At 37.1% G+C, this 72,089-nt stretch overlaps 3 protein-coding genes and 2 long non-coding RNA genes across 8 annotated transcripts; 3 read left to right on the top strand and 2 right to left on the bottom strand.

Annotated features, from left to right (window-relative positions):
• The first annotated feature begins 2,513 nt into the window (after positions 1 to 2,513).
• LOC139126385 (protein D3-like) lies at positions 2,514 to 9,012 on the top strand. The gene is made up of 3 exons (XM_070692452.1): positions 2,514 to 2,774; positions 4,029 to 4,233; positions 8,052 to 9,012. The coding sequence occupies exons 1-3, from the start codon at positions 2,661 to 2,663 to the stop codon at positions 8,291 to 8,293; spliced, it is 561 nt and encodes a 186-aa protein (XP_070548553.1). The 5' UTR covers positions 2,514 to 2,660; the 3' UTR covers positions 8,294 to 9,012.
• A 4,267-nt stretch (positions 9,013 to 13,279) lies between these two features.
• Positions 13,280 to 14,407, top strand: LOC139126412 (uncharacterized). Its single transcript, XR_011550561.1, has 2 exons — positions 13,280 to 14,135; positions 14,336 to 14,407. It is a non-coding gene; the product is annotated as an uncharacterized lncRNA (long non-coding RNA).
• Positions 14,408 to 16,706: 2,299 nt separating this feature from the next.
• LOC139126282 (uncharacterized) lies at positions 16,707 to 17,643 on the top strand. The gene is made up of 2 exons (XR_011550514.1): positions 16,707 to 17,371; positions 17,572 to 17,643. It is a non-coding gene; the product is annotated as an uncharacterized lncRNA (long non-coding RNA).
• An 8,922-nt stretch (positions 17,644 to 26,565) lies between these two features.
• LOC139126157 (guanylate-binding protein 2-like) lies at positions 26,566 to 38,834 on the bottom strand. Of its 2 annotated transcripts, none has more exons than XM_070692204.1 (12): positions 38,722 to 38,834; positions 36,993 to 37,032; positions 36,318 to 36,593; positions 35,883 to 36,090; positions 34,754 to 34,943; positions 34,027 to 34,306; positions 33,482 to 33,780; positions 32,637 to 32,915; positions 31,393 to 31,503; positions 30,968 to 31,027; positions 30,352 to 30,565; positions 26,566 to 27,827 (listed from the first exon to the last, which is right to left on the bottom strand). In XM_070692204.1, the coding sequence occupies exons 2-11, from the start codon at positions 36,994 to 36,996 to the stop codon at positions 30,371 to 30,373; spliced, it is 1,902 nt and encodes a 633-aa protein (XP_070548305.1). In that variant the 5' UTR covers positions 36,997 to 37,032; positions 38,722 to 38,834; the 3' UTR covers positions 26,566 to 27,827; positions 30,352 to 30,370. The 2 variants fall into 2 exon arrangements, with proteins under 2 accessions (XP_070548305.1, XP_070548306.1); XM_070692205.1 differs by having other exon boundaries at positions 38,718 to 38,799.
• Positions 38,835 to 40,754: 1,920 nt separating this feature from the next.
• LOC139126337 (guanylate-binding protein 5-like) lies at positions 40,755 to 52,368 on the bottom strand. 3 transcript variants are annotated; one of them, XR_011550538.1, is made up of 11 exons: positions 52,167 to 52,248; positions 50,835 to 50,941; positions 49,815 to 50,090; positions 48,678 to 48,885; positions 48,174 to 48,366; positions 47,491 to 47,770; positions 46,515 to 46,809; positions 45,685 to 45,951; positions 44,836 to 44,970; positions 44,603 to 44,662; positions 40,755 to 44,242 (listed from the first exon to the last, which is right to left on the bottom strand). XR_011550538.1 is itself a non-coding variant. In XM_070692407.1 (8 exons), the coding sequence occupies exons 1-8, from the start codon at positions 50,845 to 50,847 to the stop codon at positions 44,027 to 44,029; spliced, it is 1,368 nt and encodes a 455-aa protein (XP_070548508.1). In that variant the 5' UTR covers positions 50,848 to 50,941; the 3' UTR covers positions 43,953 to 44,026. The 3 variants fall into 3 exon arrangements, 1 of the variants encoding a protein (XP_070548508.1); XR_011550539.1 differs by having other exon boundaries at positions 40,756 to 44,242; positions 52,219 to 52,368; XM_070692407.1 differs by lacking the exons at positions 46,515 to 46,809; positions 47,491 to 47,770; positions 52,167 to 52,248 and having other exon boundaries at positions 43,953 to 44,242.
• Between the last annotated feature and the right edge of the window lie 19,721 nt (positions 52,369 to 72,089).

Raw genomic sequence — 72,089 nt, 5'->3', positions numbered from 1 at the left:
AGCCTGTCACCTTGAAGGTAATGCTGTAGGTGAAACAAGTAAGCTTACTTCAAACGCACGATGGTACAAACATTCCTACCTCCATGGTACAAACAACACCATAAGTGAAACGTACACATAGAAATACACGCGTTCCTACGTTGTGCCCACCCGGGCCACGCGATTAAAATATGACTGATACTGCTGGATAGTGTTAATTGGGTCGGTAAACAGTCAATTAATAGTTTAATTGACTACCTGGGTGATTGGCAGGTCGTGTCCAACGACGCATATGCAAAGCAGGCCAAAAGACAAAAGCCTCCAAAGATATTGACAGCTGGCCCGAGGTCACCATGAATACGTAATGACGCTTCACTACGCAGAAACTGCGTAGTCAAGCCCTTCTTAAAGCCATTTCTGGCGATCCCTGGGATCGCCTTTGTTCTGGTCTGTAAGAGGATTATGGAGGTGTGATAGCCTTTTGTTTTCCATTGAAATTATAATCTTGTTGGTAAATTTTCTGATGAGACAATCTGGTACCAACGAATGCCTTTAACCGGTCAAACTCTCTCGGCATTTTCCCTCAAGTGAGATATTCAAAAGTGGCATGGCACAGCCGTAAACAAAAACAGTTTTATAGATTGGATTTGCAGATATCACGGAACACGTTTATCAGACTTGCAGGACGTGCCTTGGAGTGAGAATAATAATAATAAGGATTTGATTACCTACAATATTGCATTTTTTCTTACTTCTATGAACACCAATGATTACATCGGCCCTGACAATTCTCTTCAGATTATTTTGACTACCCAGACCTTGTAATGAACACTTCACTGACATATCAAATCAAGTATACTTACCCATTTATTTTTCAGCTCATATTATGATCATATATGACAGTCTTCGCAGATTTGATTTGTTCTTGCTTGGTGAGCATTTTTAATTTCAGCATCGGATCAGTAAAGTATCTTAAAAAGTGGTGCACTTATCATTTTCACCTTCACATTAATGCATTACATAAGGGGCCGTAGATAATTAAAACACGCTCATTGTAAACGCAATTTTTGCGTTTAGTGGAGAGGGGTTTGGCTGTATTTCGATTACCGTGCCCCAAAATCGCACTACATGTTTTTTTTTTTATATCGCAACATCTCGCTACACGTTTTTATGTATTGCAATATATCGCTCTATATTGTTTGGAGTGTACCAGGCCAGTGTAATACCGGCTCAACACCAGCATTCCTTCGACATACACATGGTTCTGCGTACGAGTAAAATAACTTAACAATAATATCAATTCATTTCATTCTATTTGATGCGTCATTATATCGAGTTGACGCTGAACAAAGATTGGTTTTAAAGGGGTAGGGGTGGTGGTGGCGTATGCGTGATTTCATGACGACATAATAACCGAGTGTAGGAATGCTGATACAGAATGAGGCTTGGTTGGATTTTCGCTCTTCCAAACTTTCGTTTAAGGGAGGGTAGGGGGTTGAGGTCAAACGCACTTATTTGCGTTTACAGTGCACATATTCAATATTGTCCACGGCCCCTTAGAAGATCTGTTGGTAGCACTAGTAAATAGTTTTTTGTTATTCAGTGTATTAGACTTTGTCTCTCATCATATGCATGATAATATGCATGATAATATTGTGTCTCTTTGTTTTTGTTTTTTTTGTTTTGTTTTGCCCATTATTACAAATGATTAGGATTACCTACGTCAACAGAACTTGAGTGGATTACGTCATCACTTCCTACGCTGTCTTTGTTTGACGATGTCACATGATCTGTTGTCGTTTGGCAGTCCGATTTTTAACTCGTCGATTATCATTTCCGAGGGCAATTTTTGCGCTTTTCATTATAGACTTGATGTTCAATACGAACATTTCTTCCATGTTGTATTGTTGCTCTTGTTTCTATCAATACTGCCGTCTGATATGCATATATTTTGGGCAAAAAAGATACAAAATTGTACTGAACAAAGTAGACTCTGCAATGGAAATAGCAGACGACGGCATGCAGCCAACTTCGCATAGGCGCTGCTGTGCTGATAAAATTCACCTGAAATCAATATTCTGATTGTCGTTTGCTTTACCATCATAGCTTTGTACGGCTGTTCAAACCAAAAATTAACATTTTAGTATTTCAAGTTTTCACCACTTTGTTTTATCAACCGGATATCAAAGCAAAATTCTCTAGTTGTGAGTCGGGTGTGTGAGTCAGCACGTCTTTTTCCCAATCTCTGCAAAACGTTACGCTTACGAAACGCGCAAGCGACAACTCTTCGTTGCGTTCTCGCTACGGGTGCAATCTTAACCTCCCTATTATTCCTACATCCGCGGTTCAATTTGTTGACAAGAAATATCTGTACTTTCATGTCCAGTCATGCAAGAGTGCATGTCATATATGAATAGGCAAAGGACAATGGTGTCTGTGCTTGGCTAACTATGCCCGTTATACCTTATGTAATATCGGATTTCTTTACATTGCAATAAGAATAGATATACATACCAATGTCATTGAATATAGAAGATCACATCTGCCCTCAGAAGACACTGCCTTCTCGGTTCTCCAGTTGTGCTTGGTGCCCCTTCTATCACGAGCAAGATTAAAGTCTAGAATTCTGTATCTATAACCCAAACTCATCTATTGCTTTAATTCTCTGTGAGCCTTAAACCATGGAAAAGTACCGTGTAGTTCCGGATGCAATTGGCTTTGTTCCAGATGATGTTGTCAACATCGAATTCGGCAAAAATATCGTGAATATGGGTACTGTAATCACCCCAACACAGGTATGTGGTTTACGAAAGGTTGTACACATAACTTCTGTCGTTTTGGGAAACAATATATCTGTCACCTGTAGCATGTTAAATGTATTAAGAAGATCTTCTGTTATACCATGCTGGTGCGTTTGTTGTTGACTTTGTCACAGCTAATCTTGCGATAATTTGGTGACAGCGTCCACAGATTAGTAATTATCTTGCTTGCTTTGGCGCATTAGCTGATTAGACAATCAAACGCATCAGATAATAGACGCAACAGAGTGACAAAACTTCGCGTAGGATTGTCAAAGGACAAATACGTGGCACAGGTAAGGACAAAGAGAAATCTTTACAAAACCAGTGCTAACATAAGACTAAGACACCAAGCGTTGAGAGTGTTTATCTTTATTGGCAATACATATCATAGTCAAACGTTTTGAAATAAAATAAACAATCAGCACTTGGATAAACCTGTGCTGAGATGTTTCTTTCTACCTCCATGCTGAGACTAAAACACCTCTATCCCTCCCCCACCTCGGGGACGAACATGTAGGCAATCCCCTATGATTTAACTGTACATCTAATTTCAACAAGGGGGCATTCCCAACTTTAGCGAAACCTGTCAAGAATTAGACACTTTAACTCTGATGGCAAAGTTGATTGCAAGATATACCTTTATTGAATTGCAATGAAAGCATTGTAATGGGATTATCAAGACTTGTATTGAGATTATTGTGAAATGACTTCAGGAAACGAAAGGGCTGATAGTAACTCTCCGAATAATTTTGTATAATGAAACTAATCTTCATGATTAGACTGACATACTTGGAAATCAAGCGAACCTTCCCCGCCCAGCTCGCTCTTTGTGGTGTGTGAAAAGCAGTGTGGCGTTTCACCATACCCGTTGCAGTTTTCAATTTTAGACAGGCCCCTAACCCGTCCCCCACCCCAGCCCAGGATTTGCCGGCCACAATAACTGAATGCTTCATCACAACATGGCATTTGATTAATAAATATTCATCACTATGAGCTACCATTAACGCACATACATACAAATGTACCTACTCTCTGCTTTGGCAGCAGTTTACACTACTTTGTTTCCATTAGTGTCCTAGCGCTCTATCTATGGCTAATAATTCATTCCTTCGACACACGTAGGTGAAAATCTTACAATCGGATTTGGAATACCACAGCTCCCCGACTTTGCATTGACACTTCCATCTGCAATTAACTTTTTATTGGTAACTAAATGCCCAGTCTGTTTCGTTGCTTTCGCTTTGCCAGGTTCACAACCAACGTCCATCCGCGATATCTTGGCCAGTAAAATCAAGCAGACTGTACACATTGTTGATGACAGACATATGGCCAATTGAAAAGATACCCGAGGACCCATTTCACCACTGGCTTGTCGTAAACATTCCTGGATGCGAGATAGAGAAAGGAGACACGTTGATAGACTATCTTGGTATTGCGCCCGTCAAAGGATATGGTAAGTAATATTCATGTATAAATAGCTCGTCTTGAAATTGAGTTCAGTTATGAAATTCAGTAGTTCATGAACTTCAAAATGCAGATACGAACTCGACTCCCTTTCTGATCACTTTCAAAGTAAGGTCGAAAGTTGTCTTCAACCTGATCGTTTAGCAGGCGCTCTTGGTGTCCATTTCCCAACATAAAATGAATTCCTTACAATGTTTTCCTAAACAAAACCTGGCAAAACAATGTTCCGAATGCATTCCAAAATCTGATCTGTGTTCATCATAAACTTGGAAAAATTGAAGTTTCATTTGGATTTCTGGAAGTTTGATACGATTGATAATTATCAACGTGTTTAGTGTTCCTTAAAGGGTTTCAAATGTGACTACAAAGAGATTGAATGACGGATTGATGGATGGATGAATAAATAGATGGATGGGTGGATGGATGAATGGATGGATGGATGGATGGATGGATGGATGGATGGATGGATGGATGGATGGATGGATGGATAGGTGGCTGGATGGGTAGATGGATGGTGGATAGATGGATAGATGGATGGATAGGGAGCTGGCTGGCTAGCTGGGTGGATGGATGGATGGATGAATGGATGGATGGATGGATGGATGGATGGATGGATGGATGGATGGATGGGTAGGTGGCTGGCTAGATGGATGGATGGGTTGGTGGATGGGTTGTTAGATGGCTGGCTGGCTGGATGGATGGGTTGGTGGGTGGATGGATGGATGAATGGATGGATGGCTCTTTGTTTATTGTTTGTTTGTTTGACATGTATTACTTTCCAGTGCATTCGTAATGATGTTCGCATCGTTGTTTATATTATCATTAATAATTAATAATTAATAATGCTTGAACACTATTGGAACTAATTTGGGATAATTGGATGGTGAAGTGATGTCTGTTAAATTGCAAATATAAGCTCATCTGCTTTTTTTTTAAGTCATATACATGTTTTTTATGAGTAATTTGTAATGCTGATACACTCAGCTATAACACTTTTGAGAAATTTGCAAAATATGAAGATCCAATTATCCCAAATTAGTTCCAATCGTGTTAACTAGGTAATTTTATTTATTCATTTATTTGCTATTGCCATAAGCTTTTTAATGGCATTCTCCCGACAGTATCTTGCATCGCTGAAATAAAGTTTACGTTTATCATTTGTAGACCTATCCTAATCCATTCATTACATAAGCTTACCTTTTGATAAAATGCACCCGTCATTTATCTGTGCTTATACTACTTTTGTCTCGTGCCCATTGTTTGAACTCGACTATCCTGCCCCATGATAGGGGGGGGGGGGGGCTTTTCAGAGTCACGACCTCGATATGTCTATTTTCACTGAGCTAGGGGGTCCTTTAGGGCCATGACCCCAAAGTGGTCTATCCTGCCCCATGTACTACTGCTTACCTTTTGATAAAATGGACCGCCATTTATCTGTGCTTATACTACTCTTTGTCTCGTGCCCATTGTTTGAACTCGACTGCTTAGTTTACATAGCCTACAGTTTATCAAAGAAGCATATAAGGTAATTATGCATTAATACACGTTTAACCGCAGTTGATGGGTATTGTTTAAACAAAAGAAGTGTACAAATAACTGGTAAACAGGTACTCTTTTAGACAAAGAAGCTGTACGCTGCTGGTAAACCAATACAAAAGAAAAGTCCGCAAACGGTTAACCAATACAATAGAAAACAATTACATATTCATTATGGTAACAGCTGAGTTCACTTACATAATATGAAAAATGCACATAAGAAACACATGTGACGAAAGTATTTTCCGACTACAAAATTTTAGAATATCTCAAAATTTTACTTCAAATTTCACATCACCTTTCACGATATTCATTGTAACAAACGAGTCGGCTGATTTAGTGTCAATTTTGGTGGTAGATTGTTTATCGTTTGAGTCTGGTGCTGTCGTACGTCTTTCAGTTCAGCACTTACAATAATACCTTGGCTGGACGATGTATCGGTATACTCAGATTTCATCAACTTCAGTTTTGGAGGCTGCAAGGCATCCGACACAGATTCAATTAGATCATCACTGGTCCGTTCGTAGTTTCGTATTGCCGAGCTCCTATGGCCTGTCCGTTCAGCGATCAGTTGCTCGTCAAAATTGTTGTAAAATAGAGTGGTGGCCTGAGTGACCTGTCAACAAAGAAAACGATTTATTAGAAGACAAATTTCCCATTTTTATAACGACATGATATTGATATGATATTTTACCAGACTGAAACCCCAAAAGTGTCCGCTATCCTAGTAAACCTCCTCGTACTCATACTATAACTAGCATGAAATATCACTTTAAACAGTGGGAAGTTCATGCACTGTGATTTTTACCTCTAGTAGAGAATTTCTCGTCTCGTGTCTGATATATTCAACTCATCTTTGCGTCGAAACATGATAATCTTACCGAGTAGAGACTAATAAAGACAGACCATACCAGTCCACTGCACTGAACTAATTGCGATTGAATACTTAGAAGAAAGCTAAATACATCCCCCCCCCCCATGATGCAGCTTTTCCTATGTGTGTGTGTGTCTTGGTTTTGTTAGGTCTCAGCTTCGTTGGCAGAGCGACAAACAAACCATACGAGTGGAAGCCCGGGTAAAGTGATTTTTAGTCATTGTGACAATACCAATTCTGCAAATAAGCAATTTACATAACATTATATTACCATTCCCTGTCCGTCGCATTTTAATTCGTCCAGCTGAATCACGTGACTAGCCATAAATACAAGTCAGTAATCGTTTTTTCACATGCCCGTGAACATAAACAATAATGTGAACACCGTAACTTTACATATAAAACGTAAATTGTGATTTGTACAAAGATCATAATCAACAACAAAACAAACTGAAGCACTTGTGGTCCAGGTTTAGTATCTTTTCCCCCAATTTCTCCCGGTTTGCAATTTTTTTACAGCCTACGTGACAGTACGTCTGGGTCCCGTTGTCTTTCGCGTGGGAAATTTTCAGATTTTCTAAATTTTGATGGTTTTCTTGGACTCGTTGATAATGCAGACTCTGTCTTGACCATTAAGGTGTATTTATGGGCGTTGGCGAGAGGAAAGCTAAAATAAACAGGCTCGGCAAGCCTCGCCCGTTAATTTTTTGCCTTCCTTGCCTTCCGCCCTTGCCTATAAATAAACAATAATGGTCCGTTATTTCTATGATATACCAAATATTTCACCTGATAAAGAAATCGACAACGACTTCAGAACATATCTCATCACGTGATAGTCATATTTAATATTAAATGTTATCAGATGAATCGTTTGTGATTACAGTGTTTTCCTTATAAAGTTGGTCCTCAATGCTTTAACCTTGATTACCATACTAGGGGGTCTAGCTGCATCGGTGGTTACGCCCTATGACCACATTCATGCCAGCTCTAAATTGATGCCATCAGTTGATGGCGCTCTGATTTGATGAAATTCATCTGGATCCAAAGATTGATCATTCAGTCATCACTTTCTATCATTTATACATAAACAAAAATATTCAATACATGTACTAGAATTTATTATTCACATGGTCAAATCCGAGAACCTCTCATCAAAATGTATGGTAACTGGTTCTTCATCTTCGTGCGGTTTTCTTTGCAGGAAATGATTTATTGTTGGCAGATAATTATGATTAGTTTTTTTTCAAAAGCTGGTAACGAAAGTATGCAGATGCCAATTGTCTAACGTACATTGATGTTTATACCAGACAAACAAATAGCAAGCTGTGCATGTCATTATTTCTCTGATTCTTTGATGTTCTTGATTATTACAAGTTTCCTTTCTTCGCCTGTTGTAGGTTACCATCGTTATGTTTTCCTTGTGTATGAACAATCCGAGCGGATCAAACACAATGAAGAGTATATCAGCAGCACATGCCCAGATGGCAGAGAGGGTGAAAGTATAGCGGATATCGCCAAGAAGTACAACCTAGGAAAGCCAATGGCAGCCAATTTTCTCTTGTCAGAGTATGATGAGTTCTGTGGACGTCATTGTCCGTATGGTTGGTTTGGAACCTGTTCAGTAGTATGCCGACTTTAAGAGAGTGATTCCAGCAAATCTACTCGTTCTATGATTACGGCGGCTGTGTAGATGAAAATTGACCAACAAAACACTAGATGTTTGGTACACATAGTCATTCAAACTTAATATGAAATAATGCGGTCTTTTTTATTGGAAATGCGCTTGTGTCGCGTTTGAGAAGTATAACTCACCCGGAGCCAAGTTGTAGTCGGAAAATAGAGTACTTGGCAGAATGACGTAAATTTACCTATCAGACTAGTTTCAAAACATAAATTCAACTTGAGGTATAATCTTGTATTAGAATCAGTTACCGAGATTTACCGTAGCGCTAGTGCAACTCCCCAACAGTCGTTGAACCAAGGTAACAAACAAAGTTTCCATGGTCACGACTACTCAACCCTTGGATAGAAATCACCCACATTCCAGTTCTCAGCATACGCCATCATATCATAGTAATTTATGGTGGTTTTAGAACTTTTTAAAGGATTATGAACTTATATTACTAGAAACTGCTACATTTTCTGTATTTTCGCAGATATATAAGTTGGTATTTTACTTTGTATTTTCAGTTTGGATATAACAGTATATTACAGGAACTGGACCTTTAAGTATTTTGTGTCAGAAGATGCCAAAATGCTTACATACGTATTTTAAGCGTATTTTGATTGTAATACACTACCTTTGCTACTGAGGTCATTCACTTTGACGTCATGATTCTGCATAAAGGTCAATAATCAGGTTCAGACTTGTTAATTATATATATATATATATATATATATATATATATATATATATATATATATATATATATATATATATATATATATATATATATATATATATAATGTATACAATGTGCCCTCCCGGTTATCACCATAATGGCTTTATGGCAACCTCTGAACTTGGGCACAGAGAGTACGGTTACACATTGTTGAGGATTGAAAATATGGACTCACCAGAGTGCTCTAACGGCAATACGTACCATGAGCGAAGCATAGTGCCAACAGTGAACGCCCCTTATATTACGCAAGAGGCTGCCCAAACAATCTCAGAGTGCTCTAACTACTATTAAAGCAGTGAGCGAAATACACAAAATGTATACAATGTGCCCTCCCGGTTATCACCATAATGGCTTTACGGCAACCTCTGAACTTGGGCACAGAGAGTATATATATAATATTTTATTGCTTGCTTGTGAAAAGTGTGATACAAAAATAAGTTCAAAATTTTCTCCAATAAAGATAAAGTAATACAGTATAATAATAGTAGCTAATTATGTGCGATGGCGATATGTACTGTGCGAAATCTAGCAAGTAATTGTTCTGGTGTTAATGGTCTTGGCCGTTGGTGACGAATACGTCATTATCAGGGACAGACACTTATGACGAGTTTGTTTTGTGGGGGAAAATTGTCAATAGTTTACCTGATAGACTTCTATGTATTATGATTGATATTTTGAGTGAAGGACTATATCAGCCATATCTTGCCTTCCTACACTGTAAAGTTAAGTGTTAAAGGATAGAACACCAATTAAACGTCTTTTTGTAACACTTTTGAACGCGTCTAGACGTTCAGAAATTTCACACTACGTGTTCAACCAACGTTCAATTTTTGAACAAACGTGTGCAGATTTTGAACGCTACGTGTTCATCAGACATTATATTGAACACCATGGTGTTCCATATCTGAACACACGTTGCACATGAAATGTGTTCAAAAAATTGAACGCATTTACGCGTTCAAAGGGCTGTAACACTTTTTGAACGCATGGACGCCGTTCAACGATAAGTGTGTTAAAGGCTAGAACACATGATGCGCGCTTGTTGAACACCGTTAATTTTGGGCGTTCAGGGGGTGTTCAAGCCTTGAATTAACATTACAGACCACTGATATTCAGTAAAATTATTTTATTCTAAAAATACACAAAGCATTTCTAGAGTAAAAAACAATAATTTACTGTAAAATGGACAAATAAACATTGCCAAATTGTATGTAAAGTTTGTCAGAGGAAAATACCAACGGTGTTAACACCCTTCTATCAAAAACATAAAAAATATGAACAAAGTAATGACAAAACAGGTTTTACTTAAATATTGTGGATTACGTTTTAAGGTTCATACTTGTTTAAAATGTACAAAAAATCATCTGAAAAAGCTCAAAATTTAGCTTGCTTATTTTGTTGAAACACGTATATGTATGGAATGCATACGTCATTGTTGTAAGATGGTTTCTTAAAGACATTTCCTCTTGTATAGACAATTGCCTGGGGACCTGTAATCCAAATATTAAAGGATTCGTACAGGCTGTTTTGAAGAAAAACCTTGGGATGTACAAATTTTAGGACAATGCTACACATCCACCTATTTAGCTAACAGCAAAGCTATAAACCAGTTGCTAAGAACAAGAGACGTGTTGAGTTACAATACAAAATTCTCTAAGGTTTGGTAGCATGCTATGATCAACTAAATTTTATAAGGGCATAAGCTTCCAAAGATGTGAAGTCTCCTTTATCAGATGCAAGGGGGAATGACAAATTGAAGCAGAAAGTGACAGAAAATTCAGAGTGAAAATTTCAGAAAATTCAGTAATTCAGAGTGGACATTTTTACTCTGAATTTTCCGTCGCTTTCAGCTTTAATTTTTCATTCCACCCTTTCATCTGATAAAGGAAACTACACGCCTGTGAAAGCTTATTCTCCGGCAACATTTAGTTGATCATAGCATGCTACCAAAGCTTATATTAATTTAGAAAAAAAAATACAGAAACTTATGAAAATTCAGTTACTGACCCTAGAAGTTTAAATCTACATTAGAGATGAACTGAGGTTATCAAGCTTGTTTCAAGACAGCTACCTGTACACTCATCTTTTTCATTATCTGTACCACCAGCTTCTGTAACAACTCTTCAATTTTTCAGTTAAATCCAACTTTTTACATCCTGAAAATAATGCAACAATAGGTAATATGGCGAGATGAGACTTTAAATGAAAGACAAATGGCTGATTAGGTTAAGGAAAAGGGGAGACTACGTTGTCAACCTTTATCAATCCGTTTATCTTTAGAAGTATCTTTATGCGTTTTTGATATGCATTGATAGCGAGAGTTTCAATGGAACGCACTCGTTCGGACATCACGCAGTCACGATGGAAGCCACACGGGTGTCGAATGCAAGTACGTTCGTCGGACCGCATGCCTGTTCAATTTCCTGTCTCGATGCTAGAACTTTATGCATGTGCATCGCTTACACTTGACCACGGACCGTGACTTGACACAACATTCAGTTTGTTCACTTATCATACATGCTATGCCTGTATTGCCATTCTTCTATTGTTCAGACGGTACTGATATGAGCCCATATTTTAACTAGTGAAAATACGAATTATATTTTCAGTGTAACCGAACTACTTACAGCGACGCGGACGCGTGACCTTCGCTGTATGCATGACCTTCGTTGGTATATGTACATATAAAACAGCTGAGCGAATAAGACAAATGACAATCCGAAACGTCATTATGATTATGGTCAAAATTCTGTTGTTTGCAGTCACTTCATGGGCATTGCCCTTAGGCACAAGTACAGTTGTACCAAAAACATACAAACAAACGTATTGAAAATTTGTATAATTTGCCGACACCTGTCAATTCACGGCCGGTTCCGTGGCGGTGCACGGTGCAGTGTTTTCGTGTCGTCTACGCTGCTGAATATTTACACCATGGAAGTATCATTACACGTAAAGATATCGGTTGACAGAGCATCATGATAGAATCGGTTTACGACAAGTTTCCTGTTGATGAGCTTAAAGTATCTGGACGGTGAATTACATCGTTTACAGTCGTAAATGAGCCACGAAAATCCAACCGCGACAGACAAGGTTGAAGGTGCACATGATATTTCCGATTTGTACCTGTCAGTTCACAGGTCATGATCGTGTCTGGTGGCACCGATGCGGTGCGGGTTTCAGATACAATGTACCATCTAGGAAAGTCCAAACTTTCGCTTCGGTTGTTTAAAGGAAGTTTAGTTCTATTTAGGCAAGCCAGGAAGGAAAATATACGAGCAGAAGACGGAAATACCTTTGAAATGTACTTTTATTCGTACAGCAACAAAATCACGAACGAGTTAGGGACGATTCAGAATTTACTTCCAGGGGGGGTGGAGGATTTTCGGGGGGGGGCCACCCATTTTTCCCAAGAAAATTTAGGGGGGGGGGCAGACAAAAATACCACAATCTTTTAGGGGGGGCCAAGGAAAAAAATCATCAATTCAATATTTGCCCAGAATTTCTGATCTCTACAAAAGAGAACCATAGATGCTGCCTGTTTGACAGATAAACTCAACGTGTTTAGTTAAACTCCTTTAGCTGCCAAATTCGGTAATATTCACAGTGGTTTGTTTTATGCATCTACTGCAGTATCTTGTTCTCCTCCCTGAAGCGTCATGAAATGTCCAGTATTTAGCATGTCAACACAAACCATACAGTAAACAGTCGGGGTTGTTTTTGTTGAAAAGAGATCTCGAATCAAGTCCAGGCTAGAATTCATTTATCAACAATAACAATGGAGTTTGTTAAATCAACAAGTCACTCTCAGTCTCTGGTTGTACATTGACTCCTTTTATTTCTAAAGCCGACGTTTCGAACCCACACGGGGGTTCTTCTTCAGGGCACTAAACAAATGAAAGAAAACATATTCAAAGCGTAAATACAAAGATAACAAAGCTATTTGTGAAAGCCGTACAGAAGTGGTAAAAATGAATACAGTATAGTGGTTGCTAAATTAATGGATACAATATGCAATATAATAGTTGCAAAAAATAAAGAAGATGAACTGATAAGGAAATACACTATTTACAGTGGTGAAACTTACATTGTAGGAGCGTAGAGCCGGTAGTGTGTGGCTCAGACTCTAGGTGGAACAGAGTGTGAAGGAGAGGGCTCCCTAGTAGCTAATACAATGGTGAAAATGGATATGGAGTTAGGGGGTCACCAGTCTCTTTTGTTGATACCATAAGGGTGGAGGGTATTAAGTTTGGATATGATTTTCAGTTCGAGTGATTTTCTTATTTTATCTTGTTTCGAGTAAACTTTGCAAATACCGATGAAAGTGAAATGATTGATGCTGTGATCCGGGCTATTGAAATGTTGGGCGATTAGGGTGGGTTTATTTGAACGTATGCTGTACAGGTGTTCATAGATTCTTTTCCGGAGTTCGCGTTTTGTTTCTCCAACATACAGAAGGTGACATTTGGAGCATTGTATTGTGTAGATGACATTCCGGGTGCTGCATGATAATTGGCCGGTTATTTTGTATGAGTTACCAGTGGTGTGGTTGATGATGACATCATGGTCCTGAATTAACATAAATTTGCATTGATTGCATTGTGTGCATGGCTGGCATTTTCCTGGGGTTGGGGTGTTAATAGTGGTGTGCAATTTTGATCTCACAAGTGTTTTTCTGAGATTAGGCGGTTGGCGATAGGCTACAACGGGAACAGTTGGGAAGGCTTCTTTTGTTATTTTGTTTGACTGAATGATGGGCCAATGTTTTCTGATGATGTTCGATATTTTTGGTAGCGCTGGGTTGTAAGTGGTGATGAATGGTATGCGATTTGGGCCGGTTTTTGTAGGCTTGGAACATGTGATGAGATCTGGGCGTTTTATGTTTTTGGCTTCTTTAATGGCGGTGTTGATTATATCCAAACTTAATACCCTCCACCCTTATGGTATCAACAAAAGAGACTGGTGACCCCCTAACTCCATATCCATTTTCACCATTGTATTAGCTACTAGGGAGCCCTCTCCTTCACACTCTGTTCCACCTAGAGTTTGAGCCACACACTACCGGCTCTACGCTCCTACAATGTAAGTTTCACCACTGTAAATAGTGTATTTCCTTATCAGTTCATCTTCTTTATTTTTTGCAACTATTATATTGCATATTGTATCCATTAATTTAGCAACCACTATACTGTATTCATTTTTACCACTTCTGTACGGCTTTCACAAATAGCTTTGTTATCTTTGTATTTACGCTTTGAATATGTTTTCTTTCATTTGTTTAGTGCCCTGAAGAAGAACCCCCGTGTGGGTTCGAAACGTCGGCTTTAGAAATAAAAGGAGTCAATGTACAACCAGAGACTGAGAGTGACTTGTTGATTTAACAAACTCGATTATGACCTATTCAAGTCCAAGTCTCCAGACCCGCTGGTGTTGCTATACCCTGGTTGGACTGATACTGGTATTCCAAGCAAACTCATCTGATATACTTCCAGCGAAGTCCCCTGCATCCTTACAGGATCCCATGGTACTTACACCAAAAATGAATGAAACACAGTGGTTCTACTACAACAAGCTTAAACGACTAGAACAAAGACGTATACATCTGGTAAGCCACATCAATACTTTATCCGAACACCTGTGCACCAACACCACACCGAAGGGACTCCGAATCAAACTAAATCCCAACATTCATGCCACCGATGGAAAATTTCACAGAAAATGGAACAATATTATTAACCGAACAGAAAAGACATGTATGAAACTGATCGTAACAGAACACAGAAAGACAATCAATTACATTGGCCGGACTATAAATAAGATCTATGAAGAAACCAGAGACAAATTAACTACAACTGAATCATGCTATTTGAGAACAAAGATCCGCGAATGGGTTGACAAAATCACTGCGTTCCGTAAGAAACAAAGGAAAGATCGCCATTTCGTCAAAAGAAAATCAACCAGCAACAAAAAGAAGAACACCCAAAACAAAAAACAAAGACATAATGACATCACAGTCACAAATCTCTCGCAAAAACCCTTACACCACCACAAATTTCAGTCCTATCAAGAGGTCTCTCATTTTGCCCCAAACCACACCACATCAACAAGATGGAACTACAAACCGATATCCAAGAATTCAAACGAAGGTGTCGCCTCCAATTTATGTTCAGAGACACCGAATCAGATGATACTGAGAATTATGACACCAACGTAGGACCGTTCAAAAAGGAAAATCTGGATATAACCCACCAAGAAGCAACCAGCCAGCTTTAGAAGCATTTCTAGAAAACATCGAAGATGACATCCTTGACACAAACAATTGGAGACGCACATATGACAACATTCCAAAGACGAGAGAAGCGCCATCACAGAACTACAGAACGACAACGAAATTACCATCAAGCCAGCAGATAAGGGGAGCGGCGTAGTTGTCATGGACACTAACTGGTACATAAACAAATGCGAGGAACAATTGAATGACTCTACATACTACACCCCTCTCAAATATGACCCTACCACTGAATATCTAAAAGAACTAGAGAAACTGGTAAGAAAATGGGAAACTAAAAAGTGGATAACACATGAAACTGCCATTCACCTTATTCCCAAAGAACCCACCCCAGGTTACTTCTACGGCCTTCCCAAGATCCATAAACAAGACACGCCACTTAGACCATTGTCCCACAATGCAATTCTCTAACTACACCTCTAGCAAAATTTGTTGACCATCATCTCCAACCAATAGTTAAATCTCTCCCCTCCTATCTCAAAGACACCAAACATCATCTGCAAGACCTTGATCAAATCAAGTTAACAAACGACTCCCTCATTGTCACTATGGATGTAGTTTCCCTATACACAAATATCCCACACGAATATGGTATCACATCTGTTAAACAAGCCCTAGATAATTACGCACATAATTCCACTCACCCTGATCTTATAATAGACATGTTAAAATTCATTCTCACCAGAAACTACTTTAAATTCAATGACAAATACTATCTCCAAACACATGGCACCGCAATGGGAGTAAAGTTGCTCCATCATATGCCAACATCACCATGGGTAGACTGGAAGGTGACATTCTAGCCAACTATAACCCTAAACCAGCCCACTGGAAACGTTTCATAGACGACATCCGTTTTATTTGGTCACACGGGCTGGAAAAGCTCATTGAATTTCACCAGTACAGTAACGCGGCCCATCCCACCCTGAAGTTTACAATAGAGCATAGCTCATCCAAATTACCATTTCTGGACACACTTATGATCTTGCAAGGTAACAAAATTGAAACCACTATATACAACAAACCCACAGATAAACATATGTATCTTCTAACCACACCTCCTGCCATCCACACCATATCTTTCGTTCAATCCCCTGGAGCCAGGCCCTAAGATACAGGAGAATTTGTTCCACAGATCATCTTTATGATTCGGAAGTCATAAACTGAAAAAAACACCTCCTCAACAGAAATTACAAAACCCCTCTAATCAACACCGCCATTAAAGAAGCCAAAAACATAAAACGCCCAGATCTCATCACATGTTCCAAGCCTACAAAAACCGGCCCAATCGCATACCATTCATCACCACTTACAACCCAGCGCTACCAAAAATATCGAACATCATCAGAAAACATCGGCCCATCATTCAGTCAAACAAAATAACAAAAGAAGCCTTCCCAACTGTTCCCGTTGTAGCCTATCGCCAACCGCCTAATCTCAGAAAAACACTTGTGAGATCAAAATTGCACACCACTATTAACACCCCAACCCCAGGAAAATGCCAGCCATGCACACAATGCAATCAATGCAAATTTATGTTAATTCAGGACCATGATGTCATCATCAACCACACCACTGGTAACTCATACAAAATAACCGGCCAATTATCATGCAGCACCCGGAATGTCATCTACACAATACAATGCTCCAAATGTCACCTTCTGTATGTTGGAGAAACAAAACGCGAACTCCGGAAAAGAATCTATGAACACCTGTACAGCATACGTTCAAATAAACCCACCCTAATCGCCCAACATTTCAATAGCCCGGATCACAGCATCAATCATTTCACTTTCATCGGTATTTGCAAAGTTTACTCGAAACAAGATAAAATAAGAAAATCACTCGAACTGAAAATCATATCCAAACTTAATACCCTCCACCCTTATGGTATCAACAAAAAAGACTGGTGACCCCCTAACTCCATATCCATTTTCACCATTGTATTAGCTACTAGGGAGCCCTCTCCTTCACACTCTGTTCCACCTAGAGTTTGAGCCACACACTACCGGCTCTACGCTCCTACAATGTAAGTTTCACCACTGTAAATAGTGTATTTCCTTATCAGTTCATCTTCTTTATTTTTTGCAACTATTATATTGCATATTGTATCCATTAATTTAGCAACCACTATACTGTATTCATTTTTACCACTTCTGTACGGCTTTCACAAATAGCTTTGTTATCTTTGCATTTACGCTTTGAATATGTTTTCTTTCATTTGTTTAGTGCCCTGAAGAAGAACCCCCGTGTGGGTTCGAAACGTCGGCTTTAGAAATAAAAGGAGTCAATGTACAACCAGAGACTGAGAGTGACTTGTTGATTTAACAAACTCGATTATGACCTATTCAAGTCCAAGTCTCCAGACCCGCTGGTGTTGCTATACCCTGGTTGGACTGTTACTGGTATTCCAAGCAAACTCAATAACAATGGTCATTTATGTTCACACTGGTATGTTGCTAAATACAGCATTGGGTGTTCTATGTAGTGATAGAATAACAAACAAATGCTGATACACAGAGATGAACATTGAACAAATGCTAAAAATTACAGCAAATATTCAGCATCATCAGGTTGGGTTTACCTTGTGGCTTGTAAAGCAGTGTAAAGTTGAATGATAAAGAAGTGTTAATTTGTGCAAATGTATGCAAATCACCCGATTTCTTGGCTTCTTTTGCCTCCCAATTCCAAAATTTCCGAAGAATATAACTCCACTCCGACTGGGTCAAATTTTCTGAAATTTCACATTATATTTTTTAAATGCTATATAACAAAACAACTATCAATTGGTTTTGTTTGGCAATAAAGCTCTTACATTTTTAAAAAGAGGCATTTTGAATAAGAGGCATTTTAATTTTGCTGATCATGATTTTAATCAATTATTAGAGTGTCAGTCTTTAAACCCCTACAATTTTAAAATGAGGATGGATAATGCCAAATAAAATAGTCGTTTTATTCTACATATACTCTCCTTTCAAGTGAAATATTACATTTCAGAATAATACTGTCTAGTTTTTGACTTAAATTAATTTTTATCATTAATACCAAAATTGAGGTTTTTTACCCCAAATATACACCCCCTTCATCCTTTGAGTAACTACTGCTACCATACTAAACTTTAGAGTCTCTGCTTTTTGAAAATATATGGTATGAGGGGGTTTCCTTGTCATCTTTGATGAGAAATATTGCTTTGAAAAAAACTGTGTTGGCAACATGCAGCTCCACCTTAATTCAAAACAAAACGACTTGCTACTCTGCCATTTCTTAAAGTAACATGGTCACGTTGGTTCTCTGGGATTTCGTCAGTCAGTGTCTGTGTCACTATTATATTCAGAACCAACACCATCATCATCACTCTCAATGACTCCATTGACAGAGATTTCCAATTCAGAGTCACTGCTATCTGACTCTGACTCATCTGTGACATAAGTTGTTACATCTTTCCCTGACAGTTTTCTTAAATTGAATGAAGGTTGTGCATGTATATGTGCGGTTATAATTTGAACTTTTTCAGCTTTCAATTTTTTTTGTTTTGGTAATTTATGTTTATCAAGGTATTTATCTAATTCTTTTACGTTTAAATTTTGAAGGTTCCCACTCAAGAGCAACTTTAACCAGTCATAGTCCTCGTATTTTTTATCCTCTCTTCTTTTCTGCTCCTTTTTCTATGTTTCATTCTCATCAATTTTACCCTTTCTAAATTTTTTAAATGTTCTACATAACTTTTTACAGTGCTTACATCTACTATAAACTTTTTTGAAAATAAATTTATGGCCGTCTCATCTTCAAGTTGCTTTTCAGCGAATAGTTTTTTAATGTTGAAAATAAAAATATTATGTATTACTGTCAAAAATATATGGTGAAAATTTACAAAAGGTTGATTTTCCAATAATCCTGTATGTGCATCCAGAAGATCATGTGGCTCTGCATCAATGCTATGGTGTCGGATTGTTGAAATATTGTGTACACAAGAAATTTGCTGTAGTCCAAGAAGTGATCTCAGTGTGTATGAGGCTAGGAGAAATATGGATAGGCTTACACATTGTGTATTGATGCTAATACTTTTGTGTCCCATTCATTCTGATATGTATAATCAAAGATTTCTCAGTGGCGGCTGGCAGAAAAGGCAAAAAAACAAATTAACATGTATTGTTTCATGTCATCTGAAAACATGCGCATCATGACTATTTTAAGATTAAAGTTTGTTAAAAAAATTCGAAATATGAATGCTCTGTCAATTTTGAAAAATACTGCTGACAAAATGTGAACTTTGACTTACACAGGGTTATCTGCATTTTAATATGAACATTGGATTGTTAATGGAATGAGCAGAATAACATGTGAATTCATGTTTTTGATAAGGTGTTTTGTTCAAGAAATGATCTAAAATATTCCTCAGCATTGTTGCTTTCCGTGGCAGCTACTTGGTTTTATGACAACCAAATTAGAAAAAAAGCAATTAAAAACAAGTTGGCTTTCACCAATTTTAATTCCTAATGTTTAAAACTTTCACCGTGAGTCTGCATTCAGCATCATCAAATGAAAATGTATGCTGAACTTGTGCATGTACATGTACATCTTACTTTCCAGAAATATCTGGATATCTGCAAATGATGTACAATTAAACTTCTAGATATATATCACTTTGCCAATTATCTGCTCCTCTGATTTCCTGTTCACCATTTCTAACTGACATCTTTGCTTGTCTTTGTGTGCATCATATGTATCAGTGAGACATAACGAAAAACGTATTCATATTTAGTAATTAACTTTTCTTCAGAAATTTACAACCAGATATGTTTATTGCTACCCTTTCCAAAAGTGTGCCACTTGCAGTCCCTGCAAATCATTCTTTTTATAGTCACATAACCCTGAAATGATTTGTTATATCATCGATTAAATGTCCACTACAGTTCCTGCAACTTGTTAGACTGGATATGTCTATAGTGTATAAGCATGCATGTATATATTAGGGGGGGGGCCATGGAAAAAAAACACGAAAGATGAGGGGGGGGGCCATAGATTTTTTCTATAATTTACTAGGGGGGCCGTGGAAAAAAATCACCCAGAAAAATAGAAAATCCTCCACCCTCCCCCTGGAAGTAAATTCTGAATCGTCCCTTACGAAACTACAGCTTACACTGTACTCACTTCATGTTTTCACTAATCCGCTTAATGAGATGGTAAATTCGGCATATTTGACGTCTGGGAACATGTATAATTCTTCGAGATAAACTGACTGGTACGGGTATTAATTATATCCACTGTATGTGCATTCATAGATGTCGCAGAGCTGCTTGCTCTGTGCTCTCAGCTGTTCATACTCGATAAGAGTTTGAGCGTGGCGCGAGTATTTTGACCCGATTTTGGCGGCCTCATGCAGTGTGCGAAACTAAGAGAAAATAGCTTCAGGTCATAAGGGCCTGCACCAAGCCAAAGCTTTAGGTCCTTACAGAAAACTGCCGGTCCTCAATAAATGCAGTTGTTAACGACCATTAAAGTAAACACTCTCTCGACTAATACTATGCTTTTAAATGTTGTAATATTTAATTTTTCATGTCCTTTTATCAATACAAAAGGACTATTGTTCACATAGATTGCAGAATAGTGTTAAGTGTGCATCATTCAGCTACATGATCTGGAATCTGAAAAAGATCACAGCCCTCATCTTCCTCACCGTCATGCGCACACATTTATCTAAAAATTCCACCAAGGGGGGGGGGGGGACAATGGGACTAGCAGGAGAATTTGACTTTTTTCCTAGCCATGTCAAATCCCCCACTTTCGGACCATAAATTGATGTCAAACACCCAGGGCCGGCGAATACAGGCTCATGCACTGTCTACGTGTGGGTGATGAAAGCGAGACAGTTTGTCTCTCATGACAGTCTATGGGAGATGATGTTCTCTACATGGCTGTGCAAAATTGTACACTACACCAGGGCATGTGATATTGTGATTTGAAAATGGTTGGCGAGCTGAAAATCACTTCTGAAATAAGCCAACGCGAGTGGTAGAAGAGTTAATGAATAGGTGAGTACCCTGAAAACAGTCATAAGTAAGGGGAGTGTATGAATAAATTTTTTATGCAATCATTGATCACTAGGTCTTTTTTAATTGTAATGTAAAACAGAAAGAAGAAAATACTTGGTATGTATTTTGATATGACGTATGGCTTACTTTCAAAATTTTTCAAAAAATAAATATGCTTAAATGTGGCCTCTGTTGCATTCATGAAGAAACAGATGAAGTTATACTTTTAATTATAAGGACAAGTATAATCGTAACTTTTTTCTCGATTATAGAAATTGCAGACAACATGAATGGCACACGTCGCCACTCGCGGAAATGAATGCATATTTTTTGACTGAAAAGTTTTGACTGAGCGATTGCTGGGTCCCATCGCCTTTTAAAATGATTCTGAAAAGTTTGACAGACACTCTATACTGCTGAAAACGATCGCGACACGATCAGTTAATGATACCGTAAAATCTTAAAAGACGTAATTTTTGGCGATATTAGGCGTACAGCCCAGGATGACGGTGAGTTTTGCATGCCTGTCGTAAAACAGTATACATCGAAATAATTTGAAGCCCTACTGTCGGCCTCTGAGAGTATACACGACAAAACTATTATGATAAGGCCGCTCTGTTTTATAAAATGTACACTTGTCATCACGTCGATATATCGTGCTAACAGTCGGTCTTGTGAACTTTGGTTGAAGACAAACGAGCAAGCAAGATGTTCCAGCGGTCCAGAAACAAACGTAGCGAAACGTGAACTTGACTGTCGACTGCAGGTAGCACTATTGGGCTGTCGTGTAACATCTTATCCTTGTATTGGGCGTAGTTCAAAACCATGGAGGTAAAAAAATACCTCCATGTTCAAAACCAAATATGTTTAGGCAACAGCACTGTACTCGTAGGTTTTTGTCTTAAACTCTTCTATGAACCGTTTAAGCTTATGTTTTGAACGCGTCAATTGAAAATCAAAGCAAAGAAAACGGAGTCAGTTTGATAAAATGAAGGGCTGTATTATGTACATTTTTGTAATTGTAAATTCCGAACACTTGAAGTGTGGAATTAGTGAAGTGATACTGGGTGTTGTTATCATATGACACAGATATGCTAAAATAAAATTACCAGGGTTACGCTCACTAGACAAGTATTATTATAATATTGTATCGCATTGTTGCACCAAAGTCAATCCATTCCATTGCTAGAATCTGCATGCACGGACGTAATTCATACTGATCTGTATGTAATCAGTTGCACCGTGCTATGCGCGTCGATCGGAGGGTTAAGACTCCTCGTAAATGTAAAACGTCGTGAAACAAAAAAATTACTATGTTGCGACATTGTCACCCCCTCCCCGTCTGGCGTACAATAGATCGAATTCCCCACTACCAGGACACGAAGTGCGATCAATATACCCTGTTGCCCCGCACTCTCACGGTGGAAAACATTGATAGGTGCATGACATTCAAGTCTGAATCATATGATTCAAAGTTAGTCATTATCTGCATCTGTTACAGGTCTTGACAGAGAAATTTCTATCATCTATTCCAAAGTCCAGTCGGTCATAAGGACCGACATGTTGCTAAAAACTTTCGGCCCGACGAGAAATCTGTCGGTCTCGGACCGTCGGACCGACGTTAATTTCGCACACTGGCCTCATGACTTTCACGCAGGGATGGGGTTATGTATTAAAACACGAAAACACACCCATTTTGTGGACTCCCGCCTATGTTTTACATCCACCGTCATTTTAAACTAAAAATAAATCTTCTTCAAATTGTGAAAACCTGTGTCGACAACGTAATATTTAAATTGTTTGCTGTAAAAGTGCTCCATAAACCCTCCTTTGCAGTGGAATGGCCCAATAGCGGAATAATATCAAGAAGTGATACGGTTGTCATCACTCCTTAGCAACCAACTTTTTATAAGTACAGCCTGGAGGAAGCATGGTCGATTTCAAGTTGATTTCGTTGCTAATTTCGGAGCGTCTGTAGGAAAACAGTCATAACCAAAGCATGCATGTATGATAAAGGGGTTATTACACGAAGTTAGGGCGATACCGCGTCGTATTCTCATGATGTGTCCGTATTTTGACTCGTTGCTGCGCAACTCGTCAAAATACGGACACATCACTCGAATACGACGCGGTATCGCCCAAACTTCGTGTAATAACCCCTAATTATCGCCGATTTTGCGGCATTGGAGAATGCTTACTCTGGTTGACAGATATATTCGCCGACTGTGGCGTTGGAGAGAGCTTATACTTGGCTTTGAGTAAGCGTACAGATCAAGGCAAAACTAACGCAACGTCCAGACTCGCCTCAGCTGAGGTCAGCCAAAGACGCTTCTCAGACCAAACTGACGTGACCTCAGCTGAACAGTTTATTATTATCAGTCTAGGTCATTTCCAAAATCGGCGACGCGTTAGGGAGCCTTCAGTAATTACAGGGGGGTGGGTCGGGGGAATTTCGCGAACACCTGTACCGTAAAATGTGACCCTCCCCCCAATCCTCCTGTCTAAAATGTGACCCTCCCCCTTGTCCGACATTCTAAAACTTGACCCCCCCCCCAACCACTGCGGTATTCTCCCCGGGAATAACTAAAAAAGTATCAGCTAATTTACATAACAATTGGTTCAATTGTTATGTTAGGGACAAATTACAGAGGGGAGGGCTGGTGTTTTTGGAGGGACAGTCGCAATTTATCACGCAAGAATTTTTGAAGAGATATGGTATTTCATACAGTTTAGGGAGGGTCACCATATTTTGTGCAACTATAAGAAGGCAAGATGTAGCTGATTTAGTGCTTCATCCAAAAATATCAAATCATAATACATGGAGTCTATCAGGCAAATATTTGACAATTTACCCCCACAAAACATGCTATATCTGTATTTTATATATGTTTGATAATGTATTTAAATGTACTTTGCTTGAATAGGGAAGTAAAATGTGCACTTGTGTACAAGAAATTTATTTCTGAATTTCATCTAAAAATTTGGTTCACTATCCATGGTGTTTATGATGAAATTATGAATAGTTTTTTCCTACACAAAAATAGGTAAATCTTTGCATTTGTGTACTCTTGATTATTGATATTAATTTGCTTGATTAGACTAGAGTGGTTACAAGGCTATGGTTGTGTAAGAAATTTGATTTTGGAATTTCACCAAATGTCATTCAATACACTATGCATTGGGGTATATAATGAAACTATGAATAATTTTTTTTCAGTACAAAATTAGATAAATCTGTGCATTTATGCATGCTTGATTATTCACATTATTGTTCTTGATAAGACTAGAAAGGTTACAAGTCTATGGTTGTGCAAGAAATACGATTTCGGAATTTCACCAAAATGTCCATACACTATGCATTGGGGTCTATGATGAAACTATGAATAATTTTTTTTCAGTACAAAATTAGATAAATCTGTGCATTTATGCATGCTTGATTATTCACATTATTGTTCTTGATAAGACTAGAGTGGTTACAAGTCCATGGTTGTGCAAAAAAATTGATTTTGGAATTTCACCAAAATGTCAATTCACTATGCATTGGGGTCTATGATGAAACTATGAATAATTTTTTTTCAAAATTAGATAAATCTGTGCATTTATGTATGCTTGATTATTAAGATTATTGTTCTTGATTAGACTAGAGTGGTTACAAGTCTATGGTTGTGCAAGAAATTTGATTTTGGAATCTCACCAAATGTCAATTCACTATGCATGGCGGTCTATAAGTGTGTGCGTATATTGTTGGTGATTTCCTATTCAGGAAATATCACACGGACAATCAAAGTTTTGGCCATAATATCAGCTTCTGTCAAAAGTGACCCTACCCCCAAGATAGGTTTATAAAAAGTGACCCTCCCACTTGAACTGTTTTCTAAAAAGTGACCCTCCCCCCAATTCCCCGGCCCACCCCCCTGTAATTACTAAAGGCTCCCTTACCATAATATTACTTCCACAATTAGGCAAATCCGATCGGACTACACGTCGTCGATAAGATTGCAGTCACTGCGGGTTCGCCAGCATTGTATGAATCACTATCGGCTACTTTCGGCCCTCGCGTAGGCCGTAAAATCCAAAACTTTGCTCTTCTTTCATGACGAGTATGATCCTACGTTCTCCAGCCAAGATATTTACCATTCATTTCGATAACCCCTTTCCTGATTTCCTTTATCTTTCTCGCGTAGAATTTTTGATAGCTGTCAGTCTCCGATACAAATGGGGTTTTCTGAACGGTTTTCTGAGAGAGAGAGAGAGAGAGAGAGAGAGAGAGAGAGAGAGAGAGAGTATGTGTGTGTGTGTGTGTGTGTGTGTGTGTGTTTCCTATTGTGAGCGTACTACTATAATTAAACCATGATTAAAGAAATCTCAGCTCTGCAAGACTAAGTAGATTGTGATTGGGAAGCTTTTAGAGCGTAGACTAGATAGATAGAATGATACAGAACGGGACAACTACCAGCAGGGTGGGGATCTGTAGGACTTGTAATCTGCCATTATTCCACCATTTTTTCTTATATTCGCAAATTGCTCGTAAAACATGACCACTGGTGGCGCTGTTACTAAACCGCAAACCAGGGATATGCCAAGTGTAATTCTTAATTTTGGCTTGACATTAATGCTACTCCATTTTATGTTTGAATTTTCCGTTGTATATTCATTTTAAAATGCACCGTGATAAGTAATACAGGAAAACCACAATTTGAAGATTATTTGCAAGGTTCACAATCAGGCTAAGGACCTCCTCTTAGCTTTTGACAATATTTCGATAAAATAAGAAAACATGGTCCGCGTTCACATTTGAATCTCTCCCCTTACCTTATTCACTTGTCGACTTCGTTTTAGGATAACTATTAAGGTGTCAACTAAGACATATGCAGCTGATATAAACAGACAATCTATGGCCGGTTGTAAATTTAAAATCTAAACCCATCCTAAGACCTGACATAAATGGCCCAGTGTCGACATAACGTTCATATTTGTCCTTAAAACAGAGCAGGGGCGACTTTAGACTCTGTCACAGCCCCTCGTCCGCTAGCGAGGCTCGCTGAGCCGAGCGAAGCTCGGCTCAACTGCGGAGGGCGCTAGTATGGTCGAAGGCGTAGCCGGCGAGCGGCTGTGAGAGAGTCTACGGCGACCTCAAATCTATACTGAACTTCGAGGATTCATAATTAAATGATACACAACAGCAATAATATGCGGTATGCGGTGGTCGTCACACCCCACGAGCGTACTGTGTACCCTCGAAAACTCACCACTTTTTTTTACACAATCCCCCCTTACAACGCATCGATTGTCAAAAGGCAACGGACTTACAAGATCTATAAAACCGCATTACAAGAGTAAGGGAATATACACATAAAAATACTTGTGTGGACATCGTGGAGTTTCGACCAAGACTGAAGACAAAACACATTTACACCAATATATACGCATTCAACACCTGATGACACAAGCGTCAATCAAAGGAATTATCTTATGTAACGAATAGATAGTAATTATATGCTAATCTTCGAAACGCATATAATTATTCATTCTGTAGCTCATTCATACACTTTGCACAGCGACGTACATTTGTTTAGAAATACGTGCATCACTTATATGATTATATAAATTATTAAATAAGGTCCCAAGTCGAACAATTATATAATAATCAATAACATCGCTGTTGCCATTACTATGTCAACGGACACAAATACTGTCTTTAAGCATTGTTACGTCACTTGTAAAGAAATTAATCATTCTCCTTTCTATATGTTAATGAGCATCTTTTTTATGAGATGTTCTGATTTTCAATAATTTTATACATTTTCAGTCAATTTCTCACTTATTTCTTCTAATTTTTGCTAGACAAGAGCTAGACGATGGTAGCACCTATGATGATATCAACACGGAATCAAACGAAAGAGCAAAGGAGAAACGCCAGATCCTGCTCTTTCCCAATCTCTGGAACACTTATAAAAGTGATACTTCCCATGGAGACGAAAAAGGACTATTTAAGGAACACTCTCATTGATAAAAATACATATGCAACGCCCTTGATTAAGGAAGTTTTGTACATAAGTCTTTGTTACAAGCAAAATTTACAGGAGTTAATTATGTAAATTGTAAGTTCTTAAAACTGTCTCTCCTGTAATGTCAGATAATAGTCTTGAAAATTTTAAATTATATTTCCCAATGTCAAATGTGCTCGTGTAGCGCCCGTCTACAAAGGTTCTGGTGATGTTTTTCATATGTCAAATTATCGACCGATTTCCATACTACCAGCTCTCTCTCAAAAATCCTTGAAAAAATCGTGTATAATGCGCCGATTATTTGTCTGCTTCTAATCTAAATATTGATAATCAGTCTGGCTTTCGTAAGAGTTACTCGTACCAAATATCTTGGTGCCAAGATGTATTTAAGACGCTGGTCAACGTAGGTTTCACTTCCGATGGTGTAAAGTGTGGAACGCCTTATCTACAGATATCAAACAAAGTACTGTGTTTATACGTTCAAATGTCACCTGAAAGACTATATCAGAAGGAATATTCCCCGTAGTTTCTCTATTCTCGTACCTATTTTTCAGGTTTCGAAGATTCCGAAACTTAGTATTCAATTTCAGGAATGATGGAGTGCGAACGACATGAGCAACAATCGTAAAAGAAATCTTAATTATTTCGTGCTCATTATAAACTCTTAAAAATTCTCTCTTATCATATATATTTTCAATAATATTATTATTATTTTATTCCAATATTCCTGTCAAAGCTACCCGAGTTTGCCTCGCTCAAGGATCTCCAAGATATCAATTACATGCATATCATGGAAGTTAAATACGTCCAGCATCCAAACGTCGACTTTCTAAATTCTTAGGATATTATATATTATAGCCCAAACATGGGACTATATGCCCGAGGGTAGGTGACCATTTGCCCGACGTAAGGAGGGCAAATGGTCACCTGCCCCGAGGGTACATAGTCCCTTGTTTGGGCTATAGTGTTTTTATTACATGTCTCTCTTACACAGTTTTCACTCAAAATATTTAGATTTATTGGCAAATGATAATCAAATGCTTCATTTCCATCTTAGATGAAAATTCGTTAGAAATGGAACGATTTTTATCATCGAATGGTGCATTGATATAGTTAAACTACTGTTATGCAGTTTATCATTTTGTTCCTGCAAAATTTTCCTAAACTCGGATTTCCTATGCAAAACATGAAATTTCCACATTTTAACATCAAAACGTTGTCAAGTTTAAAATAGTTCCGGTTCACTTTCAGTCAAATGATGAATATGCGGCCCGTGACGTCATCGACGAGTTACCATTGAATCCTATGGAGCGCGCGACGTTCGATATAAGAGACATGTAATAAAGGAACTTGCACCGTGGTCCTTGAAAATTTGAATATCTGCTTCAGATTCACTCTTTGAATTGGTGGGCACAGTTTCACTGACATAATATAATTCACGTTAGAAAACAGGCACTTGTAAACATAAGAAGTTACCATAAAGCTGGTTCGTTTTGAAGCGAATCACACAATGTGAACATGGATGATTCACATCGAATAGTAGTTTTATGAGAATGATGTCAGTCTTTGACAAGGGAACCATGGGCGATTCAGGACCAGTGCTGGACAAGACTAACAAATACACGCCTCATATGACACATTGCTAGACTGCGCGATGAATTTTAAGGGCGTATTTTTCACGCAATACGGAAGCCCTAAATATAAAACGACTTTTATTTGAAGCGGGTTATTGTCTGACATTTAATATATATCAGGGAAAACGTCAAATATCTTTGAATGAAGTATCTCTCATACGATGATGTCAATCGTTTGCTGGCTTTTCGATGTATCTTGTCAATGGTTTCACAATGCCATCGTCTCTTATCTGCTGTTCCCTATCTTTTCTTAATAATGAGTGATTTTTACAAATTATTGATATTAGAACTGAGGATAAGTAACAATAGTGATAACTTGAGCGACCAGTTTAAAAAATGAGAAATTATACAATACAAAGAAAGGTCAATACATCTTCGTTAAAGATATATATTCTTGAAAACTTATCGGGAAATGTCACATATCTATCTATCTATATATATATATATATATATATATATATATATATATATATATGTGTGTGTGTGTGTGTGTGTGTGTGTGTGTGTGTGTGTGTGTATGAGATTAAAATTAAAATACCTTCTTACCCTTGGAAATAGTTGAGGTCAAACGTTCGAAGAATGCATATTGGTCTATTTAAGTGCACTAATTCATAATATGATCTCTTACATTTTGCCAGACAGTCGTGATATTACCTAAGTAGTCGTTTCCGCATACACACCCGTCTCATTGATTTATGTTTAAAACACTTGTGTCTTGTGTTTGCCAAACATCATGTAGATATGAGAAGTCATGGGCAGAACACGCAGATATAGCAATTTCTACATTTTTATGTTAACTTCGGACTTTAGTGGTTTTGAAAATGTTTTTTAACGTTGATACAGTAACATAAGTATATTCTTTAAATCAATATTCAGTACACTACTATGGGCACTACAGAACTCATCACGAAATGACGTCAGACCACTGGGATTCTCAAAAACTAAATGAATATATAAGCTGAAAATTTACTTGAAATATCGTATTTGAGTAACAGCCATACACCCATTATGGCTGGGTTAACATACAATTTATCAACATAGTGCTTTCTGTGTTGAAGCACATCAATATGCTAAATCTGTCTCCTGGTGAGTAAATATGAGTGTATGATAAATATAATATAATGAATAGCAGCCTGATTTGAGATTTTAAGGCTCCCGGTCTCGCTGATACTACAAGTCATCGAAAATTATTGCAATTTCAAGTGAAATTTAGAAAGTCCCAGCCGCATGCTGTACCACTTCTACCACTCAATATGTAAAATTGTCAATAATAAATTTCAACATGATGCATTGATGATATATGCAACAGATGGCAGAGGCAGTCATTACACTCACTCAACCTATTTTGTTCTTATTACATCATCAATTCTTCCCTCATCCTTTTGTTTTCTTCTTCTATCTTGTTGTTGATGAGCTGCAATTCTTTGGCCAATGCAGCATGAGTCTTAAGGAGCTGATTCACATGTGCCAATATGGTGGCGCTGTTCTCTTCTAAATCACTGGACAACTGCTGTCGTTGCTTGGCGATGTCATCATTCATAGTCAAAAGCTAAATTTTGAGAACGAGGTAAGAATGCAATTGTTATTTGAAGAAATTGCTGTCACTTTTCAAATGTAGGTCAGCATACAAGCCTGCCCGTGTCTGAAGTAGCGTTTTAATGGTGAGATTCTGATCAACTATGAGTAGAGCTATAATTTGCTATTGTAGCCTTCTTCACTTTTGTTGTCTTTTTTTGAAATCGACAATAACAAATTCGAAACAGCTATGATATATGTCCTCTATATGGTTCCAGACTGCCATAACCTTTTAGAGTAATAACTTAGGGAGTCACGGAATTAACTCATAAAACATTTAAAAGGGCGAAAAAGTGTACTTGGGCAAAAACACGTCGGTTCATAATTTCAGCTAAGAATTGGCAACATGGATGATGAGATATAAATTTATACTTACGATTGTTTTTTCCTCCTCTTCTTTCAAGTTTGATATCTGCTCTTCTAACTTCTCTCTGTTCTGCTCCAGAAACACAATGCAGATAGGTAAACACAAGGTAGTTACATTGAAAAGAGGACGTTAACTTTGGAAATGATTCGTAACGTTAACTGCAGTCAGCATTATTTAAGATCACTCCAAAATGTCCGGATTGACGATTTGAGTTGGCAAAATGCCAGAATATTTTGTTTAAATGGATAAACATATAATTAAATTGATCATGGAAAGAACCGAGCTAAATATGTCAATCCACATGACATACTTCTGTAATATGTAGAGGTCTGTCTGCCAAGTTCTTTCTGTAGCTTATTCCTCTCACTTGTACATTCTCATTGAAATCCACTGAGGGCGGTTCGTCCAATCGTTTCAATATTCTATCAATATACCTTTGTCTCCTCTTCATCGGCTTTCGTCACTTCCGGATGAAAGTTTGCTACTGGCGCATCTAGTTGATCATCGTCAGATTTCAGTACAGCCGCATAAAACCTTTCTATTGCCTGAAATGCGGATTTTGTACAGTGATCCTAACATTAGCACTTGATCAGTCTCAAACAATGACTTCTTTGAATTATTTATGGAGTGATTTGAAATAAAAAATAAATTTAAATATTTGAGTGTAAAGCATGCCGGAGATTGCTGTATATGTCTTCAAATCTTACAAAACCAGCATCATTTACATCAGGTAAATCATACATTTAAGTGACATGAAACAATCTTTTGTCTTAAATAAGACAGTTATGAGGTAAATGCCGAACAAAATATGCGAACATCGTGTGACATAATTGTAAACATCGTCTAGGAGAGGTTTTATGATTACAGATATATGTATTAGTGAGAAATTATGTACTTACATGTATAGGATAAAGCCCAAGTACGAGGGCTCTTCTGGTATATAAAGTCCAACCCAACGATAAAATGTCGAGGCCGCAGGCCGAGACATTTTATCGTAGGGTTGGACTTTATATACCAGAAGAGCCCGAGTACGAGGGTTTTATCTGACTTAAAAACTATCGCCCCTAACTGATATATTTTCGTTTTCAATGTGTTTACGTCAACCGTCCCCTTTGTCAATGTAACATGTTTAGGATATGAATTAAACTTTTATTTGTGAAATAGCCTTCCAATGTAATGGAACATCTATAAATGCCCTAGGGCACATTATATAAATGCCCTTGGGCACAGCAGATTTTGTGTTGCAGCTGGTTTTCGCTGTGTTACCAAATTTGAATGTTAAAACGTACCAGATGTCTACAGAATATGACATGTTCACTTTTGATTGGACAGTACTTTACTACGGCGCTGTCATTCGTTTCTGGAATTTGGTGACCAAGGCTTTATGAGTAAATAAAACACCCTGAATTGAGCACTCTGATTGGTCAATCAACAGTAGATATTATGTACTTAATCTCAAGATACACTCAGATTGGTAAAATGCATTTTCAACATAAACAATCAACATTTCTTCATGTGCAAAAACATATTTTAATCATATCAAGATTATTATTGGATTTACAATGATTGATTGATTGATTGATTGGTTGGTTCAATGGAAAACACAACCAAGACAACCTTGATTCATGTCCTTCATGCGATGATATGTGTTTTCTGGATAAGTCAACAAATTACTTACGTCCGCTAACTCTCCTTTGTATACTTGCCAGATCTGTGGACCACGTGCTCGTTCTTTGTATTCTTTTTCAATGTTGCTGATTTCCCAGTCAACGTTAATGGAACGTCTAGAATCTTCATTTTGACACAAATTGATCAAAGGTTTTAGTTTATTTTCAAACAATTCGTCGACAATTCTTTTGCAATACACACGGGACTCTTTGGCGTTCGACTCTAGCAAAGCCTTCAGATGTCCACTGACGAAAGTATGGCCGTCTTTACTGTAGACAGCAATCTTTCCCTTTAGAAAGAGAAAATATATGTACCTTAGCACTTATGATTTCGAACAAAACAGCAAATTGATGTTGTATGAAAGATTTTACGACAGCCGATATTTGTCAATAAATATGTTTTATGACACAAAACTTTCTCAATGCCATTTATGGGCGACTTAGACTTCTGATCAGGTCGAATACGTTTCCTTGAATGAAAACAACACATCAATTCTAATGCATGAACTTGTCTTTATAGCTTATCCATTTTATTTGCTTTCTTTTTTTCACGTAAGGAACAAAATAACTTTGCTTGTTGTCAAAGCTTAAAGAATAGGAATAAATATGTTCAAATTTGTCTAAAACCACCCTGTAATGATTCCGCTTTTAGTAGTTGTCAGTGCTCAATCATGGATCGTGTCTTTAAGTATTTGTGGTAATTAAATGAAGTATTAAATGTTTGTTTATGGAAATAAAACCATTGGAATCTACTGCCATTCGGAATAAATTAAAAGTCATATTTATGTTGACGCTCGCTTACAGCCGGCTCCAGCCGAAACATGAAATTAAAAAACTGAAGTGTGAAAATTCTTACCAGCAGTTTCTTTCTATACACATTCAGACGAGAGGAATCAGTTATGTACTTGGACTTGACACTGAAGTATTTCATCAATTTTGTGAGACAATCGTTATGTTTGTAGATGATCTCGTGGTTTGGGCAAGGGATAACTGATTTGCTGAACTCGTCCATGCTGCTGTGGTACCTATGCAACGCCTTTTCCTGGACGTCGTTGAGAAGAGTTTCAACAACCCTGGAACCGACTGAGTGAATATTGAGGACGCCACCAGACGACGAGAACTCTGACACATATTCCTTTAGTAGCTCGGCAAATTCTGTACGGGGCAATTTTGAGATGAAAAGTTTGATCAGGCATTGTAAAATATTCAAATAAACAAGCTTGAATCACTAGTTCTTTGATCAAACACAAAATCTATTGCATTTATTATTTCTAGACAGGTTATAAATCATACGATTCGCTAATTCAACTGAAAACCAAAAACATATAAACAGATCCGAAATTCCCAACGTAATGTTTGAAACATGAATTAAGTGATTTGTACCAGTAAACTCTGACTTACGTTGTCCATGGATGTTTCCAACGTACGGCCAAGCTTTTTTAGGCTTCATCAGACGCATCAAACGATCGAGGAAAATATCTATTTCCGTTAAAAAATCTGGACTTAGGTTTGTGCGATTTTCCCCTTTGTCCATATTGGCCAAGACGTCGGCATCGATGGCTGGTGTGGAGAGTTTTACAGCATCGAATAGTGGGAAGGATTTAAGGAGAGCTTTTCGATAAGCATTGTACTCTTTTACTCTGTCGATACTATCCCCAGTCTCTTCCTCCAATTTTAACACCTGTAGCAAAATAAAAAAAACAAACAAACAAATAAACAAGCAAAACTAACATCTGTCATATGCTCACGATGGCTTTCATGACATTAACATTGATGATGCCGTCGCATTCGACTCAATTTCATCCATATTATCATCAGGAGTACTACCTTTGGCAAGCCAACGAGTCGCGTTCTTGCCCTGGCAAGAATATCTATTATTTAATATCAATGTCTTCTGTGGCTGTTCTTACTTTATTTGCTTTGTTTGGTACAGTATAGTCGTAAATTGAATCTATGTTTAGTCTTTGGTTAGGAGGCATTTTGATCCCTGAATGAAGGCAGGATAAAAATCTAACAAAAAATATAATATAAAATGCGATCATTTACGTAAACACTGCGTGAACATGATTTTTAGAGATAGTGAAATCCGCAGAAGGAAAATAGGTCACCAGGTAAATCAGTGACATACCTCTTCTAGGATAAAGTCTTTTACGTCCACTTCGATCTCTTCGTCGCCCCTTGAGACAGAAAACGCCATCGATACATCACGAAGAAGCCACATGAAATTTGGAAAGAACTTAATAAAGTCCTTCGCTTGTGACTTTGTTGTTTTGCCATCCTGGCTTACGTGTATCACATTACCGAGTGTTCCAATCCAGCTAGAGATAGAACAATATCACTCATGAATTTATTTGACAAAATAGTCTGGTCAATACGCTTATGTATATATTTTGGGATAATTGGATGAGATTGGTATAATTTGATTTTTCATGAAGAACATTTTGGTCATGGCAGTTGTTTTCTAAATCATACAAAACAGACAGAATAAAGAAGCACGTAAGATGTACAGATGGTTTTGTTTTCTGTTAAAATCGAACATAAATTTATTTCAAGTACGCTTTAAGGAGGTATAGTCACTTATTTTAAAGTAATCAAAATAATTTAGAACTTCCGTGGTATCACAAATGACACTAAAATTTATATAACTTGAAGAACTTTCCCGGTTATTTACGCTGGAAAGGACAAGTGCAGAGTGCTGAATTTCCCTGAAACTAATGAAATTATCATATCTTTCATTCTGTGTATTAAAGTATTGCATCACGCCTTGATGGAGTTATTGCTATGACAATCTGTGACAAGCCATTCCTGAATTGTAGGAAAGGTTTAAACATTTGCTCGTTTATTGTCAATATTTTCTATTCACTTGAAAATATTTCGTGTCGCCTTACAATCCTGCTTCGATGATACGTAAGGAATGGCTGATGAAGTGCTGAAGGTGGTAATCTGCATAGAAAAGTCGATTGTGTGACATGCACTAAAATTTACTCAATTTCTGTCCCTGAACTAACTAGTTTTGTGACAGTTATTTAGATATATGTGCCATGATTTACTATTTCAAGTTGTTGTAAATGTTTTTCAACAAATACTATTTCATCACGGTCAAGTTATCAATAAGAAAGAAGAAAAATTAGCGGAACTTGTGTGATCTAAAAAGACAATTACTTGACTTTGGTTATATGATAGCATATGACATGATTAAGCAATTTGTATTCCCTTACATAATTTTCATACAGGTAAATGTGCTACCATCTATTCACCTCAATTTCTTGATATCTTCTGCAGTCATGGATCCTCTGCTATTGTAAACAAGAACAGATGACAATAGTGACATCAGTGAAAATAGTTGCAAATCATCCTGACTGTACGCGTCGTAGGCGCCGAGTCCCTCCGTGTCCATGACAACCACAGTGACTTCGATTCCTTTCCTAATCTTTTTCTTGGACAGCTCAGTACCCATCCAGATACCTGGCATGGAGGAAGATGGTGGACAACCTTAGTGGGAAAATTCACTCAATATTAAAATTCATGAGGCTTTATGACAAGTTGATGGAGATTGGTAACCGAACACTAGAACATTCAGTTGGCAAAACCTGTTATTGGTATCTTGGTTTTATTCAGACTAGAAAACTCTCTCAGTTACTTCTTAGCGTAGTAGTATTTAAGAAAATGCCAGCTATATATATTATACAAACCCATGGTCTGTGGTTGCATCTTGTTGGATGTTTGAAACACACAGTCAAATGGTCCTGGTTTGATCAGCTGACTGGCTATGTATGATTTTCCACATCTAGCGGGACCAGTCACAGCAACTGGACAGATTGGTCCATCGATGGAACGTAGGATTTCAAGAGCGTCCTCACACACCACCAACTTTCCTCGTTTCTTTCGTTTTTTGACGAGTATGCCCTTTTCCCTATCCCATTCAAAGTTGTCCGGGTAACAGAGAGGAATTCTTTGAGGTGTATTACCTTGTATGATGAAAATATTAGGCAAAAATTACGGTTAGGATTCCGAATATAATGATGAGAATTTGCAATATTTCTGTTGCAATGGTTTTTTTTGCCACTCTACTGATTATGAAAAAAGCAATCTTTGTGCATTTAAACACAATCTAACACGATTGGAACTAATTTGGGATAATTGGATTTTCATATTTTTTAAATTTACCAAAAGTGTTTGGTGCCACATAGTTGAATGTTGCAATAATACAAGTTACTCATAAAAACGTGTGAGTAATGTAAAAAGAAAAGCAGATGAGATTACATTTGTAGATTAAATCGGCATTACTTCACCATCCAATTATCCCAAATTAGTTCCTATCGTGTTAATCTCATAAACATAACTCTATAGCGAGTTTTCATACTTACTCATTATGCCCACAGAAAGAAAATATAGGCCTTCGAAACTCTGTAATGAAGCAAAAAATGAAGTTAAACAGTCGCCGTTGGACACATTAAGCTTATATCAGTAATTTTCAAAAACGACTCGCACTGTTGCTCTTTAAATTTTAGCGTATATTTTGACACAGCGAAGTGGACGCATATTTCAAAAATGTGTAAAGTTGACATTCCTGATGGATGACATATATCACAATGAGGATTTGCATTACGTATATAACACGATTCAGTGATGAAGGGTCAAAAATTGAATAAGAAGTGTCACTTATTACTACTTTCAAGGAAATTAACTGGCTTTGTTTGAAAGCTCTTTATGGGCAGTGATTTATGTTTGAGTTTTGCCGCTGTTGCATGACATTGCACATAGAGTAAGGTATGACATCTTTTGTGCCAGGATTTATCAATATACCAAACGATCTTTTGACGTTTAAGCATTTAGAAAATATGGCACGGCATAACACGGTTTAAATAATCTATAATCAAACACTTCAGCCTCTTATGTCATGACATCGTCAACTGACATCTTATATTATACCTTAACCCTAGCAATGTATTCCCCGTGGCATGCTTTCATCATATATTAATCGCTCTGAAATATAAATATTCAATATTTCAACGGCATATGGTGAACAATTGTAAAATACAGGTTCGAAAACATATCGATGGACGCCATCATGACAGACTGTCATGTTGTGGTTGAAAGTTTAGTTTTATACGTATCATCTATGCGACACCAGCTTCATATTAGTATACATGAATATTAATATTTTCACTTAATGTATCGATCAATAAACGATGTTAATATGCAAGCATGTGACAAGCGTTAAGCTGAATTACATGATGACCGTACTCAAAGGTTATTCGTACATCCTGACGGATGATCTCATCGACTGCTTCGCTGTATTTCTGTGTCCACATCACAAGTTCGTCGATGCTAACTCGCAAATATGGAACCCTGAGAATTTCGGGGTTAGTTAATATGTTAAGCCGGTCGGAAGGTGTGAAACACACTGACATCGATAATTCCAAAATCAAACTATTTGAAGAGAATTGGCATGCAAGGCAGAGTGTTGAAACAGCGATTATCTGCCATCGTGAAGTTAGATTGAATATTAGAATATTGTCGGTTTCGTGAAGGTTACGGTATTTTGAAAATCTGCCACCACATGGCGATTGCGATGTGACAAAACCATAGACCCTAGAGAAACATTCTATGACAGAACTGAATGGACGCTTCGTTGTGCCAACACCTGACACAAAAGCCAAAAGCTGAAAATGGTCGAAGCCACTTCTGCGTAAGACTCGAAAAGAAGAGTTGCATTAAAGAAAAAGCCATATGAAGTTCTATCATCCATTTCTTATATATGCTTCAAAATGCGTTAGCACTGAAATATAGTTACTCATGTCCTGTTCAGACAAATCATTACGCCATTGTTACTTCTATTTTCACAACCTTCTGTCTTTGCACCCCAGTGAAAGCAACATAACAGAGCTCCTGGTGTGCGACCTATTCAAAGGGCCTACATAATGGAAGGTGCTTTTTTTAGCAAGGACAAAGTCTCTTGTCTCTGCCGTTCGGTAACTTTTAAATAATATCCCACACTTTCACTATATCTGCATTTACATGACTAGTATTGCACTCAGTTAATGTTCTAACTTTCCCCTAAAACAACTAATGAAATACATGACACCAACCTACTTTAACGCCTTCTCTCTAAAGTTCCACCGCCTTCACATCAGAATTGTCACTGGTAGCAGGTAGACTACTTTCTCTGATGCAGTCCTGTCACAGCGGGTAGCTACACACTCTGCTAGTGACCCTTTGCTCAACTCTAACGCAAACAAATCACTTCTGTGAAGCCCAGATACAATGAGTCTGTGTTCCACTGAAAACGGCAAATAGCTCAAAGGACGAGACTCGTTTGTCAGCAGCGTAAACGTGCCTCAGCAGAATTAATTGATTTACCTATAAGTGAGGTCACACATAGTTCAAAACGAGATAGCATTATCAAATACTCGTGAACTCGATGATTTATTCATCAGAAAACTTGGTACATATTTTCCCCGTCTCTAAACTTTAAAACGTCAAGAAAAAATATGCTTATTCGTGATTTTATGGAAAACAGCTACTTTTATGAGTTTTTACCCAGAAGCTTGCATTATGTTTCTGACAACTCGTCTGTTAGCAAGGACCTTTAACCCCAAATAAGTACAAGTAATGGAATGCCTCAATGGAGACATGTGGTATATTTGAAATTGACTAATAGATTAGGTTTATTTTAATAAGATAGAATGTTCCTTTGAGATAGTTTTAGATATTTGAATTTTTGTTTGCTGCTTGTATAGTAAAAGAAGTTATATCGTCATGTTTCTGAAAATCCAACACATATATTCTCTGACTTCACACAAGATATACCAGCCGTTTTGAATTTCATAAGATAGTAAATTGAAGGTAATAAGTGATAGTGATCACAAATTATGCTCGTTGAACCGTGTTTGTACATTTGATGATGACAAAGAAAGTATCGGCAGAAGTTAAAGATAATCATTGTCGAGTTACATGATACCAATACACGTAAACAGAGTTCGATAACCTTGTCTAACAATCACACACCTCTATACCGAAACACTGGTTCAGCGAAATTGCCACCCAGGACTGAGAAAGAAACAAAAAGACTGGTTGAGGTTTGTCTGAAAGATAATCATTCAACTCAAACAGATTCTTTTGTGTTGTATTGTGATACTCTTGGGCACATCGGAGACCAAATTAACAATGCAAAAACAAAACAAAAAACAAAAAAATATCCTTTAAGATAGGACTCTGTTAATCTGCAAGAACTAGACATTTCAAGTGAGTGTAAAGAGAAAGTGAAAATAGACAGAAAAGTTTTATATACGTTCCGCCCCACAAAATACACCATGACATCCCCGACTCACATGGTTATTGCTATATAGTATGCTTGAGTTGAGTGAATGATAGTTTGTACGAAAAAATAATTACTTTATCGCTTATTAATTTGTGATATTGAATTTCAATTTGTTTGTGACCACTTTGCAAGGCACTGGAGAGTTTTACACACCCCAGTGATCTCCACATGTCATGAATTGAGGACACGTTGAAAGAGCTATCCATATGCAAATTATTTTTCAAAGGCTCTCTCACCGTGGTCAAGAATTGAGCGGCGATGGAAATAATGGGCGACCATACCAGCATGTCGATGGCCTCAAAGTGCAAGCAGGTTGAATCGAAGAGACCCACGCCAAGTTATCTCCTCATGAAGTGCAACATGGACTGTCAAAAGAGAAACCGTTTATGCAAAAAAGCTATTTGTAAGCAAAATGTCGGCGGTTGGGAATTTTTATTTCAGACAGGCAGTGGACGTTCGGACTAGCAAGCAAGTTTTCTTTCATTAGCAGGACAGGACATTTCATGCAACTGTCTGTCATTGTTGAAAGAGCCTGAAAATGGAAGTTTTCTTCTTCTTTTTTTTGTCCCGGTACAAATTACAATGTTCCTGTCCGTTACGTCATTTGCATTCGTTTGGATTTTGAGGCTTACCATTTTCTTCTCTTCTAACAGATTTTCAAAAAATTGTAAAAGTCAACATAATCTTCTTCGAAGATGACCATTTTCTGGAAAATTTACATTTTATACATCACATTCTCGTTTTTCTTAATTTTCCATTTTATATTCTCTCCGGGATATTAAAACACTCATCACACACACAACGTAGGGCAGATGAGCATGACAGGTGCGCATTTATTTACATTCCTAGCTATTTATATGTTCTATCCAAACTGTGTGGACACTCCTCTGTATTAAATAGCCTGGGACACAAACATGTTGATAAAATAACAATGCAATGGTCACCGACTTTACGATACCTGTTGATTTACCTTTGTCGTATACTAACTGCATTTAGTATGCATCAGAAACCTGTGACAAAGATACATTGATCAAAAGACACATCATCGGTTCCAATAAACTTTTACGCAGTAGGCTATTCCACCAACATCAAGACTGCTATCTATGTGTATTTAGGACACAAAAACCTTGTTGTCAACGCCAAGATGATTGTTGTATGAGAGTTAAATATACAAATCACCTGTTTTATAAATCAACCTAAGTGTCTACTAGATTTGTAGCTTCCCATGCGATAAAATGACGCTAAGAGTGACAAACGTGTTTCTTTGATCACATGATTCTTGCCTTTCTGTGTTTATAAAATTGATGTAATTCAAAAAATCACAGCTCGTTAAGGTAGGAGTCCACTTAAAAATTAAAATTTGGTTACATATACGTATTGACATTCTTCAATAATGCTGTTTATGTCTTATTGACAGATAACCTTGAAATCAGAGACATAACCGTGAACACCATAAATTTGCGACTATGATTAATTTTACCTGATTACAAACTAACTTTCCAGAGACCTTGTTGAATAAAAACCCTGGAAAACGAGCATTTATTTCAGAAAAGTTTGCTGTTTTCAACGATAACTGTTAGGTCCTGTATGGACTACTATTTCACAAAAAAGTAAAAATATGGTCAAACCCTAGAATAAATGAGCGTTTGTTGTTTTCTTGTTGAACTAAGAGCTATGGGCATTTTCACAGGCGCACATGTTTCCATCGTTGTGTATTGTATGATGTGTTTGTATTGCTGTGTAAACGAAGCGTTGCCTTGGGGAGGTTGAAAAGTTCGGACTATGACCTAACCTTTGGTTAACTTTCAATGATTACGGGTCTTGTGATCCTTTGTGATATAAAATGCAGATGAATTGCCGACTTTCTGTGCCCCACCCATCTCTACAGCACAGTACGTTTACAGAAACCCCCTTCTCTCTGCCTCCCTGTCTCTCTGTCTCTCTCTGAAATATTCAAACACAACTGCAGTTCATTTATTGTGCATTTTACCGAGAGCTGACAGCTTGTTGTATTTTTCTCTCCGTTAACATCGTATTTAAGTTTAGCATATTTCCTCTTCTCAAAGTGGATATATATTTTATTAAAACTTCTTCAATAGGAATCCGTTATAGGTAAAACTAATTATTGTTTAATTGCAATAATCGTTCCAGCATTGCTAGAAACAGTAATGACAACAAGAACGCTGCTTACTGGTGACTAGAACGTTTCTTAATGATTTATTTATTTCTTATTTATTCATTTATTTATTACTTATGTATGTATTTATTTGTTTATTTATTTATTGTTTATTTATTTATTCATTTATTTCGCACAAACAGTAAACATAAAAGTAAAACTACTACGAACAAAGATCAACAATAGCAAAGATATAAAAAAACTCACGATCAAAGCTATTTTTGCATGGATAATGCAGAAAAGTCCTAGGACTTAATTCCACTGCCGTCCAAAATAATACACGTCTTTCAAACGACAGTGAACAAAACACAAAATTGACATTTAACAGAGAAAGAAAATTACCTAAGTTAAGCAAAGCCTGACAAGACTAAGTTTACCGAAACTGACGATATAGCGTTGTAATAAATATGGGAAAACACTGATAGTTAAACCAATGATGCTTCTGAAAAAACGCCTACGAATAGACGGCCTTGAACTATTTTGATTGACACGAGGTCATTTAGGGCAGCATAGGTGTATTGTCTCACATAGTAAAATTTACATCAAAAAAACTAATAAATAAATATGCTTTCATTAACAAAGCACATAACAATAGTGGACACTTGATGTACTGAGCTAAACCTAAATCAGAGCTGAGCCTCTGACAGTAGCGAAATACCTTCCGACGTCTAAGGTGTAATAATGCTATGGAATCAAACTCAAGAGTGCTGTACAAATCTCTCTGGCTTACCAAAAATGCATACTTGTATATAGAATTCCATAATTTGACAAGATACCATTTTGTGCTTTTTACAAACACCACATTGCCATTGTTTATAATCAAAACTGTTTGTAAAATAAAGTAACATAATATAATGAATATCATCGCACTTAATGTAGTGTTGCTTGCCATAACAAAGCAACGATTGTAAAGTTAAACAAATGCGCTGAGCGATATTTCTGGGTTTCGATTCTTGATGGTAATTTCTTATTTGATAAGAGAAATACATTTCCCTGTCTGCCAGAGATACAGCTGTTTGTAAATAAAGAGATTGTGATTAAAAATGAATAATAATCTTAGTTACAGTATAATGGCGGAAATATTAGTTCATTATTCAAGGGGTTCAACCTTGAAGATTGCGGGCCTTTTATCTGCAAATTTGTCTGACAACGTTAACATTGCAACATGGATGTTTTTAAAGAAATGCATTGCGTGTCGCGCCATAGTACCATAACACAAAGATTGCTAAAAATCTGCCTAATAAACATCTGATGGGGAGTTAAATATGAGATAATACTTTAGAATAGATTATACAATCGATGAAATCGCTAGAAAAGATAAAAATAACATTTTGTGCAGCAGACACGGATAAATTTACTTTAAAATGTAAAATCAAAACATGAATAAAACCTATTCGTTAAAGGAGGTTGATATCGGGAGAAATCACACAAAGATTGTTAAGTAGTACTTTACAATAACTTAGACTACTGACACAGACATATTATTTTTGCTACATTGTTACAACTCAAAGTGAATCACGCCCGCTAAGTTTCCGTCAAGGACAAATGATTACCAACATGGACAACTGGCATGTAATGCAAAAAGATAATTCTCTGATGTAAAACAAGAATTTGTACATTTTGATGATCTTAAAAAATATACCAAATTATAACATTTCGCATCATCTAAAAACCCTTTTCTACTCTATTAATTTATGTTCATTGATTGTATTTCTAGTCTTGTAAATCTATCGATATAGTAATTATGTTTTAAAGTCATAAGTAATGTCTTTTTAATGTTACAGGGTTCGATAAAATGATACAAAAGAGGTCTTTAACGACGAAGAAATTCAACTTGTAATGAACTATAACAATAAATGCAAGCTTTTTTATGTTTTCCCTTTTACAATACCATCGGAGTATCAACGTACCATTTCTTCTCTTTTTCTATTCAACACTTCTTTCTTTTCCTTGTTTTCCTCTTCAAGTTGAGCAAAGAGAAGTTGTAAATCCCTAACCAAGTCGCCATGCGTTGAACCAATTGTTGTAATTTGGGTCTTTAAAGTAGCAATTGTCTCCAAGAAATCAGCCTGCAATTGATCTTGTTGGTTGGCAAAATCCTCATTTCTTATCTTGCGCTGTTTTCGTTAGATGCAAAGGTTCAGTTAGAGAATGGCGCTCTCTCTCTCTCTCTCTCTCTCTCTCTCCCCCGTTGTTTCGGACTTGCAATTGAGTTCGCTTCATCATCATTACGAGCGAATCATGTACAGACGTATCACTACTACGAGCGAATCAAGCACTGACGTATTACAACAACCATGTTGCTTTTACATATCAGCTCCTTTTTTAATTGAATTTAAATGTACGGGAACATACGAGACGAGCACAGGTAGCTATGACACGACTCTCAGTAAGATGGGATAGAGTTTCTAATCCTAAAGACTTAATCCTTTAGGATATGAAAGAAGCATAATTTCCATGAGCATTTCCATACTTACCATTTCTTCCTCCTCTAGAGTCTTCATGGAACGTATCTGCTTTTCGCTTTCCTCTTTTTCCTTTGAAATAAAATATACAACGTGAAGCAGAGTGAACTGATACACTTCTCGAGCGGCTTAATACTGCATTTCAACTTCAGCAAGTGCATATACTTTTTTCCTTCATACATCAAACACTCTTATCTTTATTGTTTATCTTTATTCATACATTTCAGATTAAACCTTCAACTTACAATATCTTCTTTTGCCGCTATGTCTTCGGGCAAATGTTCGCCTTCTTCCTGGGCATCTTTTGTTTCTTCCGTTTCCTTTTCTACTTTGTCCGAATCACTGGATGGGTTTCTGTATTTAGCGATCTGATCAATCTCCTGGAAAGGAATTTACTCGTTCAAAAAAGAAACCGGAAATGTCGCCTCGGTATCGGATGTTGTTATAGCGATTTGGCTAGTATAGTTGTTTACGTTACTTGAACATAGTGCTGAAAGCTTCAATAAAAGATCAGTAAGTAACGATGTTTTGCTGCATAAAAGCCAATTTGCCTATGCGAGAGATCAGTTGTGTTTTTGTTGGATATAAGGGAAGTGATGTGACATTGCCACTAAATTTTACAAGTAAGGTGCTTGCAATAACTGTATTATGTAAACACGATTGAAACTAATTTGGGATAATTGGTTATGGTAGTAGTGTACAATTTACGCTTATGTACTTTTCCATCTTTGCAATAAACTTGTTTTTATGAGTATTTGTACTATGTTGCGACTTTAAGCTATGTGGGCACCTAACACTTTTTGATAAATTTGAACAACTGACAGAACCATCCCAAATTAGTCCCAAATCGTGCTTGTTGTATAAATTACTATGCAATGACTGTAGGAAATGCCGTTCTGACAATGTTCGGTGGCCTTCAGCTCGGAAATGTCAGGCAACAGGGGCCAGTCTTTGATCCGTCTCTTTTAGATTAGCCAACATCATTTTTGGTGTTCGTGGGAGGCATAAGCTTATTTCTATTCACGGAATTATCGAAAGTAGTACAACAACGAAGCAAATAAAAACATAAAAAGGGAAAACTATCATTCCCTCACCTTGGCCAGTACGGTTTTATATACATGTAATTTTTGTGGACCACGAGCTCTCTCCATGTACTGCTCGTTGATATAGTTCTTTTTTGAACCAGTAGAGTAATGTCGCGTGCGACTTAGGCCTGGCTGAGGGTCGTCGAGCTCTGTTGCCAACGTCTTCGCAAGATCCGTACAAAATTTCGCTGATTCCGTTTCATTTTGTTTCAGTATTTTGTGCAGATGACCGCCAACACAAGTACTACCGTCTTCACTGTATTTTGCTGTTTTTGCCTTGAGGATCAAAATAAACGTATATACCGGCATTATTATTCAGTGATACAATTGGATACATATACCACAGTGAAAATAACTACTACTGTTTATGAAAACCTAAAGACAGAACACTTGCAGAGCTCTAGCGTCTATTGATCCATGGTTGTGGTCAACAAATGAACACAGCAATGGTTATGAGAGAATCACGACGAAAATAACCTGAAATCTTCAATATTTAGCCTCTATTGCAAGCTTGTCATTTCTGTCATCATGTAGAAAGCATTAGGTATAATATTTGATCGAAATATAACAGGTTGATTGTCACGAATATTTAATCTCAAACATTTTCGCAGAGTTCACTATGTTTCTCGTTAATTTTCGAAATTCACTTTCATAATGTCATTAAATTGCCTTTGTACTACAGTAGAGAAGACCATCGCTCAAACGCTCGCAATCTTTTTAACTGAGGGCGAGCAACATTGACCAAAAATCACTTTCTACTACTACTACTACTAGTACTACTACTACTACGACTAATCATTATCATTTATTATTATTATTATTATTATTTGTATTGTTACCCGTAGTTCTTGTTTGCAGTTGTTAAGGCGTTCAGCATCATTTATGTATTTTGAATCTTCTTTGAATTTCCTCATTGCCTTAACAAGCAATTATTGTGCTTTCTGATGATCTCGTGGGGCTGACAAGGGAGCGCTGTTTTGGCGTACTCATCCATTGCCTTGCAGTAGTCATCAAACACCCGCTCTGCGACTTCATTTAGCAGAGCATCTGTCACACTTGTGACAACTGCATGTATGTTGATGGATTTAGTCGACGAAAACCCAGAAACGTACTGCTGAAGCATTTTCGCGAACTCTAATGGAGACAAATGACAGACAATTAGAACGAACAAACGAACGACCAAATGCATTTTGGAGCAAATATTTCGAGCAGAATCACGTGGTTTATTGTACTTAGAAAAAGATGAAATATGTAGATATATATATCAGTGTCTATCTACACATAAGAACGTACCATACACAAAACTTGTCGCAATTATGTTGGAGTGGTTCGGCATGAAAAAAGCGTCGAAATACTTCTGCAAACGTTCAATACACCTTTGATTATATCTTTCGTCAATTTTCAATCCTTGTTTGGAAACCAGAGCAGTCAGTTCTTCTTCAGAAAGTAGGATAAACTACGGTCCAACTAAGAAATTTCTCAACCATCGTTTTACTTGGCCATATGTTAGGCTATCAAGACATCTGTGCAATTTTGAACCCATTAATTAAAAAATACGGGTATGTGGTTTTTGTGATATTTTGAAATTGACTGGATCATTGACAAGGCTAATCAGCAAATCTTCTTGAAGCGAACTTGGCATTATGGCAATTTCTGTACCTTGTTTGACAGCGAGGCTACACTAAATCATCAGGTAATTCTGTACTATTAATGTATATATATCAAAGAGGGCAATTTTTCTCTTTCAGGATCGAAACCATACATTCATTACCACTGTTAAGGGCTATTGATCTTAGTAAACAGAAATATTCTTACGATTTCCGTTGATGTTACCAACATATGGCCAGGCCTTCTTTGGTTTCATAAGTGTACCACAATGTATAATGAAATCGTCGACGCCTTTCAGGAAATTTTCGTTTAATAGCCCTCGGTTCTTTCCTCTGTCCATGTCTTTCAACACTGACTTATCCAGCGATGGCATGGGAAGCGTCAACGCACCAAACACGGGAAACGATTTCAGCAAGGCTTTCCGAGTAGCGTTAGCTTCCTTTACCTTTGCCTCGGTCAATACGTTTTCCTTCTGTATTTTCAATACCTGAGAATTTAGTAAAAGAAATAGCTCGTCTTTGTTCGAAAAATAGTATGTTGTGTCACTGAAAGTCGTCAGTTCGTATCGTCGACCGTACTACATTTATCCCTCCAATCTTTTTTTCAGTATTTAAGGCAAATAGAATGCCACATATTGAAATATGTTTTCTTCATCATAAAACTTATCATTTTACCGAGGAAAAATATGATCTCAAACAGATATCACGCACACAGGCACAACTCGGCAGTTGTGCCTGAGTGATAAAATGAAAAAATTAAAACTACGGAGAGAGAGAGAGAGAGAGAGAGAGAGAGAGAGAGAGAGAGAGAGAGAGAGAGAGAGAGAGAGAGAGAAAGACTGACCAAGACTCTGGAGTCGAGTCCCTCTGCATTCATAGTGCATGACTTACTTCTTCCAATAAATACTGTTTGAAGTCAACCTCCTCATCATCATCATGTCTGGTCAGCACGAATGACATGGTAGCGTCACGAAGAAGCCATATGAAATTTGGAAAGAATCTGATAAAATTATTTTCAATCGGGGTACTTGTCTTTTGATAATCTTCTGTCCAACAAAAGACATCATTAAGTTTATTTAGCCAGCTTAAAAGACAAGAACATGGAGAGAAAATTCCTTTGTAATAACGGCTTCATATAAAAGTCATTAAAGGAAAGGAACCGGGTGGACAATAAGAAGCCTTAAACAAACAGTTACTCCAAGAAAGGCGATTCCCATACATATAACATATATTGACAAGCGTAGGAAGACTTCAATCATCATGTGGCAATTTAATTCACACTTTCCCTTTTAGTTTTTCTCTGATCTTTGGAACACCTCTCTCTCTCTCTCTCTCTCTCTCTCTCTCTCTCTCTCTCTCTCTCTCTCTCTCTCTCTCTCTCAATTGTTCCTTTACCTGAGCTTATTAATGTCCTCTGCACTAACGGATCCTTTGTTGTTGTAGACCAAGACAGATGACATTAAGGCAATCAATGCAAACATCAGCATGTCATCATGTTTGTGTGCGTTGTATGCATCAAGTCCCTCTGTGTCCATGATAATGACAGTCACTTCTGTTCCATTCGACAAAGTCTTTTGAAACACGTCTGTACTCATCCATATCCCTTTAAGATTAAGGCAAGAATACTTGATATTCATATAAATATTTAAATTCCTATGAACTTTAATTTCCAATGAACTTTGATCTGTATATTTCGATATATAAAGTACAAACGCAGCTATGACATGTACCATGGAAATTGCACTATAATTCAGTCCCTGAAATGTTCATCTTGGTAAAAAATGCCAACCCCTTCCGTTTCATGTCATGTCTCTCCGTATCCTCTCACAAATCTCACTAGACTGACGCTACTTGTTTACATACATACATACATACATACATACATACATACATACATACATACATACATACATACATACATACATACATACATACATACATACATACATACATACATACATACATACATACATACATGCATGCATGCATGCATGCATGCATGCATGCATGCATGCATACTTACATACATACATACATACATACATACATACATACGTACGTTCGTACGTACGTACGTGTACGTACGTACGTACATACATACATACATACATACATACATACATACATACATACATACATACATACATACATACATACATACATACATACATACATACATACATGCATGCATGCATGCATGCATGCATGCATGCATACTTACATACATACATACATACATATACATACATACATACATACATACATACATACATACATACATACATACATACGTACGTTCGTACGTACGTACGTGTACGTACGTACGTACATACATACATACATACATACATACATACATACATACATACATACATACATACATACATACATACATACATACATACATACATACATACATACATACATACATACATACATACATACATACATACATACATACATACATACATACATACATACATACATACATACATACATACATACATACATACATACATGAAATGTACAAACCCATCGTTTGAGGTTTCATCTTTGCAGATGTTTGAAATACACAATAGTCTGGTCTTGGTTCAATCAACTGACTTGCTATGTATGATTTTCCACACCTAGCGGGACCAGTGACAGCAACGGGACATATTGGCCCATCGATTTTGCGTAATATGTCCAAGGCGTCCTCACACACCACTAGTCGCCCTCGAGCCTTCTTCTTCTCAACAAGTTTTGCCTTTTTTTGGTCCCAATAGTAATTGTCAGGGTAACATAGAGGAACGCATTTAGGCTTCTCGTCTGAAATGAGAGGGTGAAATTTAAGACGCAAAATAAAGTACGAGTCAGAGTGATGTCTTAAGCTGGAATATAAATTTCCCTTTAGCTTCGTGGCAAGTTTTAATTTCATATCAATAATAGCAACAGGACAAACTGTTTTCACTGACATGAAATACCTTGGTAAGAGTTATGTAAAATAAAAGTAAACTGATTTATTGACAATCCAGGCTATTATCTAAATTGATTATGATGACATTTGTCCATTGCAACGTTGATAAGACGTCTAGCTTCAATATTTCAACATAATGCACTGGTAAAGGCAAGGAGAATTCGAAGCAACTGTCGGCGACGGCGTTTTTATCTTTAACCCTAATGCCTTCGCTCACCAACATTACCGATTTGTGGATGTTGCAACACACTAATCTTTCGTTCACCTCGATCTAGAACCGTGCCACTTAATCGTGTCATCGAAGCCGTATTGTAAATCGCTTTATTTAGGTTAAACGAGCACTGACACCGTAAAGAATTGTCATTTGTAGAAGACCAATCGCATCATCGGCTAGAACATCCCATCAAATGTGCACTGCCAACATCACTAGAATAGTTATTGCACTCACTGTAAACTGTACTCGTTGTTGATCAAATCAAGACAAATATCGATTGTTTCCTATACTGATATTGTCAAAGTTCATTGACTTATAAACTCCTTGGAAAACCCGTGAATTCGTTTTTAAAATACAATTATCTATACATTCAAATACTCACCGACTTTGCTCATTATCGCAGCCTTCTTACACAGAGCAATATAAAAACAGACACTTCAAATTTAGGGATCGCGATTGTCTTCAATCTCTCGACGGCTTGGAGCATACCTATGTAGAACCACAAGATGTCGGAAATGAACCAAATTAATCCGTGGTGACTACACCAGTCTGTGTTACATCAACAAAAACACCCACTTACAGACACAAGTATGAAACATGCAAGAATTCGTTGATGGAGGCAAAACTCCTCTGAGCAGGAAATATAATAAATGAGTCACTTTCCATTTTGTCATTTTATGATTTTCATGCTGTTATACATTGAATATATTGAATACGGATCGGAGATATGAATAAAATCATGTTTAAATACGACCAACTTATGGGTTCATCACTTCATGCAAAGGCCTATAGTATTATGTATTATTGCCTGAATACATGGATTCACGTGCCCGGGAGCAGATTTCAATTTGCCTGACGCCAGGAGGGCAAGTTGTCTCCTTGCTGAGAGGGAACATAAACCTATGTATTCAGGCAATAATATTTCTGATGCAGACTCATCTATGCAGACATACTATATTCTTCTAGCTAAATACTTTGTACTGCACCGGGGAATTATTTCTCTGGGTAGAGAAATAACCAGAGAAATAATTCTCCGGTGAAGTACAAAGTATTTAGCTACAAGAAAACAATATTTTATTACATACCTCTTCGCAATTAAAGCTATATGACATTTAGTTACATGCAGGGCATTTTCAAACAATTTTACCGTTATTAACCAGCAACAGACAGATTTAAACAAAAGTCAAAATAGCAGTGCACGCATGGATATTTTACATCTAGCATCAGGAGTCTACATTGACGTCGAAAACATCGAGGGGCTGCACTGGACTGGGTAACCATTGAAACAGGTCAGTACATCGTTCACCGGCCCGCTAACTACCCGGATGTTCCAATTCAAACCAATGCAGTGATTTGCACTCAAATCAAGGCATGTAATAAAATGCAATCGACCAATATTTGCTGAACAGCTAATACTTATTATTTTCTGCAGTCCGTGCTTAACAGCTCATTGCACTGAATTTCTAAATCTTATATCCATGTAGCCGCATATATGTAGAAAATTCGAGTTACGTCCACCTTGCGCAAGGCCGCCGACATGTCATTGGTTTCTTAGGGGTAAAATATACAATACAGCGATGTGTTGTTTTCACATGAGGTGGCCACAACCTTGTGATCCATAGTCTATCTATGACAGAATATGCCTTTGAGCTGTAGGCTACAAGGTGACGAGAACGCTTTCAAAGAGAATATAAAGTTGCAATTTTCTACTCACACCAATTGTCAGCACCCAAATCACACACAATGCAACGTCTTCAAACACTTACGCTCTGCTTCTTGGCCAGTGACGCAAAGTATTTATGACTGCATGCGTCATTTGACGTGGCGCTTTGATAGAGTCGCCCTGAATGCCTTATACCAAGGAACGAGCGGCAGTTAATTAATAGACCTACACCGATCACTTTTTGTGTCACTGTCATTGACAGATGCTCGTAAACTGCCGCTTTCATTTGATCGTCAACTGGTTATGTCGTATAATAGGGCAAATATTTACCAGTATGGTCAGACTTCAATGTCAACGATATTATGTTTTTGAAATGCAATCTTATTTCACCAAATTTATCAAAAAGTATGAACTGTATTTTCTATGTCATATGAGTAGGTTTGTTTTTTGTCAGATAAACATCGGGTTGCAGTCTATTATTTAACTACTCCTTGTATCTACAAGGTAATGAATAATTGATATGGTGTAGCATTTGACCTCATGTCCTCTCCTCTCCGAAAGTTCAAAAATCCGACCAGGTGATTACCATTTGAACTTCCTAGGACAATATATCGCTTACTGGGTTTTCGGAATTTTGAACTGAAGGCAGTTTTCAGAAGAAACAACATTTGAAAATAGTTTTTGAACGGCGGGTAAGTGTCATCCATGACGTCGCATGTCGGCACTATCATAGAAATTGAGCCAACCCCCACTTCGACCGCTTCACGAAAGTGCTTTCATTTGTATTGCGCGTGTTTTAGTCATCTACTGCCATTAAGTTTGAGTATGAACCCCTAGCGTTATGGCTAGACGTATGCACGTCATTGGTTTCTAATACCTGTACAACTCGACAAGCAACGTACTATATTGAAACAAAGTATGGGAAAATATTCACCACCTGACAAGTCTGGGCGTTTGCAGCAATAACTCATGTGACGGCTAAACGGTAAATCATAAATTGTCCCAGCAGATTTTACCATGCATATAATTATTGCATGTTTCGGTAGCAGATTGATAACCGTATGGAATATCACGTGGCCCCAACACTATTTTTTGATTTTTCTACGATGACATGTAATCACAATTCAAGCTACGAGTCGAATGTGAAACAGGACTGACTTATGTCACAAATAAGATAGTGGTAGTTGCACTGACATCGCTTGGTAAGATTAAAATACCTTGAAAATCAATTCTAGCAGTAGTATTATTAGCAGATATTAAGTCCAAAAAGTTATCGTTTGGTTGATAACTTTGAAAAGCAAAAAGACATCGATACGCCTGAGGACCCGCACAAATTTGATTAGTATTTTGCCACTGTACGTAGGATGCCCTCTTGTGGTGGCGCAGTGGGCAAATGGTCTTTTGACGAGCCTACAACTTATCTCTGAAGCAAACTCCAGTGTACTGACGCAGACGTTTTCTACAAGTTACCAATTTGGAGATTGTGTATGACCATACTGATGAATTGAATCTGCTCAGTGAGCCCATGTACTTGCATTACATTGTTTGGGAAGGTCATAAGTTTGAATTGTAAATTATTTCACTCTATACGCTGCCTGTTGAAGGATTTCATCTTTCACGCACCGATATTTTTGCTAGAACTAAATAAGGACAAAGGATCTGACATCTGCCATCTTACTTTCCACGTTCTGCATTATTGTCCATCTTTATGGCATCAGGAAGGGAAGAATTATTGCGCATAGTGCCACAAAGGAATGTGCCTGCTACATACAGCTCATGGGCCAGATGAACACTGGTGTAGAAGTTATCAATGACATGCGATGGCCAAGGTACTTCAGCAATCAATGACTCGCAAAAAGTTAAGTACAACACCACGTGCCTGGCCAACTTCAGGACGACCGCCTTCCTTTCCTGAATGTAAAAACAAATGAAATAATAATTTTTCTGGCTATTTTCCCTGTGTCCTGAGTAATTCATAACACAGGATAACATGGGACAATTTTCACTACCAGTGTTGTTTTGCATGTGTAGTATGTATGTCTAGTATGTATGTATGTATGTATGTATGTATGTATGTATGTATGTATGTATGTATGTATGTATGTATGTATGTATGTATGTATGTATGTATGTATGTATGTATGTATGTATGTATGTGTGAGTGTGTGTGTGTGTTAGTGTGTGTGTGTATGTATGCAATATATATATATATATATATATATATATATATATATATATATATATATATTTATATAAGGGTTGCTGGAGAATTGATTTTACAATTTCATCTCTACAACGTTGTTTCGTGAGTCGCGAGACTCACTCATCAGGAAACTAGACTAGGTGGTGGAATTTTGGTTGAGATTGACAGTTGTTGCATAACAATATATTACTGTTGCTATGAATATTCATGTTTACGGAGAGGACTGATTTACTTCGTTGGATGTATTCGGGAGTTACTTGTTGTTGCATAAAAATGTCTTTCTTCTGTGACGGCATGATGACACAAGTTCATTTCTTTTATTGAGCGTAGAAAATTCTGGTTGTATATGATGAGCCTGAAGGCAAATTTAAATGATGTATAGTTCATGATCGCTCATACGAGACTCAGACAGCTCCTTTAAGGGACTGGTCAATTTCTTCGGCCGGGGGGGGGGGCGATGGATTATTTTTTGCCGACGTCAAAAAGTGGCTGACCCCCCTATTCCAAATTTTGAAAATAGGGTGACCCCCCCTATTCCAAATTTCGAAAACAGGGTGACCCCCCCCCGCACGCGACAACTGTAAAACAAAAGGTGGACACACACACACACACACACACACACAGATATATATATATATATATATATATATATATATATATATATATATATATATATATATATATATATATATATATATATATATATATATATATATATATATATATATATATATATATATATACATTATATTTTACATACATTTATATTTTAGCAGTCATTCTGTGTTTTAATGAAATTGTTGACATGTCAGTTGTAAGATAGGAATTTCAAAGTGTCAATCTTAAAGTTTGAATACAGTACATTTTAAATGAGCTGTGAATTAGGAATTAGGAATGTAAACTTGAAGGAAACGAAATGGCATGTTCTTCTGTGGAGGCTAAAATGCCATAAAACAGTATGAACTGAATAAAAAATTAAATTATAACTTGAAGATGTATTTTTAGGCAATATATCTCCCTGAGGAAGTCAGCGACACCAACTTCACATTTTCTCAATGATATCGATTTCTTTTCTAGATTTTTCTGTCTGAAATATACAGCGATGCATTTCTCGAGGAGATTTCAATATTTTCAATATTGGGTGGTTTTCCGTATTAGAAAGAAATGTGCTGTTTTAGTACATGTAAGTATGAAATGCCTCTTGAAGTCTGTGTCACGGTTTTATACAAAGGCATCAACGAATTTTCAGATTCTAAAAGCAAGTCGGATATACCGAAAGCCATCCATATCGTTTATTTCTGATAAACAGGCTGTAGGAGAGTGTATCATGGAATTTATCTTGCAGTACAGCACTATTTGTCAAAAGTGGCAAGTCTGTCCATGCAAAATCAGCACTAAAGTGTACCTGGCTTAAGAACTCTACAGGCAAGACATGAAAGAGTAAACAGCATTCAATGATATGTTTGGAACCATGTATGTATATTTAAACAAGAGTATTCAACATAAAAACAGTAAGAATAGAAACCAGTCTGAAAAATGTATAGCACTAGTTAATGACTGGTGTGTACATCATGAAAGTTGCAAAAATAAATTTGATAAAAACTTGTATAGGATAACAAGGCATTGACGATGACATAGTCCCTGCATGTAATTGGGTTAAAAAGTCAACATTATGCAAATACAAAAAGGAAAGAAGAGTACCAAGGACCTGTCGGTGACTGATAGCCATATTGGATTGTATTTTAGTGTGAACAAATAAACATTAGTATAAATAGCATACGTTCCTTTTACAAAGTTCGACAGAATTAGGTATCTGATGTACCGGCCCTTAAAATGTCAAAATTCAACTAATGTCTGAGTAATAGCTCTTGACATGAAAAAATCGTAAAGCCAGATATGAACAAAAAATACCCTGTGTTAATAACAGAAGAAACTTGCTACCATAGTCAGCTTTCTTGATTGTTATATCACCGTGCTACAAAATTCTGGCCAGCCACGCTCAGTTAATACAGCCGGGTGTAGGCCGGCAAAATCCGGGGGGGGGGGGGAAGAATCACCTTGAATTTGAAAACTGCAAGGGGGTCATGTATTTTTCAAACAGCACAGAGAGGGGGGTCTCGTAATTTTCATAAGTATCCCTCCCGTCAAAAAGCAGTTTCTGTCTTCAAAAATATTCTGGGAAGTAAAGGTGATTCACTGCATGCATGAGTCCATTCTCTGAAGTCATTTAACTGTAAATCTGAACAAACGTATATTCATCTCTCATGTGAACATTCACCTTGTCAACTCTGAGGCTTGTCTTTTTTGTAAATCGAGCTTACTGAGGGCAATGAACAATTCCAACTACTTATACATTAGAGATATAGCAAGTTTTTGTCAGGGAAAATATTTATCAGTTACCTGCAGACTACCATGAAAAGTGAAATAATACTTTAAGGTGAAATTCCAACATCATAATTGCTGTCCACATCTGAACTTTCAAACACCCATATTAGAACTAAGTACATTTGTATCACTTGTCAAACTATAAAACCTAAAACCACAGATTTAGATAGTTTAGGTTGCAAAAAAATTATTCATAGTTTTCTAATAGACTTCAATGTATAGTAAATCAACATTTCGATGAAATTCCAAAATCAAAGTTCTTGCACACACATCAACTGATAATCACCCTGGTCTAATCAAGAATTTTGAAATGAATTATCAAACGTCAATAAATACAAAAAAATACGTAGCTTTGTATTGGAAAAGAAATTTCATAGCTTCCTCATATACTACCATGTATAGTGTATCAACATTATCAATTAAATCAAAACATCAAATTTTGTACACACACGCGCATTTTACATTTACATGAATCATCAAATATCTGTAAAATGTACAAATATAGATTGTTTTTCATGGGAAGATGTTAACAATTTGCCCAATACTCTGCCATGTATTATAATTTGATATCTTAGGATGAAGCACTATATCAGCCACATTTTGCCTTCTAAGAAGCTGCGCAAAATATGGTGGCCCTCCCCTAAATGCATGCGTGAAATTTCACGGCCCCTCAAAAATGCTTGCACAAATTGCTACCCTCCTGTAATTTCTGTCCCATCCCTTTGAGGGGGATTTCAAAATTGTAGTAAGTCAGAAGGGGAGATTTTAACTCATTGTGACTTTGTGAGTTTGTCCGGGGTGTCATTGGAAAAAATCTGAGAATCGTTTTTGGGATTCTATCGCCTTACCGCTGTTTGTGTGTGTAACTTTACTCAAGTAATGGGGTGGGGTGTCATGAAATGTTTGTCACTTACAGGGAGATCATCAATTTTTTGGTGTATTGGGTAGGGGGCTCACTTATTTTGACTGATGCACAGGAAACTTTTGCTGGCCCAACCCGGCTATAATAGCTGAACGCTCCCTAATCATGTCAATTGGTAATTAATTGACAGGACTTGCTTTATGTTTTGCATACCTTCTAACACTGAGATACTCACCTGTACAAAGTTTCATAAAGTTTGATGAATTGCTTAAGGACATTCTCCCTGATTACGTAGTATTCATTAATTATCCATGTGAACGGTGAGTAGGTGAAATTGCTTCACTTTCAAGTTTGTCAAGATGTAGCCCGATACGACGCGGCAAGGAGCTAATGCGATACTTGAACTGCAGTTCACGTCTTCATTCGCACTTTTGAATATGGAGAAAACCCGTATGGAAGGGACATGCTTGAACTTGCCTGGGCATGCCTGAACTTTGACCCCCCTATATAATGTACATACCTTGAAGGGAAGTGCCTGTTCTTTGGGGACTGGTAACTTTCTTCAGCCGGAGAGAGGGGGTGGGCGGTGGATCCTGTCATCTTTTGCCGATATCAAAAAGGGGCCGACTCCCTCTATTCAAACCAGCTTTTCATAATCAGGGTGACCCCCGCGTGGCAAAAGTAATTTCTGTGTGTGTGTGTGTGTATGTATGTATGTGTATGTATATATATATATATATATATATATATATATATATATATATAGATAGATAGATAGATAGATAGATAGATAGATAGATAGATAAGTTTACTTCAGTACTGATGGCCTCCGGCCAAAATGTACAAATCAAAAAGCAAAAGTTATAAACTGGTCGCTAGAAATGTACAGATGACAGCAGGGCAACGAATAAAAATAGTACATTAATTATTAATTGTGTCATCTCTGAGTTTTGTTGCATAGAAAATAAACCTACTGAGTTTCCTTATTGTATTTGTATAATGAGATGTTAAAAGTATCGTGAACTTATGTACAAGAGGTGGATTAAAGTAATATTGTGGAATTTTTTTCTGTCTCAGATTGTTATACATTGGACCCCCGCGTGGCAAAAGTAATTTTTGTGTGTGTGTGTGTATGTATATATATATATATATATATATATATATATATATATATATATATATATATATATATATATATATATATATATATATATATATATATATATATATATATATATATATATGGGTCATTCTGTATTTTAATGAAATTAATTGCTGACATGTTAGTTGAAAAATAGGAATTTCAAAGTTTCAATTTTAAGTTGTAATACTGTATTTTGAATGAGCTGTGAATGTATTTCACACTTTCTATGCATAACCGGATGTCCAGTACTTTTCCACATAAATCGACTTCAGTCATCAATATCAAAGAGAGAAAAGCAGTAAATTAAAACTTTGATTCGTGTTTATACTTGCCAGTCATCCAAGTACATCTTCTGAGAAGCCATAAGAAAGCTATTTTTATAAGTTTAGCCAAATCTGATGTGCGCAGTGTCTGACGGGACCTTTCTTTGAACATTGAAATCGTGAAAGCACAGTTAATAATGACAAAACTGTTTTTTTACGTTTACTATTATTTAGTCAGAAAAGCTGTGAAGGAAAATAGTTTCAGCAATGAGAACGAAAAATATAGTCAACTTTCTCTTCATAAAGTATGTCACTGTAGTCTGTATCAATTATATTGTGAAATATTAGTGCATGTTGCTTTTTTATTCTGAATTCTCATAGAGCAAAACAGAAAAGTATCAGGAATGTGTCATGCTTTTCATGAACTGCAGATTTCATGATTAGTACAGTTTGCAGAGCAGACTTTCAATTTGCAAACATTAAGATATCTCTGACATATATTTCTTACATATTAAATTACCGCGCCCGAAGAGCTCGTCGAAAAATATTAAACATCCAGATATCTGTGATATATATGTGTCATATATAAAATTCAAGGGCTTACAGAAGGGCATGCTGAAAGATATGTCTGTTATACAAGATCCCCTCAACATCAGAAGCAATGCAATGTCTACAACAGTTACGACGCTACATGCAGTCCCGCGAAAATGTTGATTCGTCGGTATTTTCTGAACTTTCCAAAATGGAAGACGTTATGTTTAGTGCGATGTGTTCCGGCCGCTGTCAAGCCAAGATTACAGATTTGTGGAAGTGATTTGTGATCGTCAAGAACTCGATTGAAAACTGACTCTGTATACACTTTTTTTGTATTTTTCATTCAATGAATTGAAGAACATTTGAACTTAAATCCGAACTCAATTTGATTTTGCGATGCAATATAATTTCCTCTGTGTCTGTATATGCAGTGATCAGAACACATATCAATTTCGCAATATTTCAATGTTTGTCACTTCGATTCCCAATTTACCATTTACTGTACAGTGTATTACAAGTTATTAGTTTTTGTTCATGATTCAGTTTCTTTCTGAAGCTTTTTCAGCAAGGTTCTTGTGTGATTGCGAGTTAATTGAATTGAGTGAGAGACCTGGCGAGTATGTGTGATTCAACAACATCCATAATGAATAGCGCCCCCAGTGTCAGTTCGGTTATAACGAACTACGATTACAACGAAGGAAATGCCCTAGTCCCAAGCTATTCGTGCGAACGAGGTTCGACCTGTATTAAAGTACCGCGCTCAAAGGGCGCGCCGAAAAAGATTTAACATACAGACATCTGTGATGGTATATATATATATGTATATGTATATATATGTGTATATATATATATATATATATATATATATATATATATATATATATATATATATATAATATATATATAAGATAAGATAAGATAATACTTTATTGAGTCCCATTATGGGTAATTAAGATGTCTGCTGACATACAAACACAGAACACTACAACAATAACAACAAACATCTCATCGAGATCTGTTAAAAGCCCTATTAAAATTCACAATTGCACGGGGAATGAACGAATTTGAATAACGGTGGGTTCTAGAAGCCGGCAGTCTCAATCTGCCGCTTCTGTAAGGTTCTTGTGTGATTGCGAGTTAATTGAATTGAGTGAGAGACCTGGCGAGTATAGATATATGTGCGTGTGTGTGTGTGCGTGTGCGTGATATATTAAAGTTATAAGCCCGAAGTTGTTGTTGTTGTTGTTGTTGTTGTTGTTTCTTTATTCCTCCTCAAGAAAGAGAAGAGTTACAACACACAAATAAACTCATACAGATGCAAATTAAATGAAAAAAAAAAGAGGTAATTACATTTGAGATCGTTCTTTCAGCTGAATAAGCTAAAATGTTCAAACATCTAGAGCTCGTTTACATCAAAAAGATATAAGTTATCATGTGAGATGTATTTTCTTTACTACATCAGACGCTTACCAAGCATTCAAGCACGCACTTATAAAATCAAAGGCAAGTTCTTGGAATATTTCGTATTCGTGTGGTTGTTGAAAGTTGTGGTTGTTATCTTGTAAAATACAAGAAACAAACCCAATATCGTCTAAGTTAAATAAAGTTACAGCAAAATGTACATTAACCTTATCAAATACCGTTGTCTAAAAAGCATCTCTCAATTCAGTAGTGTCAATACAGGAAGTGAGCAAGTGGGTTAAATAATTTTCAACAGCACACTGACATTTCGTACATAGAAGATCTGCTGGTAATGCAAGAGCTGCTACAATTCTATAAATAGTAAACCTGCGATGCGGGAGGTTACGTAATACAGTATATAAATAAAGAGGTTTGATTTTTTTGTGCAGTTGAGAAAAAAGAGATAAATCTTCTCTTCCTTCAAGCCTTTGTCTCCAAGCAGTATACTCTTTTTCATTAATAGCTTCCTTTACAATAGTTTTCCATATTGTTTTGGAGGAAATACCCTGTTGCACAAAATTCATCAAAAAACACAGAAGGTTGTATTTTGACAAATTCTCGTAATATCAGGAATAAATCCCCGAGAGTTTTGAACAGAAGCAAGCTTAAATTCAAAAAGACGTTGTAAAAATATACATTTTCTAATGGCTGAATTATCACAGTTACAAAGCATTCCAAAAAAACGCAGTTTGCAATTATCCATGGAAGCTTCAACTGATATCAATCCTAAAGCACTTAAAGCTAAGTCAGTGGGTGTTCTGGGAGGTAAACCTTGGATAACTTTGGCAGCATAACGCTGACACTTTTCAAGCATTTGCAGTTCAATATTAGTAATAGTCCATAGCTCACAAGTATGTAAGGCTGCTGGAAGACACATGCGTTTCCACACTTCCGTGCTTACAATAGGATTTAGACCGTGTGGTCCAATGCCAACACTACGTAAGGAATTAATTAAACATCTAGCTTTTTTACTAGCAGAAAGTGTACGTTCCATTGTTGATAATGTGTTTGTGATTCGCATGCCAATAAGTGATGTCATTGACTTCTTCAAGACGACAGTTATACAGAGAAATGTTTCTATGCTTACACAGTCTTTTGCGTTCTCTGTTACTTTCTCCAAAAACAATGATTTTGCTTTTTGACAACGAGAGTTTTAATCTCCAATTGGAGCAATATTTGCAAACTATGTCCAGTAATCTCTGGCAAGTAGTGCGTGTAGTCGATAAAATCGAAATGTCGTCAGCTAAGGCAGGTGACCCTACAAATGACGAACCAATATAACATCCTAAACCAGTATTTTCCAGTTCAACAAACAAATTATTTACATAAATTAAGAATAAGGTAGTTGAAAGAACGCTACCTTGTCTTACACCTTGGAAAATTGGGTAATTATTTGATACATAAGTACCAAGAGCGATTTGACAGTTTTGTCCATGAAACATGGTACGCAGAATTCGCCAAAGTTTTGCATTGAGGTTCATGGTGTATAGCTTGTAAAATAAACCATTCCACATATAGAATCAAAAGCTTTATGAAAATCTAGGCTACACATGAATGTTTTACTGCGTCTTTCAATATGGTGATAAATTGTCTCAAGAATGCAAAAAGCTGCAGTAATGTTGCTTTGGCCGGATTGATAACCAGCTTGTAGGGAGTACGGTATTTTATTTTCAATTAGCCAAGGCTGTAAGCGTTGAGAAATACATAATTCAAATAATTTGTGCAACGATGGGAGTAATGAGATTCCCCTATAATTGGAGACGTCAAAACGGCTTTTGTTACCACACCTTTAAAAATGGGTACCAAATACGCAGACTTAAAAGAGGAAGGAATATATTCGACAGTAACCATTGCATTGAATAGGCGCATCAAGCAGTTAACTAGAGATGGTCCCCCAAAAATTATGTGCTCATATGTTAGGGAGTCCGGTCCTCCAGCTTTTCCACGTTTGAGCTTTCTAATTGCACATAAGATTTCTTCAACTGAGAAAGATGTTGAAAGTATAATCTCGGTATTGTTATGGCTTTCTTCTACAAGGTTGTCAAGTACGTCATCAATGTGAGCTTCAAATCATTTGAAAAAATTGTCATCTTCTGTTGGCTCGTACAACTTTTTAAAGTGTTCCGCAAAAGCATTAACAACAGAAACAGGCTCGGAAATTGTAGTATCGTTCACTTTCAAGATAGGAAAACTATCGCAGTTGTTTTTCCTACACAAATTGACATTGCGCCAGAAGAGTGCTTGATCGAGCTCGATAGAATTTTCAATAAATTCGTACTTTTCACGTTCGTCGTTTCGCTGTAGACGTCTCAATTCACGCCTAAACTCTCTTCTTGATTCTTTATAATTGCGGAAAGTATCATGTTGCAGTCCTCTCGGTCTTCCAGCTTGAATCCATTTATTACGCAACTCCCACGCTTTTTTGTGAAAGGGTTGCACATCTTTCCAATAAGGCTTTAAGTATGGTTTGAAACGAGAGGAGGGAATATTGTTGTCGGCAGTTTCACGTAGAACGTTCATTAATTTTGATGAGTAGCGATCAATGTCAACTGGACAAGACAGTATTTGTTCAGTGAAGTCGGAAGTGTCTAATTTTTCACATAGTGAATTAGTGTACGATTTTGTGATTGTGATGCGGTCTAGTTTTGACCAAACTAAGCGTTTTCTAGAAGGAGCAAAATTCCGATTTTTTTTCGTAATGAATAAGCTAAGAGAACAGAGAATTGGGTAATGATCCGAAAGATTTAAAGTGTCGTCATCAAGTACTTTACACATTGTCAATAAATCGATAAGGTGAAGTGGAAAGAGGACAAAGTCAATGGTCGACTTGCTCCGTCCACTAAAAGAGCAAAACGTTTCGACTGGACCAGTGCATAAGTTCAAGAGATTTGCTGGTTGCAGATCGCATGAGTCTATAAATTGACTAAGCGTCTTTTCACGTGTTGAGGTTGGGAAACCTGGCATACGAGGCCCAAACAAATTAGCATTTAAATCACCGAGGAATATGACGTCACCAACAGGCGAGTATGTCGAGTAAAGATCTTCCAAAAAGTGAACATAGTCGACATAAGAGTCTACTGTGTAATTAACAGGCGGTAGATACACAGCAAAGATAAAAATACATTTTTTCAGACGTTCACAGTTACTACAGTTAATTTGCAGACCAATGACACGGTCATCTTCTAAGTTTAAATAATCAACAGAAGGTAACATGGACTTTCTAATGATGAAAGCTACCCCACCTTGTCCACGTAAAGAGAAGTCAGTAGTGCTAGCATCTAGAGCTCTGTCAGTTACTCCAATGAAGTAAAATTACAATCAACAGTGTTCAGAAATTTCAATGAATGTGGAAAAAGCCAGTGTTCAGTAATAGCCAGAATATCGATATTTTGCAAAATTTTGGTAAGGTAAGGAACTGTAGATATAACACCACAGACATTCCAGCAACCCAATCGCAATGCATATTGTTGTGTTATAGGACAAGTCATTAACAGTAGGAGAGAAAAAAGCAAATTAATGGAATCAAGCTTTTAGTAGCCTTCATCAGTGTTTCTACGATAATCATTACTTGTTTTATCTATCTGTGCATTATTTGATTTCATTTGTTCGGAGAACTTTTGCTCTCCCAGCCATGGCCTACAGAAGACATTTGGTGGCCAGAAGTTGTCGGCAAGGAGAAGTTAACTTGATTAAAGGATACATTTATTTTGGCAGCGACGGCTCCTTTGCGTCTGCTAGTGATAACTCTTATCATAGTAAATTGAATGTTGTTTTTGATCAAATGTCTCTCAATCTGTTCACGATTAGTGCCCTCCTTAATGCCTCCAACGTACATTCTGCGGGTCTTTGAGCGAACACTGGTAACACCTTCAAATTCAAAATCAGTAAGGCTGTCGTCGGTAGAGTTCTTGTCACGTATGCCACGTGGACGAACAGAAGTGGTCTGTTCAGACCATTCAGATACAATATCAGTGTTAATTTTCGAAGTCTCCTCGTTCCTTGCGATAGTAGACGAATGTGTTAACGGCACAGGTAATGATCGGGCTTCCATTGCGGATGTCGCCGACACTGACGTAGCATACGATGTCGACTTTCTTTGTAGTGGACCTGGCGCACTGGTTGGGTTATCACTGTTTGGCAAATCCCGCGAATTGTGATTCTTCGTTGGCGCAGAAGTCTGCTCAACAACAGACGAAATCAAGATGTCGCTTCCCGGTGATGCCACTAAGTTAGTGCTCGCCTTGATGCTTTCAGCGGATGTTGTTGTCTTTTCATTTGGCTTCATAGCCTGGTCAGATACACGTGATAACTGGGTAGATGGTAGGCACGGACTAGGCGACGTGGATACATCTACTGGTTGACGCGGAGAATGTTTAGTTACTTTCTTTTCTAGGCTTTTCAGTTTCGATAAAGTCTGTTCATTCGAACTGCGTTGGATGTCTAAGTCCGTTTGAATTTCTTTCACTTGCTGATTTATGAGCTTTAGTTGTGATTTAGAAATTGCTTCAAATGCTTGAGTCTCACCTCGAATAGCGTCGATATTTTTCGTTAAACTGGACACCGCTGACTTCGTATTTTCCACTTCTGATTTGATCTTGCTAGAAGACTTCTTGAGTAGTTCAATTTCTTTTCTTAGGTTATCAACGTCTTTTTCGTGTTGCTGTTTTAATGCCAGAACTTCTGCCATGAGCGATGCGATATTGACTCTTGTACACGTGTTTTCCGTATGGACATTCAAAACGTCGCTGGGAGGCTCGGAATGGTCTTCGTTTTCTTCCCCGTCAGAGTAGATAAGATGCATGGTTTGACTCGAAGCTGTATGCCCTTGTTTTAGTAATGGGGTAATAACCGCAGGGTCTTCTTCGTCGAGGTACTTGCAAATGTCGTAGCAATCCTCCAGCAGTTTCTCGCTGACTGTGGATTTTGAATTTTTTCGGTTGAGTCTGCGTGCAAGAACGCCAGCTGGACAGGCAGGTATCTTTTGTGCCAGGTTGAAAAGGTCATTACGTAACTTATGAATTTCATCGACAACGTTGTTCGTTTTTGCACAAAGATCTGCGACCCAATTTGATCTTGGTAGTCGATGAAATTTATCAAGTGCGTATTTAGTATGCTTCGAATGATAAAGTTCACGATTCTGAGATGGAAACTGTCTCACAATCATCATCATTACTGTCTTGTGAATCAGTGGCAGAGTCTTCACTCACCAAAACCTGTCCATCACCGGTCGACATTATGATGCAAATTAGAATCCACCATTCGTGTGTCTTGACAGCAAAATGTAGACAAAATCCTTCAAAATTTCCCCAAGTAGAAGGAAGGCAATGTCCAAAATACAACAGGTCAACGCACTAATACTTCATACAAGATCTCAATCCCATTAGAGAACGAATTGGCATAGATAAATGCAAAAAAGTCGAAGAAAGCAAGACACGACGTGGACATGATGTGTCTCGCACACTCACGTGGATCTGTCTCAGATTGTTATACATTGGACCCCCGCGTGGCAAAAGTAATTTGTGTGTGTGTGTGTGTGTGTGTATGTATATATATATATATATATATATATATATATATATATATATATATATATATATATATATATATATATATATATATATATATATATATATATATATATATATATATATATGGGTCATTCTGTATTTTAATGAAATTAATTGCTGACATATTAGTTGAAAAATAGGAATTTCAAAGTTTCAATTTTAAGTTGTAATACTGTATTTTGAATGAGCTGTGAATGTATTTCACACTTTCTATGCATAACCGGATGTCCAGTACTTTTCCACATAAATCGACTTCAGTCATCAATATCAAAGAGAGAAAAGTAGTAAATTAAAACTTTGATTCGTGTTTATACTTGCCAGTCATCCAAGTACATCTTCTGAGAAGCCATAGAAAGCTATTTTTATAAGTTTAGCCAAATCTGATGTGCGCAGTGTCTGACGGGACCTTTCTTTGAACATTGAAATCGTGAAAGCACAGTTAATAATGACAAAAACTGTTTTTTACGTTTACTATTATTTTAGTCAGAAAAGCTGTGAAGGAAAATAGTTTCAGCAATGAGAACGAAAAATATAGTCAACTTTCTCTTCATAAAGTATGTCACTGTAGTCTGTATCAATTATATTGTGAAATATTAGTGCATGTTGCTTTTTTATTCTGAATTCTCATAGAGCAAAACAGAAAAGTATCAGGAATGTGTCATGCTTTTCATGAACTGCAGATTTCATGATTAGCACAGTTTGCAGAGCAGACTTTCAATTTACAAACATCAAGATATCTCTGACATATATTTCTTACATATTAAAGTACCGCGCCCGAAGAGCTCGTCGAAAAATATTAAACATCCAGATATCTGTGATATATATGTGTCATATATAAAATTCAAGGGCTTACAGAAGGGCATGCTGAAAGATATGTCTGTTATACAAGATCCCCTCAACATCAGAAGCAATGCAATGTCTACAACAGTTACGACGCTACATGCAGTCCCGCGAAAATGTTGATTCGTCGGTATTTTCTGAACTTTCCAAAATGGAAGACGTTATGTTTAGTGCGATGTGTTCCGGCCGCTGTCAAGCCAAGATTACAGATTTGTGGAAGTGATTTGTGATCGTCAAGAACTCGATTGAAAACTGACTCTGTATACACTTTTTTTGTATTTTTCATTCAATGAATTGAAGAACATTTGAACTTAAATCCGAACTCAATTTGATTTTGCGATGCAATATAATTTCCTCTGTGTCTGTATATGCAGTGATCAGAACACATATCAATTTCGCAATATTTCAATGTTTGTCACTTCGATTCCCAATTTACCATTTACTGTACAGTGTATTACAAGTTATTAGTTTTTGTTCATGATTCAGTTTCTTTCTGAAGCTTTTTCAGCAAGGTTCTTGTGTGATTGCGAGTTAATTGAATTGAGTGAGAGACCTGGCGAGTATGTGTGATTCAACAACATCCATAATGAATAGCGCCCCCAGTGTCAGTTCGGTTATAACGAACTACGATTACAACGAAGGAAATGCCCTAGTCCCAAGCTATTCGTGCGAACGAGGTTCGACCTGTATTAAAGTACCGCGCTCAAAGGGCGCGCCGAAAAAGATTTAACATACAGACATCTGTGATGGTATATATATATATATATATATATATATATATATATATATATATATATATATATATATATATATATATATATATATATATATATATATATATATATATATATATATATATATATAATTGCCATTAATGTGATCAACATAAGAATTTCTGGGAGATGGTAAACTTACTCTCAGATCTTTGGATAAACGCCTTGGTCCACACTTGTCCAACCAGTTACTGCTGCCTAGAAAAGCCAACCGACCGAGGCAGTATAAATTTCTGGTGAAAATGTACAAGTATATTACTTCACAAGGTGATCTGACATTTTGACCCTGCGTTTACTTTCCATTTCTCGAAGTTTAGTATAGATTGTACTCTCCCTGCAGGTCTTGCGAGTTGGTAGAGACAGTGCAGTAGAGAATTGTTGCTATTATGGCTTATCTGTGTAGGGATGACTTATCTGTGTAGGGTCTGCCACGAAATGCATATTTTCTTCAGTCAAACTGTGTCGATGGAATAACGATGAAGCATAAAACATAATGTACGTAAAGTTTTTAGGACAAAAACACTTCAAGGAAACTGCTGCTATTGTTTTACCACATTTATGTAGCAAGAGCTGTATTGAATAGAAAATTACAAATGATCAAATTGACTGCCACACAGAATAGTACAGTATATCTAAAACATTTCACGACGTGTCGTTCAGATTGAACAGCACGACTTAATGATAAAAAGGAAGCTATTGAGAATAAAATCAGCGTTGCTGGGTTAATGTGTTTTTCAATTTTAACGGCTTCTCAAACTTTTTTACTGTCAGACTCAATTTCATAGAAGCTTACCTTCATGTACTAAACGTTGTCCGTGCACCTCTGATGAGTCCACACACTTCTGGTCGATAAACATCAATAACTCTTCACAGCCTAAAACTACCAATGACTTATCAAACTATAATAATTCCTGATGTTAAAAACAAGCAAGAGAAATAAAATTGTGTTCGTAGTGTTCCTAAAATTATACCGTATGTGGATGTAGTTAGCTCCCGAACAATCGATGTCTATTTCGATTGAACTGTGCAACGTGGCACCGTACCTCGTGCTGCGCTACATAAAAATTAACATCTTACGTGGGGGCTGCGACCAATCACTATTTATACAGATCAATATTTAAACTGTGTATTGACTGCCATTGAAACATACTAAGATTACCATCAAAGCTAAAGCTTCACTGTGAACAGATGTAGGGAAAGAACAGCAATTGCCCATGGATTGCTATAGTGGAATGGATAGATTATGCAGACCTGCCTTGAAATGTAAAAGGAAAGCCAGGCTTCCTAATATTATCATGTAAGACAACCTATCACCGCTTTCCTATAGAATTTGTTCAAGAAAGTAGTTTCAGTAGCCTTCACACTTGTATGAGGTGAACACTGCGTCTTGCGTTTTCAGAATCACAACAGACGTACTGATTCCTTTTGGCGTGATCGCATCGGATACTTTACAGCAGTGAGATTGTGATCATGTAGATAGCAATTATCGTCAAAAACGTTACATAGATTTAATGCATAGGGTCACATGGTCACTTGTTACTCCCCACATTAAGATATTACTATGACTTCATCTTTTGAACATTCAATTTGACAACTGGAATGCAATGCAATTTCATCAATAAATCATAGCGACACAAATGCTGCTATGTGACCGAGCCTGCGAATCCCGGGACAACCCCATTACCTCCAAGGGTAGGGTAGTAATAGAGGTGGAGAATAAAAACTACTCCGTTGACCACTAAAAACCTGAAACGGAAGGGAAAAATCTTGCAGTTGACAACTGGATACCTCTCAAATCCCATAGTTGTTTTCAAGTTGGCGAAGTTGGCGAACTACTTTCAATCGGAATTCTATGTCTTTAACACGCCCCATTCAATTATTAGAAAACGATCGGAGAATATCCACGTCCAGTTTCCCTTACAAATTCTGTTTTGCTGTGAAGAAATCGAAATCTCACACAAGGATTAGATTTTTTCACATTAAAACTGATTCAAAAGAAACGGCGTATCTGCTCTCGTCGTTTGGTATCTTGTGGGATGTAACGTCCATAAATTATACTTAAAACTAACAAAGTGTGTTAAATCACACTATAATACTTACCATCTTTGAATGGATTGTCAAGCTGGTCACTGAGCTTTGTGAGAGATCAGAAATCGATAGTCTACTTCACCAATATGCACGAGCGCATTTCAATCAGGTGCTGTTGATCTGCGCCCCTATTCTGCGCTCTCGAACTCTCCAAAACCACATGTGCGGTACAGATAATGAGACACTCATCGACCTTTGCAAATATGTATTCAAAGCCATGGAGTTGAGATCTTAACTTGTTATATCTGCGTAATCTGTTTGTGTTACGTAATTACTTGCGCATCACCTATGATTTTTATTTCACTACTAGTCGTGTATCTCTTTTGCATATGGGCCGGAGGCCTAGAAAAGCAATAAACCCTTACTCAGTTATAAACATTGATATCATCAAGAAGCCCAGCATGTTAGCATATCCAAACGATGAAGACTAGCGTTTTGTATCGAGATGTCACATATACCAGATTATCTCTTTGGAAAACTAACTGGGCAATGTCAACAAAGATGGTTTGGTCGCCGGCAACTTACACTCCACCGGGCAAACTGTTGGGCCTCCGAAAATGACGAAAAGTATACTCTAGACATCAATATTTTTATGACAACTAGAAATAAACTGGTAGATATAATTATAACTTATAGCCTAACACGGTAAGCGCTAGTTTGGCCACACCTTTCGTCGTTTTTTTTGTAAATTCGAGTTGCTCTTGTACCTTATGGCCATCATTATTTCATTTCGGTTTAATTCCCCTTTACGCTGTTACGCAACTTTAAAGCCGTAGTTGCACTGGATGGAAATCTTCATTTGGTACTTTAGTTTCAGTGTACTGTATATTAAGCTTACTCAATTGCACTGGGAACATATACCGAATTGAATATTTTATGCTATAGAATACACCAGCCGTAGCTTCGTGACAAATAAAGCAAAGATGGTTATATTTTCACATTTCATTTTATTTTTTATTCATTTCATCAGTGTATCATGCTCAGTGTACACACATTAAAATGAAAGATACACTTCTGGATACAAATTTCTAATGGCCAATACAACACAGGTGGGAATAAATCTTCTAACACGCCGTCCAAGTCTCCCGTAGATCAAATGAGTGAATTGGGTGAACGCTGTCCAACGATACATGTTACAGATAAACGAGACGACAACATTTGTGAGTAAGGTTCGGCAGTCATGACTTTACATTGGTATATTTGTATTTTAGTCACTTATTCCATGGAGGTAAATTGTTCCTTTGCAAACCCAAATATACATGTGTGAAACACATAGGGAGAATGTGAATCTCCACACATTGAAGCAGTTGCAAGTGGATGACCTCATTGTCATTCTCTTATATAAAACTAAACATGATGACTTTTCTTAATTATTAAGGGTCAGAAAATATCGAGCTATAGATCAAATTTATGTATCCGTTTATAACTTTCAGTGCGTCACTTATCAACTTTTATGCACTCTGTAAATTACCAAGATTGATGTTCTCTTTAAGTGTGAACTGATTCTTAGGAAGCACTTGTAAACAACACAGATTTGAATAAAGCTGACTGTACTGCTGAAAAGTGTTATGAGTTGAGAAGACCCAAATACATTGAAAAATCGAAGACCTATCGATTTTCGACTGGATTGATAATTTTATCACAACGCAGGTCTTTCAATCTCAAAAGTGAAGTTTCAGAAACAGATCGGTTCAAGCAAACAGGTTGAAAAGTTGTGTCGCTGATGATACATATCTGACCTGTGTACAAAAATAAAAACAAAAGTTTGAGTAACAATAAGTAGAACATCAGTATAAAAGTTAGCATTTCACTTTCCTGGTTCGACAGTTCTTTGTTCAATTATTAGTAGGAAAT

The sequence above is a fragment of the Ptychodera flava genome (genome assembly GCF_041260155.1).
Source record: "Ptychodera flava strain L36383 chromosome 3 unlocalized genomic scaffold, AS_Pfla_20210202 Scaffold_27__1_contigs__length_13241970_pilon, whole genome shotgun sequence".
Lineage (NCBI taxonomy): Eukaryota > Metazoa > Hemichordata > Enteropneusta > Ptychoderidae > Ptychodera > Ptychodera flava.
This window is presented reverse-complemented; position numbering and strand designations above follow the sequence as displayed.

Excerpts from the sequence above, each read along its gene's own strand:
- LOC139126157 (XM_070692204.1), bottom strand. Across the intron at positions 36,091-36,317 it reads GATGCAACCACAGACCATGG|GTATCTGGATGGGTACTGAG; the intron begins GTTTGTATAATA and ends CCTCCATGCCAG. Across the intron at positions 31,504-32,636 it reads ACAAAGGAGAGTTAGCGGAC|GCAATAGAAAGGTTTTATGC; the intron begins GTAAGTAATTTG and ends TCCGCATTTCAG.
- LOC139126385 (XM_070692452.1), top strand. The coding sequence starts at position 2,661 with ATGGAAAAGTACCGTGTAGTTCCGGATGCAATTGGCTTTGTTCCAGAT. Across the intron at positions 2,775-4,028 it reads CTGTAATCACCCCAACACAG|GTTCACAACCAACGTCCATC; the intron begins GTATGTGGTTTA and ends TCGCTTTGCCAG. Across the intron at positions 4,234-8,051 it reads TGCGCCCGTCAAAGGATATG|GTTACCATCGTTATGTTTTC; the intron begins GTAAGTAATATT and ends CGCCTGTTGTAG.
- LOC139126337 (XM_070692407.1), bottom strand. Across the intron at positions 48,367-48,677 it reads GAGGACATTAATAAGCTCAG|CTGGCTAAATAAACTTAATG; the intron begins GTAAAGGAACAA and ends TTGTCTTTTAAG. Across the intron at positions 45,952-48,173 it reads AACAGTATTTATTGGAAGAA|GCAAAAACAGCAAAATACAG; the intron begins GTAAGTCATGCA and ends TTGATCCTCAAG.